This window comes from Salvia hispanica, chromosome 1 (genome assembly GCF_023119035.1).
Source record: "Salvia hispanica cultivar TCC Black 2014 chromosome 1, UniMelb_Shisp_WGS_1.0, whole genome shotgun sequence".
NCBI lineage: Eukaryota > Viridiplantae > Streptophyta > Magnoliopsida > Lamiales > Lamiaceae > Salvia > Salvia hispanica.
Window position 1 is genome coordinate 20,060,841 of NC_062965.1, and position 66,362 is coordinate 20,127,202.

Consider the following 66,362-nt stretch of genomic DNA (forward strand, 5'->3'; position numbering starts at 1 on the left):
ATCATCGAGCGTATGGATCAAGGAATCAACATCATTCTGCAGACTCTGCAGATCGATGAAGATCGTCTCTGGAAGACTTTCAAAATTCGAAAGAATCTGTTGAGTGAGAAGAGATTCCAATGAGTCCTCAAATCTCCAAAATGCCTCCTTGATTCTTCCATCCAAAGCGTTCGCCTTCTTCCTGCTCTTGCTCGGGCTCGTCTTGTCCAATCTTTGCAGAACTTCTTCCCAAGGCTTCAACTCCTTGTGCACGACATCGATGGTCTTTTTAGAGCCACCAACAAGGCTGAAACGAGGACAGCGGGTAATGTTTTCAAGTGTGTTCCTAAGAGAATTCACAGCACCATAAGCTGTCATTTCTCTGATATCAAACTTGGATCAAAGCAGTGATATGAGAAGAATGGAGAAAGTGGAATAGGAGATTACAATTCTGCCTAATTATTCCGGATTTGAAGGCTTTTTACTTGTCTTTACCAATCTTATTCTAGTACTAAAATGTATGAGTGGAAAGACCTCTGTAAAGTTTCCTCCAATGAATTCAATTCAGTGCTCAATTTCTTAAGTTTCAATACTTAAATACTGGTGACAGCCCAATAACACAACATTGATCATTCATTAATTGAAAATCCAACCAAAATACCAAGAAATCATGAAAAAGCTATTGAATTCATTGAGCACATTACTTTATAGCAGCTGATTCAGAGCTGCAAATCAAAAGTGGACTACATCACTTCTAAATAATCACCTATCAACTACTAAGAATCCTATCTTCAACATTAGCGTCGATTTTTCACAAAAAAAAAAAAAAAAGAATTACTCCTAAAAGATTACTGTCTCACCTTTCTAGCTTCAATAATAACAATTCTTAAATTCTGAACAGTTGAGCACTTGAGCTCGTATGCCTCGTGCAATTTGATTGATCGGTTGAGGTACGCTGCCTAGGGTGACCCACGCGTCGCACTCATGTACGCTCTGGATTTCTGCATCTTGATATATTTGCATATCAAGAGTCGTCTTCCCAAGGAAATCATTTATTTAAATGCTCAAGTAATGTTTGCAATCAAATATTCAATCCACAGAAAATCGTCAAATGAATCCAATATAAGTTGCAGTTCTTAAATTTAGGTGACAATGCAACACTGATACTTCATTTTATTGGAAATCAAACCAAATTACCAAGAAATCAACACAGAAGTTCTTGAATTCTTTGAGAAAATTCATACTTCATTTTGATTTGCATGTGTAGCACTTTGTAGCAGCAGATTCAAAGCCTCAAAGACCTCTCCTGCAAATCAAAAGTGGATTAATTACATCATCTTTTAGCTAGACTGATACTACAAAAAAAAAAAAGGCCAAATGAACTCACATGCTCGCCTCTGCTTCGTCATGATTATACGAATATTCGTCATCATTCTCTTCCTCATTCTCCTCATCTCTATGATAGGACCCTGACATGCACGGCAAGCATCCCACCCAATCTGGCAGCCTTGCAGCCCAAGCTCGAGCACGAGCCCAATAGTCCAGCCTAATCAACCGAGAGGGACGCTGATGAAGAAGTGAAGAACCCGCGACCCAAAAGAAACGCTATTAGTCTCACAAGATACAAAGACATTAGTTCTAGATAGACATAATCTTTGCATTTATCTTTATTTTGCTTTCCTTAATTTCAAACTCATTTACATATGGTTAGGTTAGATTTGTTAAATCAACCCAAGTCGTAAAGTCGAATCAAGCAGGGTCGGGATTCTATAAATATGATGATCGCTATACAAAGCTACTACTCTCACATATAAAATACTAGTACCTTCATTATCTTCTCTTTGATTGGCAATTTCTTCATATCCTCATCCTCATTCTCTTCCTCATTAACATTGAGTCTGCGGCGTCTAATATGAAAGAGCCTGCTTGAAAAATGAACAATTCTTAAATTCACGTTGCAACCCAATAATACAATTGACTGGTGACTCACCTTTCTCTATGCGTCATATGATCGACTCCACGCCTGAAAATTGATACATAAATATTCAGAAGTAATAGAAACATAAAACACTTAATTTGAGTTAGAGTCTGGACATGATTTGATTTGCAGAAGGAGGACTAACCTTTCAAATATGATAGTTGTTGGTTTCTCATAAAAAGAAGAAGATGCAGTAACATGAAGCAAATCACCATAATAATCTGGTTGTAATTGGCTGACCGAAGCCAAAGCTAAAGGATTACAGTCCTCTAATTCAATCACCATGGTTGTTGAAGTTCTGTGTGTCCCATGAGTCAGAGAAGCTGGCTTGCCGATCTCTTTTAGTTTGTAGCAATGTTTCATGCTTAGGTATGCAAGCTTAGCAAAGCTTCCATATCCTGGTTTCCATTGCACCAAATCACTTTCTTCAATTAGTAGAAACCGAAGACTGTCAAAACTTTCACTTTTGGATACCCAATGTGAACCTTGAAAGGCATAGGATCGCAGTTTGAGGGCTTGAAGGGATCGCAAAGAGCCAATGACATCCATGTATTCCCAGGGAAAACCCATGCCACTCAAATATAACTTTTTCAAATTACGTGGCAACTTCAATGACCCTGGAGCCACCGGGAAAACATGACCATGCTTAACCACAGGGTTTCTGATACTGAACTTAAGTGTCTGCAAGCTTTCAACTTTTGAAATGTAAACAAAACATCTCAAAATGTCGTTACGTTCATCATAAGGAGTCAACTCAATTTGTATTCCTAATTTCTTTAAGTTAGGAATTGTAATGGAGAGTCTCGGGATAGTACAAATGCTAGCATTCACACCTACAATTGTCGTGAGCTTTTCCAAAGGAGCCACATTAGATGGAGCGGCAAGGCTCTTTCCCAATATTTCAATATGCTCCAACTCTTTCATGTCCCATATTTGTATTGGTACATATGATGGAGCTCCACGACGTGTAATCCTCATATGTGGATGAATAATCAAAACTCGAAGGTTGAACAGTTTAGATATGGTTGTTGGGAGCTCTCCGTTGCATCTTAGAGCAAGGTACTTTAGCTGGAATAATGACAAAATTTCTAGTGGAAAAGAATAGAAACGATGTGTAAGAGCATCTATTTCCCTTAGCAACGTGAAACCGACATCTATAGGGATTGGATATTGGTGGTAAGGACCATAGAAAAGAAGAGAACGTGTAGAGGATGCACAGTTCTCTCTCACAGAGTGGCAAAACTCTTCAATGCCAAATAAAATGCTATTTTCAAGACACAAGCCGCGCTGACCTTTTAGACCCTCTTCTTCGGCATCAATCAACTTATTCAAGACATGATAAAACTTATTCTTACTAGCTTCTACTCTACACACGTGTTTCCACGAAGAATGCAGCCGACAAGTTTTATACTTGCGATAAAATGACTCAGAGGAAGTTTTATCCACGCTCCTGAACTTGTGTAATAAAAGACTATAGTGGAGAGCTAGATCTGTCAAACATGTCCAATCACACCACAACCCCTTTGCAGTCAACATATTGATGACCTTGGAAGGGGGGGTGTCATAATCTTGAGGGAAAACACCCATAAACAGAAAAGGCATTTTAAGACATTGAGGTAAGTACTCATAGCTTGGGAAAAGTACCTTTGATATATGATTATATGCATCCGTGAAGACTGAATTTCTCTTTTCTGCTACATCCTTCCAGTAGGTTGGGTCTCTGTTTTGCTCGGATTTTGACAGGATATCAGCAACAGTAAGTATCAAGAGAGGGAGACCTTCACAAAGCTTGGCAATTTTGGTGGCAGCTTTGTGAAGTTGAGGAGGGCAGCTCTCATCACCAAACACCTTCTCACATAGTAGCTCCATACTTTCTTCGTCCTTCAAAAACCGCACCCCGTAAAAACATCCATCATACACATAAGCATTTATCAATTTTCGATGTCGAGTTGTAACCAAGACATGAATATATCGATGATACATGTATGGTATGAAATCTTCAAAGAAATCCAATAACTTTGCCTCCCAGACATCGTCAAACACAACGAGGCAATTCTTGCCATCCAATTTTTCTTTCAAGCACTCGCCTATTTCTTCATCGCCTTCATGAGTGAGAGTAACTCCACAGAGTTGAGCAAGAATGCCTCGTGAAATTTGAGTGAAGGGTTGAGGTACTCTGCCTACGGTGACCCACGCGCGACACTCATATTTCCTTTGGATCTCGGGATCTTGATAGATTTGCATAGCAAGAGTGGTCTTCCCAACGCCTGCCGTTCCATAAAGTACGTGCACATCCCTACAGTTGCTTTGATTGAATCCCATAACAAGTGTTTTGAATTGTTGGATTTGATCTGATAATCCAATCATCTTAGAGTTGGTTCCATGGAAACCAATGAATGAGGAAATAGGTTTGTCTTCAACCATATTCTTTACCTCATAAATGTAGCTCTCCTTCATATGATTGAGCATAGAGATCAAGGATTGAGCATCATGTAGCAGACTCTGCAGATCAATGGAGACAATCTCTGGAAGAGTTTCAGATTGTGAAGGAACCTGTTGAGTGAGAAGGGATTCCAATGAGTCTTCAAATCTCCAAATTGCATCTCTGATTCTTCCATCCAAAGCGTTCACCTTCTTCCTGCTCCTGCTTGGACTTGTGTAGTCCAAACTCTCCAGAATTTTTTGCCAAGGCTTCAACTTCTTCTCCACAAAATTTATTACTTGATGAGAGCGACCAACAAGGCTAAAACGAGAACAACGGATGATACTGTTGATTGTATTCCTGAGAGAATAGACTGCACCATAAGCTGTCATTTCTCTGATCTGGAAGATGGCGGTGGCCCGGCGGAGTGGTAAGGTTGAAGTTTGAATTCAAATATTATACTTCCTCCCTCCACGAAAAATATGACACAGTGTGAATGACACGAGTTTTAATGTGGAATTGATAAAGTAAGAGAGAAGTAGTGGAATGTGATATCCATATTGTTAATAAAAGAGAGAAAAAAAAAGTAGGAGAGAAGGAAAAAAAGTGAGAGAGAAGCGGTATTAATGAAAAATGAGGTCCATATTATTAGAAAGAGAAAAGGAAAAAGATAAGAGAAAAGTTAATTAGAAATTTTTTCTCTTTTAGACGTGCTCAAGTTTTGTGGAAAAAAAAAATTAACAAATGTGCTTTATTTTTTTTTGGACAAAAGAGAGTATTTGATATAATAAATTGGAATGTGATGTTATCTACGTAATTTACTCTATAATTGCCAGTCCATTTTGCCCGACCAAAAATAGTCGTCTCTGTCATATTATGGGCCTTTATTGCACCCAATTTCAAGTTTCGATAATAATAAATAAATTAAATACTCTCCCCACCAGCCAAAAAATAAGCCTTGTAATTCACAAACGTAATATATTAATATACTTTTGTATTATAACCTCTGTCTCCTAAATTTTAACACGGTTTGACCTGGCACGAGTTTTAAGAAATATAATAGAAAGTGTGTTGAAAAAGTTGGTGGGATATGGGTCCTACTTTTAAAGTACTCCCTCCGTCCCAAGGAAGATGACCTCTTTCTTGGGCGGCACGGGATTTTATGCAAATTGATTTTGTGTGTTGAGAGGAGAGAGTAAAGTAAGAGAGAGGGAATAAAGTAGAGATAAATGTGTTTCCATTATAAGTAATGGGTCATCTTAGTTGGGACAAACTAAAAAAGAAAGTGGGTCATCTTCAATGGGACGGAGAGAGTAGTAGTTTTATAATAAAATGTGAGTAGGAATGAGTTGGTGGAATATGGAGACCACTACCAAAAATGGTAAAAAGTGAAGTGTGTTAAACTTTCAAGGACGGACCGAAATGATAAATTGTGTCAAAATTTGGGGGACGGAGGTAGTATATCCCATCGGTCCCATTTGTCCACATTTCCTTTTAATTTGTCTCATTCAAGATGTCAACTTTCTATATTTGGAATTAAATCTCCATCTCATCTTTCCTTATTAAAATATTCAATTATTTTTTTCACTTTACTTTGTCACAAACAACTATTCCACCTAAATCTCTATACAACTTAAAAGTACGATCATTTTAAGTGAAACAGAATGAGTATATTTTAATATTTTTTCTTTTAATCTGTTCAATAATACTTATCTCAATTATTTTTTATCCATCTAACTTAGAGCATCCATAATAGTATAATATTGTAGTAGATAAAATATTTAGGCAAAAAATAGTGGACGCGCTCTCGGGCAAATAAGGAGGGATCAGCTAGCCGATTTTATTTTTATTTATTTTTTTATTTTTTCTATGATTTCCATTTTATTTTATTTTGTCTTAGTTCATTTCATTGTTGTTATTTTTTACATTTTTTTCTCAAATTCATTAAAATGGCTAGGCTTTGGCTAGACTTTTGGCTAAGTTATGTTTAATTCATGATAATGTTGCCGGGGGAGATTTGGTTATTGGATGCTCTTGTAATCCTTACAAGAATCAAACATTAGTTACTACACTTAAATTCAGTTGACGAACCAAAACACCAAAGTGATGAGTCATTTATTATTGGAATTCAGAGTAACGTAACTTGAGTTAGTTTAAATATTTGGTTATTAGTTCTTTTTTCACTTTGATATTGGGCCTTAAAGCCCAGTAAAGTGGGTTGAATATATGGGATTTTCCCACAAGAAGTGAAAGGTCCAATTGTTAATGGGTTACGTTTATTATTAATAGCGTGCATTAGTTTTCTGAACTTTTCTGAACTAGTGGGTGTGGGTCCAATTTTTCTGAACTTTTGCTAATAAAAAATTCTGACTTTTCTAAATATTGTTATTCAAATTTGTGAATTTTTGGGATCTCCCTCTCTTTCTAAGAAATCCGTCCTCAAAATTTATTCGAAAAGGTACGGAAATTGTTGTCGCATCTTCGGTGTAACTAATACCATGAAATTACTGGCTTTGAGTTAATTAAAATATTTAGTTGCCTTCTCAATTAAAAAGTAAATACCTTTAACAAATACTTAATGAGTAATTTTAAGCCCATTAAAGTGGGTTGACTATATTGGCTTTCATATACAAATTGAAAAGATGATCATCATACAAAGCTACAACTCATCATTCACATATATAATACCTTCATTATCGACCTCTCCATAGTTTGACATATTTGTCAAAATCAACACCTTCAAGCTCATCATCAATGCCACTATAGCTAGGAATATGAAAAAGGACCATTGTACATGTAGTGAGGGGTGTCCATGGAAATATTTAAACTATGAGGGACTACATATGCAATATTAGAAAAGCATAATAAATTGGAGAATAAATTGGTTGTAACGTTCATAGCTAACGTTTTGTAACTGATTGGAGCTAACGGTTTAGCTCAAGTAGATGATACAAAATAAGAGAGTGAGGAGCTCACTTTGCAGAGAGATCATCTGGAAGAGTTTTCTTCGTGAGTTCAGAGAGATTAGAGAAGCCAAGTGTGTGGTGTTCTTTTGTGATACTCTCTGTATAATTCAATAGTGTATCTCCTACATACTATCTTGGAATAAAATCATTCAAGCCGTTTATGCCCGTGGATGTAGACATTTACGTCGAACCACGTAATTCTTTGTGTGTTGTTCTTCGTTTCACTTTCAATTCTTTACAATTGGCGCCGTCTGTGGGAACGAAGATTGTTGATGGCGATGGCACGGTTTGAAGCTGAGAAATTCACCGGAAAAAATGATTTTGGGTTATGGCGCTTGAAGATGAAAGCGCTCCTCATTCAGCATGGATTGGCTGATGCCCTGACACCGGATAAAGATGGAGTCGAAGAACCCTCGGCTAAGCAGGTTGAGATCGCGGAAAAGGGGCACAGCGCGATTATTCTGAGTCTTGACGACAAGGTGTTGCGCGAGGTCTCGAAAGAGACGACGGCAGCTGGGATCTGGAATAAATTGGAAGAGCTCTACATGGTGAAATCTTTAGCCAATCGCCTGTACTTGAAACAGAGGCTGTACGCGTTTAGGTTCAGCGAGGATCGATCGATTGGAGAGCAATTGGATCAGTTTAACAAGTATGTTGACGATTTGGAAAACATCGACGTGGAGCTCGATGATGAGGACAAAGCGATTATCCTACTCGCCGCTTTGCCAAGATCTTTTGAGCAATTGAAGGACGCTGTGTTGTATGGCAGAGAGAAGAGCATCACCTTCGAGGAGGTGCAATCAGCGCTCAAAACCAAAGAATTCCAGAAATCAAATGGTGGCCAAGAAGTTGCAACGGAAGTTTTGAACGTCAAGAAGTCCAAGCAACCGAGTACGAAGGGGAAGAATGTATTTCCCAAGCCTCAACCTCATAAAGGGAAGGAGAAATTCGAGGGTAAAGAGACCCGATCCTGCCACTATTGCAAGAAACCCGGACATATTAAGAAAAATTGTTTTGCTTGGAAAAGAAAACAGAAGGAGGAGGGTATGAATCAAGGGACATCTGATGTGATCCAAGAGGCTGATCCAGCAGAGATATTGAACGTTGGTGAGAGAGATATAGAAGAAGAGTGGATCCTTGATTCAGGGTGTAGCTTCCACATCAGCTCTCATAAGGAATGGTTCGAACAACTAGAGCCTGCTCCTAGGAGACTGCATGGCATAGGAGACTGGGACATATTGGTCAGAAGGGTTTGCGGCAGCTCCTAGGAAAGGGATTGATCCGAAGTACAGGTGATGCAAAAGAGATCAAGAAATGTGAAGAGTGCATTATGGGGAAGGGAAAGAAACTTCCGTTCCCTAAGGGCAAGCACACCTCCACCGCAGTCTTGGACTATGCCCATAGCGATTTGTGGGGTCCTTGTAATCCGGCCACTACCAGCGGAGGAAGATATTTCATGACAATAATCGATGATTATTCCAAGAAACTTTGGGTGAAAATTCTCAAGGAAAAGTCAGAGGCCTTTAGTTTCTTTAAGGAGTGGCAGCTGCAGGTAGAGAGGGAGAAGGGAGTCAGCCTGAAGTGCTTAAGAACTGACAACGGATTGGAGTTTCTATCAGCAGAATTTGAAGGATTTTGCAAGATGAAATGAATAAAGAGACACAAGACTGCTCCTAGAAACCCCCAACAAAATGGAGTGGCGGAAAGAATGAATAGGTCCATTCTTGAAAGAGTCAAGTGCATGCTGCTGTCTTCTGGAATGCCAAAGTGTTTTTGGGGAGAAGCTGTTCTTACTGCATCAAAATTGATAAATAAATCACCATCCTCAGATGTTAAACAGGGCAAGCTGGATAGTAGGGCCATAAAATGTGTCTTACTTGGGTATCAGGACGGAGTGAAGGGATTCAGACTTTGGTGTCGTACAGCTGAAGGTCAGAAATTGATCATTAGCAGGGATGTGTATTTTGATGAGACACAAATGCCTTTTCTCATCAAGGAGAAGGATGGTACAAGATTTGAGGTGGAGCCTCATGTTGAGCAGAATGACTCAAGTATCAGAACTCAAAGTGATGAAGAAGAGGTTGATGGGAGAGAAGAGAGAGTCACTGAAATTCCAAGTCAGGAAGCACAACAGCATGATGATCAGAATATGCCAACTTTGGATAAACCTAGAAGAGAGAGGAGACTTCCAAAGAAATTTAGTGATTATGAGATGGTATTCTATGCTCTATGTGTAGCTGAAAACATAGAGTATTACGAGCCTAGCAGCTACCAAGAAGCCATGAGATCAAAGGAATGGAAGCAATGGCTGACAGCAATGGAGGATGAAATTGTTTCCTTGCTTAAAAATGGAACTTGGATCTTGGTGGATGCATCTGCATATCAGAAAGCTATAGGGTGCAAGTGGATATTCAAGAAAAAGATAGAAATGACTCAAGCAAACATAATCAGATTCAAAGCTAGGTTGGTGGCTAAGGGCTATAATCAGAAGGAGGGGATTGATTTTAATGAGGTATTCTCACCCGTAGTTAAGCATAGCTCCATACGAATTTTGTTGGCTGTTGTTGTTCACAGAGGATGGGAATTACACCAAATGGATGTGAAGACAACGTTTTTGCATGGAGAACTTGAAGAAACAATAGTGATGGTTCAACCTGAAGGCTTTGAAGTGAAGGGGTCAGAGGATAAAGTTTGTCTACTTAAAAGAAGTATCTACGGCCTGAAACAAAGTAGTCGGCAATGGTATAGAAAATTTGATACTCACATGTCAGATATTGGGTTCAAAAAATCTGCATATGATGGATGTGTGTACATCAAATATGCATTGCATACTTGGTTCTATACGTAGATGACATGCTTGTAGCAGCTGAGAACTTGAAGGAAATTCAGAATGTGAAAGAGCAGTTAAAGAAGGAATTTGAGATGAAGGACTTGGGTGAAGCAAAGAGAATTCTTGGCATGGATATTCAGAGAGATAGAGCTAAAGGATCGTTGTGGCTGAATCAATCTGAGTATATTAGCAAAGTCATAGCCAAGTTCAAAATGCAAGATTCCAGAGATGTCTCTACTCCTCTAGCACAACATTTCAAGCTGTCGCTGGACCAGGCTCCAAAGACCGAAGAAGAAAGAGATCAAATGTCAAAGATACTATATGCCAACATAGTTGGAAGTATTATGTACAGCATGATTTGTACACGGCCTGATTTAGCACACGCGATAAGTGTTGCTAGTAGATACATGCAGGATCATGGGAAGGAGCATTGGTCTGCACTGAAGTGGATCTTGAGATACATGAAGGGCTCCAGAAATGTTGGATTACTGTATAAGCAGAAGATGGAAAGGGGGAATGAGGTATTAGTAGGGTATTGTGATTTAGACTTCGCCTCTAATATGGATAATAGAAAATCTCAGACTGGGTATATCTTCAACTTGTATGGGACAACAGTGAGCTGGAAATCTACCCTTCAATCCATGGTAGCACTAAGTACTACAGAAGCCGAGTACATTGTCTTGACTGAGGCAGTAAAGGAAGGAATATGGCTGAAAGGAATGCTGTAAGACTTTGGAGTTGTGCAGGAAGCTGTCATTATCTTTTGTGACAATAATAGTGCCATTTGCTTGGCGAAGCACCAAGTCTTTCACGAGAGAAGTAAATATATTGACGTGAGACTTCATTTTATAAGAGATGAAGTTGAGAAAGGAGACATCAAGATCACTAAAGTAAAGACAGAGGAGAATGCTGCAGATTCTCTTACCAAAGCCTTACCAGTTTCAAAATTCAAGCATTGCTTGAAACTGGTGGGTGTGACTGACGAGTAAGGAGGAGGTGTTATGGCATGAAGGCTTGAGTTTTTCCATGTCCAAGGTGGAGATTGTAGTGAGGGGTGTCCATGGAAATATTTAAACTATGAGGGACTACATATGCAATATTGGAAAAGCATAATAAATTGGAGAATAAATTGGTTGTAACGTTCATAGCTAACGTTTTGTAACTGATTTGGAGCTAACGGTTTAGCTCAAGTAGATGATACAAAAGAAGAGAGTGAGGAGCTCACTTTGCAGAGAGATCATCTGGAAGAGTTTTCTTCGTGAGTTCAGAGAGATTAGAGAAGCCAAGTGTGTGGTGTTCTTTTGTGATACTCTCTGTATAATTCAATAGTGTATCTCCTACATACTATCTTGGAATAAAATCATTCAAGCCGTTTATGCCTGTGGATGTAGACATTTACGTCGAACCACGTAATTCTTTGTGTGTTGTTCTTCGTTTCACTTTCAATTCTTTACAGTACAATGTTAAAACAATGTAATGAAATTATTTTGTGATATCAAAACAAAGTGAAATTATGCATAGCACAAAATAGATTGATGTCTCACCTTTCCTCGATTAACCTTTCGAATTTGATAGTTGTTAGTTTCTCGTAAAAAGAAGAAGAGGCATTAACACGAAGCGTAACGTTAGCATCTAGTTGTAACTGGGTGGCACAAGTCAAAGCTAAAGGATTGCAGTCCTCCAATTCAATCTCTATGATATTTTCACTCTCTTCCAGGTATTGTTTCTGAGGCATGCAGATCTCTTCTAGTTTGTAGCAATGTTTCATGCTTAGGTATGTAAGCTGAGAGAAGCTTACATATCCGGGTTTCCATTGCACCAAATCACTTTCTTCAATTAGAAGAAACTTAAGACTCCCAAAACTTCCTTCTTGTGTTTCCCAATGTGACCCTTGAAAGGAGTAGGGTCGCAGTTTCAGGGCTTCAAGACATGGCAAAGATCCAACGACATCCATGTATTCCCACGGAAACCCCATGCCACTCAAATGTAACTTTTTCAAATTATGTGATCACAGGATTTGTGATACTGACTTTGAAAGTCTCCAAACTTCCAAGTGTTGAAATGCAACTAAAGCAACTCAGAAAGGCATCCTAATTTCTTTATGTTAGGAATTTTGGTGGAGAGTTCTAATACAGTACAAATGCTAGCATTCACACCTACAAGTACTGAGAGCTTTTTCAGAGAAGCAACATGAGATGGAGCTACAAGGCTCTTTCCTAATATCTCAATATGCTCCAACTCTTGCATATCCCATATTTCTATTGGTACATATGATGAAGCTCTACGTCGTCTAATTTTCATATGTGGATGGATAATCAAGCTTCGAAGGTTGAAGAGTTTGGATATGGTTGCAGGGAGTTAGAGCCAGGCACTTTAGTTGGACTAGTGACAAAATTTCCATTGGGAAAGTATAGAAATGTTGTCTAAGAGCGTCTATTTCCCTTAGCAACTTGAAACCGACATCTATTGGGATTGGGTATCGGTGGTAAGGACCATAGAAAAGGAGAGAGCGTGCAAAGGATGCACAGTTCAATCTCACTAAATCGTGAAACTCTTTGATACCAAATAAAATGGGATACCTTTTAGAACTTCTTCTTCTTCAGCATCAATTAACTTGTTTAAGACATGATAAAACTTGTTCTTACTAGCTTCTCCTCTGCACATGTGTCGCCACGAAGAGTGCAAATGCTAGAATTCATACCTAGAAGTGTTGTGAGCTGTTCTGAAAAAGCAACATGTGATGGAGCTACAAGGCTCTTTCCCAAGATCTCAATATGCTCTAAGTCTTGCATATCCCAAATTTGTATTGGTACATATGATGGAGCTCTACAATGTCTAATATTCAGATGTGGATGAATAATCAAGGTTCGAAGGTTGAAAAGTTTGGATATAGTTGCAGGGAGTTCTCCGTTACAAGTTAGAGCAAGGTACTTTAGCTAGACTAGAGAAAGAATTTCTACTGGGAAGGTATAGAAACGTTGTGTAAGAGCATCTATTTCTCTTAGCAACCTGAAACCAACATCTATAGGGATTGGATATTGGTGGTAAGGACCATAGAAAAGAAGAGAACGTGCATAGGATGCACAGTTGAATCTCACTGAGTTGTGAAACTCTTTGATGCCAAATAACATGTTATTTTCGAGACACATGCCACGCTGACCATTTAGACATGCATCTTCGGCATCAATTAGCTTGTTTAAAACATGATAAAACTTGTGCTTACTAGCTTCTCTTCTACACACGTGCCGCCACGAAGAATGAAGCCAGCAAGTTATTATCTGTATTTTTATCCAGTCTTCAAGGTACGCAAAACAAGACTATAATCATAAACTAGTACTGTCAAACATTCAAAGCATTCCAACCCCTGAGCAATTAGCATAGTGGTGATTTTGGAATAAGGGGTGTGATAATCTTGAGGGAAAACTCCCATGAACAGAAAAGGCATTTTAAGACGTTGAGGTAAGTATTCGTAGCTTGGGTAAAGTACCTCTGATATTTGATTATATGCATCCGTGGAGACTGAATTTCTCTTTTCTGCCACTTCTTTCCAGAAGACCGGGTCTCTATTGTGCTCGGATTTGGATAGGATGTCAGCAATAGCGAGTATCAATAGAGGGAGACCTTCACAGAGCTTGGCAATTTTGGTGGCAGCTTTGTGAAGTTGAGGAGGACAAATCTCATTTCCAAACACCTTCTCACATAGTAGATCCATGCTTTCTTCTTCGTTCAAAAACCGCACCTCATATCAAGAACATGCAATCCCAAAACAATTTGACACCCATATTCGATGTCGACCAATGAGCAGGACACGACAACTTCCTGATTTGGTGAATGGTAAACACTTTCCCGGTATATGGCTGCCCCATACATCATCAAACACAATGAGGCAATTCTTCCCTTCCGGTATTGTTCTCAAACAGTGATCTCCAAACAGTTGAGCTCGTATGCCTCGTGCAATTTCATCGGTCGATTGAGGTACTCTGCCTATGGTGACCCACGCGCGATACTCAAATTTGCTCTGGATTTCTGCATCTTGATATATTTGCATAGCGAGAGTCGTCTTCCCAAGGCCTGCCATTCCATAAAGAATGTGCGCATAAGTTTGGTTTAAGATGTCTCTCATAAGATCGGTTTTGAGCTGTTGGAATTGATCTGATAATCCAATCATCTTCGAGTTGGCTCCATGAAAACCAATGAATGAGGAAATAGGCTCGTCTCGAGGCATATGCTTGCTTCATAAATGTACTCCATCTTCATATCCTTGAGCGTCCGGATCAAGGAATTTACATCATTCTCCAGACACAGATCGATGAAGACTAAAGGTGGAAGAGTTTCAAATTGTAAAGGAATGTGTTGAATGAGAAGGGATTCCAATGAGTCTTCAAATCTCCAAACTGCCTCTTTGATTCTTGCATGCATCCACAGCATTCACCTTCTTCCTGCTCCTGCTTCGACTTGTCCCGTCAAATACTTCAAATATATCGAGAGCATACACTCCTGTTGATTTGTTGAGAGCGGCCAACAAGCAGAACAATGGAGAACATTGTAAATTGTAATCCTAAGAGAAAGCGCAGCACCAGAAGCCGTCATTTTTCTGATATCTCAGATATGTATGATCAAAGCATGCAGTGAATATTCACTAACTAATTTCCTGCTTTTTTGGTGTCTTTTCTTTTATCACTTTTAGAATATTATTATTCTAACACTAATGATAATATAAAATATGGACTAGTATAAATCTTTATTAATTTTGCTTTTGTCGGTTAATGAATAAAGAGATTTCAGTCTGTGACAATATTCGAAGCCATGATTAGTATTGGGCCTAAGGTTTCATTAAGAATACCTCTTTCTCTGTGTCATGTACACGTTTTATTGGTTTATTATGCACGGAATATTTATGTATGCATAATGCATTGCTCACATTCATATTTCCAATTATTGTAGGAGTACTAATTGATTGTCACCTAAATGCAACATACTCTTAGACTCTTAGTTAGTAGTAGTAGTAGTAGAATTCTACTTGGATCCATTAGGCCCATCTAAGGCCCCCAATTACAGACATCATCCAACAAACAATATTGAGGCAATTCTTTCCATCCAATCTTTCTTTCATGTTGTTAATCTTCGATCTCCTTGAGTAATTCCACACAGAGCAAATTGTAGATCTGTAATCATCTTCAATTTGGATCAAAGTTGGTTGCAACTCTAGAGGTTGTGTGATCAAAGCAGTGATATGAGAAGAATGGAGAAAGTGGAATGTGTGATTATAATTCTACCTATATTTGAATCCTTTTTACTTGTCTTTACCACTACTAAGATCTTATTCTAATACTAATGTTACTTACTAAAATGTGTGAGTGGAAACACCTTTGTAAAGATTCTCTGCTAATAATCTAACCTGAAATTCATTCAATACTCAATTACAATACTTACATACAGGTGACAACCCAATAACACAACACTGATGATTCATTTATTCGAAATCCAACCAAAATACCAATTTATCATGAAGAAGCTATTGAATTCGTTGAGCACATTCTTACATATGTATTACTAGCAGCAGATTCAAAGCCTCAAAGAGCTCCACTAAGAATCATATCTTTAACATTAGTATCAATTTTTCACTAAAAATAAAAGATGTTCACTACAAAGCTACTACTCTTCGATGCTTCTCATCGTTCACATAAAAAATAAAAGATGTCCTTCAGTCACTAACTAAAGGTGTAATATTTTCAGTAAACTAAAGCAATAACAGTTTTGATTCCATGTAACTAACTAAACTTATAACATGCAACAAAATCCAAAATAAGTCACAATGCATAAATATTGAAGAACAACCTAATAATACAACCATTGATTTTGAGCATGCCAGATAGAAAACATGGCGTCTCACCTATCCAGCTCCAGCTACATGCTCACCTCCACGCCTGAAAATCGATACATAAATAATTGGAATACCGTAACAACCTAAAACACTTAATTTGACATTTTATAACATCAAAATATATATGAAGACTAAGACGTATGAGTTGACTTGCAGTTGAAGGACTAACCTTTCTAATATAAAAGTCGTTGGTTTCTCGTAAAAAGAAGAAGAGGCAATAACACAAAGCGTGACACCTACACTTGGTTGTAATTGTGTGGCACAAATCAAAGCTAAAGGATTGCAATCCTCTAATTCAATCTCAATGGGGCAAAAACATGGCAACCGAGACAAATAAGCAGGCTCGGGGATCTCTTCAAGTTTGTAGCAATGTTTCATGCTTAGGTATTTAAGCTGAGGGAAGCTGTTGTTCCCGAGTTTCCATCGCACCAAATCACTTTCTTCAATTAGAAGAAACTGAAGGTGCGAAAAAATATCATTTTCCGTTTTCCAATGTGAACCCTGAATGGCGTAGGATCGTAGTTTGAGGGCTTCAAGATATGGCAAAGAGCCTATGACATCCATATATTCCCAGGGAAAACCCGTGCCACTCAAATGTAACTTTTTCAAATTACGTGGCAACTTCAATGAATGAGGAGTCACCGGGTAAACATGACCATGCTTGACCACAGGATTTGTGATACTCAATTTGAGTGTCTCCAAACTTTTAAATGTTGAAATGCAACCAAAGCAACTCAAAAGGTCGTTATGGTCATCATAAGGCGTCAACTCAATTTGTATTCCTAATTTCTTGATATTAGGAATTCTTCTAGAGAGTTCTGAAACAATACAAATGCTAGCATTAACACCTACTAGTGTTTTCAGCTTTTCCAAAGAAACAACATGAGATGGAGCTGCAAGGCTCTTTCCTAATATCTCAATATGCTCCAACTCTTTCATGTCCCATATTTGTGATGGTACATATGATGGAGCTCCACAGCGTCTAATGTGTATATGTGGATGGATAATCAAGACTCGAAGCTTGAAAAGTTTGGATATAGTGGGAGGGAGTTCTCCATTGCAAGTTAGAGCAAGGTACCTCAGTTGGACTAATGATAAAACTTCTATTGGGAAAGTATAGAAACGTTGTGTAAGAGCATCTATTTCCCTTAGCAACATGAAACCAACATCTGTAGGGATTGGATATTGGTGGTAAGGACCATAGAAAAGGAGAGAACGTGCAGAGGATGCACAGTTCAATCTCACTAAGTTGCAAAACTCCTTGATGCCAAATAACATGTTATTTTCGAGACACAAGCAGCGCTGACCTTTTATAGTTTCTAGTTCAGCATCAATCAACTTATTTAAGACATGATAAAACTTGTTCTTACTAGCTTCTTCTCTACACACATGCCGCCACGAAGAATGAAGCCAACAAGTTTTATACTCTGCAAGAGAAAGCTCATGCGCAGTTTTATTCACGCTCTTGAAGTTGCGTAAAACAAGACTATAGTTGATTGCTAGCTCTCTCAAACATTTTCGATCACACCATAACCCCTTGGTGGTGAGCATAATCATGATCTTGGAAGGAGGGGTGTGATAATCTTGAGGGAAAACTCCCATAAACAGAAAAGGCATTTTAAGACGTTGAGGTAAGTAGTCGTAGCTTGGGAAAAGTACCTTTGATATTTGATTATATGCATCCGTGAACACTGAATTTCTCCTTTCTGCTACATCGTTCCAGTAGGTTGGGTCTCTGTTATGCTCGGATTTCGATATGATGCCAGCAACAGCGAGTATCAAGAGAGGGAGGCCTTCACAAAGCCTGGCAATCTTGGTGGCAGCTTTGTGAAGCTGAGGTGGGCAACTCTCATCACCAAACACCTTCTCACATAGTAGCTCCATACTTTCTTCGTCCTTCAAAAACCGCACCCCGTAAAAACAATCACGACTCACATGAGCTTCCATCCATTTTCGATGTCGACTAGTAAGCAAGACATTAATACACACATTTTTGCTGTATGGTAAGGAACCTTCCAAGGTATCCCATACATCTTCCTCCCAGACATCATCCAACACAACAAGACAATTCGTCCCATTCAATCTTTCTTCCAAGCAGTGATCACTAATTTCTTCATCTCCTTGTGTAATTCCAAGCAGTTGAGCTAGAGTGCCTCGTAAAATTTGACATGTTGGTTGAGGTACTCTGCCAACGGTGACCCATGCCCGACACTCAAATTTGCTCTGTATTTCTTGATCTTCATAAATTCGCGTAGCAAGAGTGGTTTTCCCAACGCCTGCCATTCCATAAAGTCCAAACACGCGACTCCAACGGGGAGATACTAGGAACCGAATAAGATCAGTTTTGAGTAGTTGGAACTGATCAGATAATCCAATCATCTTAGAGTTGGTTCCATGAAAGCGAATTGATGAGGAAATAGGTCCGTCTTCAGCCATATTCTCTATTTCGTATCTGTAGTCCTTATCCATATAGATAAGAGTATGAATCAAGGAACGAGCATCATTTTTCAGACTCTGCAGATCAATGGAGACAATCTCTGGAATACTTTCAAACTGTGAAGGAATCTGTTGAGTTACAAGTGATTCTAACGAGTCTTCAAATTTCCATATTGCCTCTTTTACTCTTCCATCAAAAGCGTTCACCTTCTTCCTGCTCCTGCTTGGGCTCGTCGTGTCCAATCTTTCCAGAATTTTTGGCAATGGCTCCAACTCCTTGTACACGAGTTCTAAGATTCGTTGAGAGCGACCAACAAGACTGCAACGAGAACAACCGCGAATATTGTTAATTGTATTCGCAAGAGAAAACACAGCACCATAAGCAGTCATTCTTCTGATCTGAGAGTTTCAATGGAGAGGTTGAGATGTGTTTGATCATAGCAGTGATGTGTGAATAATGCATAAAACAGAATATGTACCTAATTTCTGGACTAAAGGCTTTATCACTTTTAAAATATTATCCTAGCACTAAAGCTGTATTATTAATATAAAGTGTATACATCTTTGTGAATCATCTTTTGTAATGTTTCCTCCAATGAATTCAATGCACATTCTACTCACTTATCATCAAACACTTTTTTTTCTCTGCTAATAATCTAACCTCGTATTCATTTCAATGCTCAATTTCTTATGTTACAATACTTAAATGCAGGTGACAACCCAATAACACAACACTGATGATTTATTTATTTGAAATCTAACCAAAATACCAAGAAATCATGAAGAAGCTATTGAATACATTGAGCACATTCATACACATGTATTACTTTGTAGCAGCAGATTCAAAGCCTAAAAGAGCTCTCCTGCAAATCAAAAGTGGACTAAATCACTTCTAAATATTCACCTTCTACTACTAAGAATCATATCTTTAGCATTAGTGTCAATTTTTCACTAAAAAATAAAATTTGTTCACTACAAAGCTACTACTCTTAGATGCTTCTCATCATTCACATACATAATGCCTCATCTAACTGTTCCTCTCCTTAATTTCCAATCTCTTCATCGTAATCCTCCTCCTCTGCATCTGATGACGTAATCTTCTTCCTCTGTATCCTCATCACCAGATGTATATTCACCATCATAGTACAAAGCTACGACTCTTTTACAAAGCGTGACTTCTTTCTCTCTGCACACTAATATCAGCCCTGAACTCACATGCTCCTTAACAATCCAATAATACAACACTGGTGATTCATTTTTGGAAATCAAACCAAAATATCAAGAAATCACTGCAGAAGTTCTTGAATTTATTCAGAAAAACCATACATTGATTTAAATGTATATCAATTTGTAGCCTGCATATTCAAAGCCTCAAAAATCACTCCTGCAAATCAAAAGTGGATTACATCACTTTCAACTAACAAAAATCATATCTTTTGCTTGATTAATGCTTCAGAAAATACCATGAATTCCAAAAGAAACAAACAGCAAACCACATGGCCCTTATAATAATCGTCAACGCGATCATGATCACACGTATAATCTCCATCAACGTCCTCGCCTATATCCTCAACATTAGTGCCAATTTAGCAGTAAAATATTGAAAGATGATATTATACAAAGCTACTAATTGGCCTTCATCATTCACATATATAATATACCTTCATCATAGTCATGTTCCATATCCTCATGATCGTGCGTGTATCCTCATCCTCATCCTCATCCTCGACTATTCCTCAACATTAGTTTCAATTTTAATTTCAGTAAGAATTTAAAAGATGATCATTGTACAAAGCTACTAATGCTCCACTACATTTACATGAATAATACCTTCAAAATCATCCTCTTCTTCTGTATCCTCATCATCAGTGTTGGCTCTGCAGTAATGAATTTGAAACAAGAGAAAGCTTTCGTTAGCAAAGTGATTCACGTAACATCAGTTATGTGAATCAGATAAACGATTCAAAACAATTGTGTACAGTGTATGTAATTTAATTTCTTTGTAATATCAAAACATAAAGCCAATATCATGGATTATGCAAAATGTGGTGTCTCACCTTTCCTGCCTGAATACCTTGCCATCTCCACTCCTGAAAATTGATACATAAATATTCAGAAGTTATAGCAATCTAATATAACATCAAAATTTGAACTAAGTTAGAATTTGAAAACTCATAGTTATCTTCAAACATACTAAGACTAACACATATGATCATTTGATTTGCAGTTGGAGGACTAACCTTTCCGATTTCCTGATTGTTGGTTTCTCGGGAAAAGAAGAAGATTCAATAACGCGAACGCTATTATTTGAACTTGGTTGTAATTGGCTGGCAAAAGTAAAAGCTGAAGGATTGCAGTCCACCAATTCAATCTCTATAGTATCACATCCATTCAAGTACATCGAAGCAGGTTGGTGGATCTCTTTCAATTTGTAGCAATATTTCATGCTTAGGTATGTAAGCTCGCGGAAGCTTCCATATCTTGGTTTCCATTGCACCAAATCACTTTCTTCAATTAGAAGAAACTTAAGGCTTACGAAACTATCTCTTCGTGCTTTCCACAGTGAGCCCCGAAAGGCATAGGATCGCAGTTTGAGGGCATCAAGAAATTGCAAAGAGCCAATTACAGCCATGTATTCCCAAGGAAAACCCATGCCACTCAAATGTAACTTACATAAGTATTGTGGAAACTTCAATGGCCGAGGAGTCACCGGGAAAGCATGACCATACTTGAGCACAGGATTTGTGATACTGACTTTGAATGTCAACAAAGTTTCAAGTCTTGAAATGCAATGAAAGCAACTCAGAAGGTCGTTATGGTCATCATAAGGCGTTAGCTCAATCTGTATTCCTAATTTCTTTATCTTAGGAATTCTTCTCGAGAGTTCTAAGACTGTACAAATGCTAGCATTCACACCTACAAGTGTTTTGAGATTTTCCAAAGAAGCAACATGAGATGGAGATACAAGGCTCTTTCCCAATATCTCAATATGCTCTAACGCACGCATGTCCCAAATTTGTATTGGTACATACGATGGAGCTCCACGACGTCTAATACTCATATGTGGATGAATGATCAAAACTTCAAGGTTGAAAAGTTTGGATATGGTTGCTGGGAGTTCTCCGTTACAAGTTAGAGCAAGGTACTTTAGCTGGACTAGTGTCAGAATTTCTGTCGGAAAAGTATAAAACCGTTGTGTAAGGGCATCTATTTCCCTTAGTAGTCTGAAACCGACATCTATAGGGATTGGATAGCGATGATAAGGACCATAGAAAAGGAGAAAACGTGTATAGAATGCACAATTGAATCTCACTGAGTTGCGAAACTCTTTGATGCCAAATAACATGTTGTTTTCGAGACACAAGCCACGCTGACCTTTTAGAACTTCTCCCAAGGCATCATTCAATTTATTCAAGACATAATAAAACTTGTTCTTACTAGCTTCTCCTCTACACACGTGCTGCCATGCAGAATGAAGCCGACAAGTTTTGTACTCGTAAATCAAGTCTTGACGACTGTAATTTTTATGCACGCTCCTCAAGGTGCGTAAGACAAGACTGTATTTAAAAGCTAGGTGTCTCAAACATTTGAAATAACACAACAATCCCTCAACACCGAGTTGAGCAATGATCTTGTCATAGGGAGTGTCATAATCTCGTGGGAAAACTCCCATAAACAAAAAAAGGCATTTTAAGACGCTGAGGTAAGTAGTCGTAACTTGGGAAAAGTACCTTTGATATTTCATTATATGCATCTGTGAAGACTGAATTTCTCCTTTCTGCTACTTCATTCCAGTAGACTGGGTCTCTGCTATGCTCGGATTTCGATAGGATGTGAGCAACAGTGAGTATCAAGAGAGGGAGGCCTTCACAAAGCTTGGCAATTTTGAGGGCAAGTTTGAGAAGTTGAGGAGGGCAATCTCATCACCGAACACCTTCTCACATAGTAGTTCCATACTTTCTTCTTCATTTAAAAACCGCACCTCATACACTTTATTACTCATATAGCAAGAAAATTGTCGCATCCATTTATAATGTCGACCGGTATGCAAGACATGAATATATCCATTCTTGATGTTTGGTAAAGAACCAGCCAAGGAATCATATACTTGTTTCTCCCAGACATCATCCAACACAACGAGGCATTTCTTGCCATACAATCTTTTTGTCAAGCAGTGATCACTTATTTCATCCTCTCCTTGTTTGATTCCACAGAGTTGAGCAAGAATGCCTCGTAGAATTTGACTGATCGGTTGAGGTACTCTGCCTACGGTAACCCACGCCCGACACTCAAATCTGTCCTGAATTTCTTCATCTTGGTAAATTTGCATAGCAAGAGTCGTCTTCCCAACTCCTGCCGTTCCATAAAGAGCGTACCCGTGCTTTCGGCCCTTGTAAAACCGGTCTATTTGCATAAGATCGGTTTTGAGCAGTTGGAATTGGTCTGATAATCCAATCATCTTCGAGTTGGTTCCATGGAAACCAATGAATGAGGAAATAGGTTCGCCTCGAGGCATATTCTCTACTTCATAAATGTACTCCTTCTTCATATCATTGAGCTTCTGGATCAACAAATTCGCATCATTTTCCAGACTCTGCAGATCAATGGAGAGACTCTCTGGAAGAGTTTCGAGTTGAGAAGGAATGTGGTGAGTGAGAAGAGATTCCAAAGAGTCTTCAAATTTCCAAAGTGCCTCTTTGATGTTTCCATCTAAAGCATTCACCTTCTTCCTGCTCCTGCTTGGACTTGTCTTGTCCAATCTTTCAAGAATTCCTTTCAATGGCCGCATCTCAACGTACACAACTTTTTATGATTTTTTTAGAGCGACCAACAAGGCTAAACCGACGACAATGGAGAATATTATGAAGTGTGTTCCTAAGAGAATTCACTGCACCAAAAGCCGTCATTTCTCTTATTCCAAATTGAATTTGAGAAGAATGCAGAAAATTTAAAATGTTCTAGTAGGAGTTGGTATTAATTATTCATTCAATTTGGCTAGCCAAATAAAATTGTGCCATCAGTATTGCACGTTAAATATTTTATTATAGAGTGAATTACATATTTAGGACCTATACTTATCACGACGCACATTTGCGGTCCCTATACTTGCAAAATATCATTTGCGGTTCCTATACTTGTATTTATGCACGTTTTAAGGTTCTTTTCTTTTTTTTTGACATTTTTAGGACTAAAATACCCCCAAATAAATGAAGGATAAATTTATATACTATTTTCTCTCCTTTTTCTTTCTTCTTCATTTTTTCTCTTTCTTCTTTCTGTAAATGACTTGTATAATTAAAAGAAAATTTGAGATGAGACATATTTGAAGAAGGAAATTAGACAAATCAAAAGTTCAGCTAAGAAATTTATTTTACATTATTTTGTTAGAATTGCGAAGAGAAATTTTTGATGTGAGAAAAGGAAATAAGATTAACAAATCCATAATTTTAGTTCTAATTTTATTATAGATAAAGAAAAAAGAAAGAAGGAGGATGAAAGAGAGAAAATAGTGTACAAATTTTTTCTTTGGGGGTATTTTCGTCCAAAAAAATATCAAAAAGCGAAAAGAGCCTTAAAACGTGCATAAGTACAAGTATAAGGACCGCAAATGATATTTTGCAAGTATAGAGACGGCAAACGTTCGTTGTGATAAGTATAGGTGCTAAATATGTAATTCACTCTTTATTATAATTGGTCAGTCCAATAATTGGCCACCCAAAAAAAAAAGTCGTCTCATCTCATTAATTGTAGGAGTACTACCTAATTTCCGGATTTAATAGTAACAAATTCAAATCAACGATTGATAAGATATACATCATTCGTCCGATCCATTCCCGTTATCCAAATTAAATTAGTTTTGGGCCTTAGATTTACTCTAAACCCCTTATTCAAACCCTGAATTGTGAACCAAACGTGACTTGAATTAGCCCAATAAATTTGACATTCATCATGGACTATAAGTCTATAAGGTCTCGTTTGGTAAGGCCGACTGGCATTGGGTTAGTAATTTGGTCTATCCAAAAGGGCTAACAAAAAATGTCAGGCCAGATAATAATATACTACTCCCTCCGTCCCCTATTAGGAGTCACTCTTTGATCGGGCACGGCAGCACGGATTTTAAGAAATGTAAAGAAAAGTTGGTTAAAAAAGTTAGTGGAATGTGGGACCCACTTTTTTATATTGGTTTTATAATAAAATGTGAGTGAATTGAGTTAGTGGAATGTGGGACCTACTTACTATTTATGGTAAAAATAAAGTGTGACTCTTAATTGGGGACGGACCAAAAATGGAAAAATGTAACTCTTAATGGGGGACGGAGGGAGTACTATTAATTTATTATGGACAAATTAAATGGACTGGGCCTAAAATTCTTATTAATAATTGTTTTGAATTCCAGCCTATTTTTTTTAAACCGTTTGATTATGATGATACACCATGAAAAATCATAATGTATAATAGTTACGACTAACTTTACATATATTGCATATTTGTATGTACACGCAAACATTGTATGTCATGGTGTTTGTTGTTTCATTCTATGAGGGTTTTATGTAGCCAGTAGTGTATGTTTATAATTATATGAACAAGTTGTTATATGTTAGAGTGTGTAAAATGTAAGTACATGATTAGTGAATAATGGAGGAGTAGTAATTTATTTACTTGGGCACGTGATCTGCACGTCCGGTGTAAAGTGAACATGTGAGGGTCACGTGATTGATTGGCTAAGGGTGGTGTAACCAAAAATTGCTAGAATAATATTGAGAGGGAGAAAATAGACTATGAGATGACAAGAGATTTCAAGATTAACAGTTGTGATTGAGATTCTTTTATGTTATGAGACACACACCTTCCCCTCATGCACGTTGCAGCCATCATTTCATGCTCGCACGAGCTGCCAGCTCTTTATATTGTGATTGTGTGTGTATGTGTGTGTGTGTGAGAGAGAGAGAGTGTGTGTGTTGGGGTCGAACATAATTGAATGTTTTTAGTTACTCCTTTGTGATTATAGTTAGAGTAAATTGAATACTTGGATTAGAGTGTGAATGTCTTTTATGTAGTCTATAAGCCTATAACCATCTCATTCTCCATGAATTTGCTTCGAAATCTACCTAGTTATTCATGCATATACATATAATAATATCCTTTTAATTTGAATATGAGGTTCACATTATCGCTCAAAAGGGTTATTGCTATAGAGATTACTGTCTCATGGTCACACATGACACATGGAGTAATATTTTTCGGATAGAGAATGGAAGAACATGAGAGGGGGATGAAGGAACACTCTGGATGACTCATAGAGAAAACTCGGAGAAAGAGAGAAAAATCTAAATGAATATGTATTGCAATGCAGCCAATCGGCTATAAGGGGTTCCTCCGGGTCGGGAGACCGGGTTTGGAGGGTGGGTCATCCCCAATGGAGCAGCTGGGCAGGATTGGGGCTATTGGGCTTTCATATTTGGGCCAGCATTAAAGTAATGGGCCCACTAGTTCTCGCATTGAATATATAATTGTGGACACTCCTATATTATTGAATTAAAGGTTAATATGATCTTATAGTTTGCAAGAAGTTGAGTTGTTTAATATTACTATCAAAATTCTTTCTCTCATCGTTTCATTTTAATTAGTCAATCTTACTTTGGACATCTTATTTCTGGCATACGACTCCCTATATCTCATGTCACTCGTATTTTTCTGTTTCAGCTCTTCCCAAACTACTTATATTATTCTATTTTAAATAAGAATTAAGGTATTTAATTATTATATTAGAATTAATTAAATATTCTCTTTTTAAATGATTTCTTATTACACTTAAAATATCAATTTAATTATATAATAAATCAATTCCAAATTTAGGACTTAAATCGAAAAGTGCGAGCATCATAGGACAGAGAGAGTACTATTTAAAATGAAAATCATACCGTAGGAGTTGCTTTATCTCTATTCATTAATTTATTAATTAATTATATGTTTCTTAGCATTATTGTTAGGTAGGACTATATAGGCTATTAAAATGGGACGGAGGGATAAATATTTATACCCTCGTCTAAAAAAATTATAAGTTGCTTAACTTTTTCTCTATTAAAAGGGGATAAGATCTCTACAATTTAATTCCTTTATAACGACATATTCCAGCCCAAAATAGTTATTGTTTGTCTCTTTTTAGTACTCCGTTTATAGCTTGTCCAGTTATCAAACTGTCATACAATAGTATACTAGTATTACTTTTGATAATCAAATCCTTTATTCTATTAATTAATTAGAGAGCTGCTACTTAATAACTTAGTACTATAATTTAAATATTAAACTCAAACGGCCGGGGGAGTATATTTGATTATATTTTTAAATATATCTTTTTATTAAAGGCTGGTTAGGTTTGTCCAGCTGCATGTTTAAATAATAAGATGGCTGGTCTTAAATAAATTTGATTAATCATAAAATAAGCAATAACTTATATAATTAGATAATGTATAATTATTAGTAAAACAACGATGCTTAAGTAATTCACACAAAAAACAGCTGCAGTTCTAATCACACTTTTGTCCTTTTCATTTTCAATCACCATAATCAAGCTAGTAATATTAATCATATTTCATTTTGCTGACTTTATTCAAAAAGAGTCTTAATGAATCCCCTCTTTTTCTTCACGATGATAGAAATATTCTTCTTTTTCTACTGGATCTAATCTATAAACACCACGGACTTACAATAGTCAATAAATTAAAAATTATAGTCATTTTTTAGATGGCCAGGTAAGAATTAATCATATACTTTTGAACTTTGATACTAACATGACCATATCTATAAATTTTATGGATACTTACATGACCAATTGACCATATCTACAAATTTTATTCCGTTATTAAATCTTGACTTTATTCACTATTTTGGTACAGAATATTGTGTTAATAATCGAAAATGTCAAATACAAACGTCGTCATTTGAACTGAACACCTGCAGATATGTTACTACTAGACTACTATGTACATAAAAATATCGCGCTTAATTTAGATTTGTATCTTTAATCAGTCTAATCCATCCTTGAAAAGATTATACCCTTATATTGTAAGGATTTTTATGATCTCAAGTCTCATTGCAACCTCTATAGTACAATTAATTCAATTTTCAAATTTTGACGTATTTTAATATTTCGATATAGAATATCACGTTAGCAATCGGAAATTTGTAGTACATGTCAAATACAAATGCATGCCCGTCCTTTGAACTAATCCAACTCTTATATTCGGTTATTAACACGATTACTCTATACATAATCAAAATGAATATGGTCTATTTTTGACAAAATTATACCCTCAGACGAGAACGATTACGATCTCAAATCTCATTTCAATCACTATAATCACAAATATTAAGCACGTGAAATGACGAGTATACCCTCCCCACTTTGCCAACTAAGAGCATGAGGATTTCCAGCTAGCAACACCATTATCCCTCTGCATGTCTAATTCCTGCACTGATTTTTCTCTCATTTATTTTTTCTTTTTTTTCGAATATATAATATCATAATTATATTTTTTTATGTGTTTATTTCTTTTGAACCTCAGTCAACGGTCAAACAGAATTGTTGTAATTTCCAAAAAAGCCCTCAGCTGGCATACAGCTGGCCACGTTACATTTTCGAGGAGACAAAGCATGGAGCATATTGTTCTGTGCTACCCCTCATCATTCTCACGTGCCCATTTCCATAAAACATATACTCCTACTATCATTTTAATAATAATAACACTAGTAATTTTTAATTAAATAAATTTTTTTTTACAGAAGATTGGTTTTCATTAGCTTAAGACCGTGCTATTGTTCTGTTTAACACATTCTATAATTTTGGATTAGTGAATAAATGTAATCATTTCTTAATTGAAAATTATTGATTGAAGGGCCATTTTGAAAGGTTTGGCCCATTTTGATTATGATTATATTAGTTCATGGGCTGCCCTACTTGTTTCGGGCCATAGCCCAACATTATCACGTCCGTATCCCCTTAATTAAACATTAATAAAATAAATCAAAACATAATTTTAAATATATTTCTCATTGCCTAAAATTAATTCATTTCGCAATATATTATTACCCTTAACACATTAGCATATTTACCTTTTGTTATATACACTCGTAACACTACCATTTTCTTTACTCATAATATATTTATTAAAACTAATTCAAGATTAATTTTTTTCTCGACTCACGATATATTCAATCAATTTTATTAACACTTGTATCACAATTTTTAGCTTATCTTTGGGACGTAATTAAAGATAATAATTTTTAAAAATAAGGTACAAAAAGTGGGCAAAATTAGTCAAAGTGAATTGGGTTACACGTGGAGCAATAATAGTAGACAACGGAAACGTACCTCACAGCCAATAGGAGACAGCTGCCGTACCATGAGACGACATCGTATCGTACACAAACACCACAACGTGAACGCCTTACAAATCCCCATTCCTTCATAGATTCTCCACCGGCATCAATTTCATTAATTCTAATTATAAATTCTCAAACTTTTAAATATTCTTTCTACTATTTCCTAATGTATTTTCCACATTTTTTATTTCCGAATGTGTCATATATTGACTCGCAGTCCCTATATAGAAGGTAAAATTTAAAAGATCTGTTTATATAAGTGTAATGCAATGTCATAAGCCGTCGAATGTTCGAATCACTACCAATAGCGGAGAATCATTTTCTTTTACTTATGCTTTTCACTTCTTATTGTGCAATGAATATTGGATTTAATTTGAATTTCTTGTATTGACTATAAAGATTTTGATTTCATCTCCATTAATACTCAAGGACTCAAGATAATACCGTGATGGGATTAGAGGATTAGAAGGAATCCATGTAATATTTGACCAATTTTTTTTCATATGTAGTTTTTGAATAATCATGCTGAGTTGTTATTCAATAGTATTGTTGGATTCCTAGTCAATTAGTCAAGGTACAAAAATGAATAATACTTCGTATATATGAATAGTAATATTATTAAAGATAAGATAATTAAGCCATATGAAAATAAGAGTGCATTGCACACACGATGTTGCATACTTGCATATGAGTGTGCTCCCCTCGTTCAACTACTTACACAAAATAAACAATCAAATAAATCAACATTAATTTTTGGATAGACTGATGAAATAAAATAAAATACTCTACCTTACAATCTACACAAATAGATAATATAATGTTGAAGGCATAAATTTATTAAGTCTAAATAACTTAGGCATGTTCGTTTTCATAGGCTCCTATATATAGAAAAAAGGGTTATTCAACTTAACCCTAATTGGACTTAATTAGGGTCTAACTCTAAGACTAGGCCCGGTGTAGTCTTACTTTATTTCTCATTCCAATATAGTTTATTTAATTATTGAGAGTGTATATGATCTTGTACCAACATATTACATAGGTAATTAGTTAGTAAACGAATCCAACGGAGTAAAGATGCTAGTCAAATCTATGACAAACGAATTTAACATGTCTATGAATACGGAGTACTAACGAAATGACACCGTCCTATTAGACACTCCGTGTCCATTCTTATCAACATAAAAAATAAACTAGTGATTACATTATTAGTGTCATCAACCAAAAAATGCATTTGTCAAATACTCTATATTCGTTTTGCGTAAAGCTTTCTCGAGATAAAATTAAAAGATCAATTACTAAAATAACGGTAGTATTCCGTAAATCGCAATCACAAAATATAATCTTTTAATGCATGAGAAAGAGAGGGAGCGAGCCCACACAATTAATTAGCAGTTGCGTACAATGTTAGGTTTAAGGTTCCCGATTTCCAACAAACGAATCTCATATCCGATAAATAAAGACACTAGTCAGACAAACGCAAACACCAACCCGCCATACGCTCTGAATTCTCCACAAAGCTTCATCAAGATAATTTATAGTAGTACTACTATAAAATATAATTACTAAAATCACCATAATTAATTAGTAATATCACAAATACAAAATCAATATTTTCAATATTGTTAATCCATGAGAGAGAAAGAGCATTCAAGTGTTCATGTTGGCCTCAACCCAATATCCATCTGTCTGCCCCTCTGTCACTCCCCTTTATTATATTCTCATGTATCCCTTCATCCCTCTCCACATTACTTATATTACTTACATTCCTCCTTCCTCACCACCTCTCCTCCTCCTCCGCCGCAGCAGCACCAATTCAATCCTCCACCAATGACAATCATGACCGCCGCCGCTCCTCACTCCTCCGCCGACACCTCCCTCACCAAAGTCTTCGTCGGCGGCCTCGCCTGGGAAACCCCCAAGGAAGCCATGAAAGACCACTTCGAGAAGTACGGCGACATCCTCGAAGCCGTCATCATCTCCGACAAGCTCACCGGCCGATCCAAGGGCTACGGCTTCGTGAGCGATTCATCAATTTCAATTTCCACCGATCGCCTCCAATTCCGATCGGAATCGCAATTTTCTGATTTCATCTAATTAATTTCCCCTAATTTCTAGGTCACGTTCAAGGACGCCGATTCCGCGAAGAAAGCGTGCGAGGACGCCACTCCGATCATCAACGGCCGCCGCGCCAACTGCAACCTCGCCGTCCTCGGCGCGCGCCGCCCTCGCTCCTCCTCCACCGCCGTCGCCGCCGCCGCCAATCCGCCTCCTCAGCAAGGTAACTTAACTCTTTCCTCTTTTAATTTCAATTTTTTACGTCGATTCCGAATTTTATTGATTTCAATTTTGATTTTGTGAATTTCGATTTGTTATTAGGTGTGAATGTTGGACCGAGAGCTGCAGCATCGACTCCGCCGCCGCCACCTCCGCCGCCGCAGAATCATGTGCAGTGGTATTATCCGGCGGCGACTCCGGCCGCGGCGGCGCCTTTCCACCACCACAATAACCACCACCACCATCAAGCTGTTCCTATCTATGGATACTCACCAACCTACATTGCACCAGCTGACATGAACTATAATCATGTACGTATTTTTTTTATTAATAAATAAATAATTTTGAATATTTAAATATTATTTTTGCTATTTATAATCATATGTTTAGATCGAGTCGTTAAAATTTCAGTTGCATAGTGCTTTTTGATTTAATATTTAATATTATTCTCAAATTTTTGTGATTAGGTAAAGTAAATCTCGGATTTGATTTGAGAAATATATTAACTTGATTTTGATTTTATTGTTTTTATTAGGAAATAGTAGTAATAATAATAAGATCTCTGGCATATATACTCAATAAGTTGACAGGCTTTTGCATTGTATTTTTACAGTAATAATAGTAAGCATGGGCTTTTGTAGTTACCTTTTTTAATTAAAAATGTAGATCTACTCTTAAAATAGAAAATTTTGTGAAAATATTTGTATATTTATTTTGATCAATTATCATGTTTAATGTGCGTATATATCTCTGTTATAACTTATAAGCAATCGATAATTACTTAAATTACGTATTTGGGAAGCACTAAAATCATAATGATTGGTTATATTTACATTATCATTAATATCTTTATACTAAAAATACATTTATTATTGAAAAAATACTATTGTAATGAACCATTTATTTTTTATTTTTTTTTTTAATCATTTTTATGATTTGAAAAAATATTTTGTTTATATTTTAATTCAGCAGAAGGTGGGATTTACTGGTGGGTCCTACATGAATGGGCATTTCGGTCAAGTATACCCAGGGCAGGCTATGGTGGGTGCAGGTGCACTGATGCCGATGTACCCTTACTACCATTTCCACCAATCACAGACAATGGGCCTCCCTACCCATTTATACTGTCCAACTGCAGCAGGCCCAATTCCAACTGTCCCAGCTCTCATTTCTAAGCCCACTCCTCCTAATGCAGGTATATATTTCTGCATTTTGGCCCATTTTAATTATTACTCTTAATTATATTTACAAAAAAAAAAGTTATGTTCTTTACTAATTTTATTTATTACTATATAGCTAATTTTATCCTAACAGCATGCTTGTTAACTTTATATAGATAGTTAATAAAATAAAGAAGGAATCAGATCAGAGGAAAGAATCTTTGAATCACATGTTTCAAAGTGTGACCATGTGAGATAACTTATGGAATCATTAGATGAAATAGTAATTTATGTGCAACTTTTGTTTGAATATTGCTGATTTACAATTTGTGATTATATTATTGCTTTTGGATTATACAGTTGTGAAATGATATTATATGTCACAGTTTGCCTGGCTGTGGAATAAATAGGTGCAACAATTGGCCAAAAAATCTGAAGAAGTGGCAGATAGAGATGAAGAAAAATAAATGACAAAATATGGGAGAGTGTTGGCTGCTCAGAACAAAATTTATTATATCATCTGCAGTGGCTCAGCTTTTTTCCAATTTTATTTTTATTTTTATTTTTATTTTTTGTTTTGTAATTTTAGGAATCTAATTCATTCATTATTGTTACTATTCTTATTATTACTATTATCTGTTTTTCTAACCTGCATGATGCAATCTCAACTAGAGAAAAACAATGCAACCTCTGTGAACATGCAATGATTCTTCCCATTTTTAGAGATGAATGTTCACATCTATTAATTGAGCTTAAACATGCTTAATTTATATTTTGGGGGCTGATTAAAGGGATTGATTCATAAAGATGTCTACTTCTTCTATGAGATGTTATTTGAATCCATATTGTTAAGAAATTAAGCACAAATACAAAAAGCAAGAAAAACACAATAGCGAGAATCGGTTACACAATCACTCTCTACGAGATGAAGTCTAAGGAGATCAGAAAGCTAGGATCTCTCTCATAGAGAATCTCTTATGAATATATTGTGAATTCATCAGTTATAATGAAACTATCACTACAAAAATCTCGCGATTTACCAGTGGATATTGCTGCTACTAAACATAGTTTTATTTGAGTACTACAACAATTCCTCCCAACATTAAATTCAGACTCCATGAATCAATAATGTAATATTTTCATACATGCAATATTTATGTTGATAGGTCATACAATGATATAAGATTTCATATGATAGTGTGAGGTCTCATCGTGATAGTGAAGTATGAAATAATGACAAATCAAATAAAAAGGATAAAAACAACACATAACTTTACCGTAATATTTCCATCATTTATTATGTCTACACTAAAAGAGTGAAGAAATTTCAACAGTTCCAATCACAATCTATAGAAGGTTTCAACTTAAAATAATTCATATTTCATGATATGCTTTACTTGTTTTTGGAAGAGGGAGATGTGCAAAAATCTAAGCCCTTTATATACAAATGTATGATATACAAATTATTGTTTTAATTCAAATTCATATGTATTATCAGTCACGAGTCTCTTAAATCAACAAATAACGCCACATCACATTAGTAATGAAAAGGAAATATGAAATGAAAAGGGATACATGCAACAGAAATAAAAATAAATAAATGCGATATAATAATGTTTTATTAACATGATTACGCACCACATGATCATGTGAGTCCTAGTCATGATGACAATAACTGAAATTTTATGTCATAAAACTGAATTTTATGTCATAAAAAATCACATGAATTAGTAATGATTAATTGGCAACAAATTCACAAGGATCATTCATTAAACCTTGTACTAAATCACGACGTTGTTGGTACTTTTATATCATTAAAGATCTCTCAATATCACATTAATTAATAAAATAAGTACATAATTAAATAATGAAACCAACTCACTAGTGGTACAACTAAGACGTGAACAGCATGACCTAATCAACACGTTACAAATACACACACATAGAGATGCCCAAGGTTTTCGGTTCCGGCGGTTAATCGCGGAACCGTAACCGCCGGTTCCGGTTCCGAACCGTGACTTTTTTCTTGAACCGGAACCGCCATATTTTGAACCGTGGGCCGGTTCCGGTTTCAAATTTTACGAACCGAAACCGTGCCGGAACCGTGGGTTCCGGACGGTTCCAAACCGGAACCGTGAAAAATCGTCGAAAAACCGTGAAACCGAGCCGGAATCGTGAAAAACCGCCAGAAATCGGCGATTCGGAACCGTGAAAAACCGTTAAAAACCGCCGGAAAACCGGCGGTTCCAAACTGGAACCGGAACCGGAACTGGAACCGTGAAATAGCCTCACGGTTCGGTTCCGGTTCCACATTTCCCGAAACCGGAACCGCCGGTTCATAAACCGTGGACATGTCTACACACACACACACACATAATTAATAATTTCCTCTATTTTAAAAGGAAATAAACATAAAGAAGTAGCGGGCCAATCAAGGAATTTACTGGCCCAATTAGCATAACTTAGATTGAGTCCAAGACCAATGAAAAATTCTCCCTCCGTCCACCAAAAAAGCAGACATAATTACATATGATACGAGTTTAAATGTGAAATTAATAAAATAAGAGAGATGAAGAAGTAAAAGATAAATAGTGTCAGTGAATCGTAGGATCCACATTATTAATACTAGTATTTAAATATTTAAAACTTTTCATATTTAAAAAGTAGTCTAACTTTGGTAAACGTCCCAAAATGGTAAGCATCGTCTACTTTTTGTGGACAGAAAGGAGTAAAAAAGTATTGATCCAAAACTCTCAAACCTTCATTTTATTTTTTTAGTTCAAGAAATGTAACTTGACATTTGATTAGTAATATATTGATGCATAAGGGGAAAAAATTTAGGGATATGGACAAACATTAGAATTGAAATTAGTAAAAGTAATTTAGGTTGATTTTTATATGAAGTCACAAACAATAAAATGAAAATTGTGAATATAGTCATGCTTAGTGAAAAATAGTACTCCCTCCGTCCCACAAAAGATGTCACACTTGTGGGATGACACGAGATTTTAGGAGGTTTTGTTTTGTGTGTTAAATGGAGAGAGAAAATATAATTTTTATATTCACGTGAGAGAGAACTTTTTCCAAAAAGAGAAATGTGATATCTTTTGTGGGACAAATTAAAAAGGAAAGCGTGACATCTTTTGTGGGATGGAGGGAGTAATGAGATAAGTGAAAATTGTTGTTTGTTTACAAATAACGAAAATTTAGTCCACTCTTATTGATTGTGTTTCACTTATTTAAACATAAAATCGAATAGGAAGTTTTGGGCTTTTTAAAAATACAATACGTTATAAAGCTCGTGAGGAAATTTTGGGCTTTTTAAATATAGGAAGTTTTGGGCTTTTTAAAAATCGAATAGGAAGTTTTGGGCCCAACAATGAACAACATCTAATTTCTGCAATTTAGAAATTTTGAAGAGAGAGTGAGAAGAAGAAGAAGAGCGTGAAAGCAGAAATGAGTCCGCCAATGGAAGCCGCGAATACAGCTGCAAAAGCTGCTTACAGAAGCCTTCTCAGAGCGGTGAGGAAACACGTCGGCGAAGAAGGCCACAAATCTCATTTCACGGATTTCATCAAACACGAATTCCGAAAAAATGCCAGCTCCCAAAATCCCCAAAATTTGAAGCTCGCGCAGGATTACACCATATATCTCAACAGCGTCCACCATCAGAAGGTGATTTTCCTTTTCCTGTTGCTCCGTTATTGATACTGTGATCGTGAATTTCAATTTGAGCAATTTCTTATTCTGTTTGAACTGTAAATGTTTGTACGGAAAAGTGCAATTGATTGATGTGAGGAGTGATTGCTTGAATTAGACTTTCGTAATGATAGTTGTTCTTGATGGGGATTAGAGCAATTCTGTGATTTGCAGATTAGGTATTCGGAGAAATAATTAGTCTATTGGGGTATAATCTAATCAAATCGAGCTTAAAATTGAAAATTTTCGAGTTTGATTTCATTATTATCGTGTGGAGCTCGAGCTTAATTTATTGAAAATATTGATGATTTACCCCAAATTTGAAGCTATGGTTTTCTAAATTAATACGTTATTCGCGATCTCTTTCGAAAATCTAATATATTTGCTGAAGTCTATGACTTTCTTTTAGTAGATTTTACGAGTTAGCTCATGAGTCACGAGCCTGTAATTATCTTCTGTTCATGAGCTAATGAGCCGAATATTGGCAAACTCGAGCATGATTTAGTTATTTGTTAACGAGATTGAACAACTGTTTTGAAGCATGGAGCTTCGAATAAGTCTATGTCTTATTTTGGCGCGATTCTTTCGAGTATTAGTGCAGAAAATCGAAACTTCATGGGGCTTTTATGGTTGGCTCGACTTTGGGTTAACTTTCTCGAGTGTTAGCTGATTGGAGTTGGATTTGTTATCTGCCATTGTGTCTTTGTTTGAAAAGTTCATGTAGACGGTACATTTTGTCATTTCTTTCCAACGTGCAAGAGTGTATAAGGAGCGAGTATTGTAGGAAATGGTTTTAATCCTTTTGGTTCCGTTTTGTTTTATTAGCATTGATAGATTCGGTTTGGCTTTACCTTGAATAGTGAATACTGCTCAAGATGATTGAGCAACGTAGATATTCTTCTTATGGTTGTATTTTGGAGAAGTGCAACTTGTTCTAATATTTGGAACTCTTCATCGTACAGGAATTGCTCTTCTCGTACAATATCGCAGTGGATAGATCTGCTGAGATGAAAAAAGTACTGGGAAAATCTGCTTCAAGTGTAGGTCTTCAGCTGCCCGAAGTTTATCAGGCTTGATAGACGGTAAGTATGCTTCTCTCCATCGCAATCTCAACTCTAAGGCAGTGTTCAAGTTTAAAGATGTCACAATAGTCTCAATATTCCAAATTGTTTGAATAATCACCCTTCACAATCCCTGTTGAATATAGCTGCAGAGATTGAAATTTTAGCTTTCTGAGCTGTAGGGAACCTATTAGCCTTATTCGTGACAGTGTTTAGTTACTTCTTGTCTACACACAAATCTGGCTGTACGAGCATTTTACGCGTTTTTTATCAATCTTTGAGATGTGTAAATTCACAGTTTTGAACAATCTTTGCTTCATTCAAACTAATCATTCGAATTCGTTTTTGAGCAGTTGAACCGGTGAGCAAGGAAACCCCGTTGAGGGGCGAATCTGTCAGCCGTTATTGAGACCAACGAGTCGGTTGGAAAGTGGTTCGTGGAACCTATGTTTGATCTCTCGAGACATTGTGAACTATTTAAACCTCCTTTAGAAATAAAGAATTTTTTTTTATTGAGTGTTTTACAAATTCGAAAGAGGGAAAGAGATACAGAGATCAACTAACAACATAAAAGTGCAATCTTCAAATTACAAATTATGATCTCTCCGAGCAGAAATCGGTCGTTTTGATTGAAGAAAAAGGCTACTCATCAAACACGAACACTGCATTATTCTTCTTTACAAAATCATGCGTTGTATGATCAACCACCTGCACATCAACAAACCACACACTTTTATTCTCCAAATCAATCAAGAATATGCATTAATCCTAACCAAGAACAAGGCAAGCAACACACATACAACAACAAACTCCAGCTCAGTTGTTAAAATGCTTTCCCTCACAAACAAGAGTTTAGGTGCTCACATTGGTGTTGCTAAGCTCCAAGTTATAGAAGTCCATCGTCTTCTCAAGAAACAACGGCCCGGCATGCCAAGTGCCCCGGTCGAGCTTCAAGAACTTGGGACCCGAGACCTTGAAGACGCGTACGCCATCAACGGCCGGAGGGACGTACGAGTGCCCGCATTGTGATTTCACCGCATTCTCGGCTCCGGTTTCGCCTTGATCGACAAGGGACGGCCTCGCGACTCCGAGGTACCAGATGTGGCCCCCAATGGAGCCGAGGCACTGGGTGACGCTCGCGTGGTGAGTGATCGTCGAGAACCTTAGAGGCCTGTCCTCTAGATGCATGATGTAGAACCTGATCAAGAAGAATTGAATTAGCCCTTTGCTTGTGGATGATGGAGGACAAGGAACAAGTTATGAGAAGAAGAGTAGATTTGTCAACAGTTTTTATATAGCCCATCCGTCCACGACCAATAATCTCGTTTTTCCATTTTAATCCGTGCGCGAAATCAATCACCTTCCACCCTTTATAAGTTTGGCACACTACACTACTCCAATACATGTATGACACTTCAACTAGCAATGCTCTAACCATTTTTCTCTATCTTTTCTGCTTCAACTAACAATAAATTAACCAATTTTACATATATAATATATTATCACTAATAAATTGCTCCTAAGTTGAAATGCAATCTTAATTCCCTTCTACCACATATTCACTCAAATTGAGTAGATAATGTCCCCCAAAATTCAAGGTATGTAAACACATTTTCATTTACAACATGATTTCCATTCCTTGCCATCAAATTAAAGCATCAAACACTTCTGCAGCCAATTGAATATCACAAATCCCTAAAATTCCAATCAAATTCAATCAGAGAGAGAGATAGACCTAGGGATGCCACGGGACAGGTCGAGCTGCGCATCGAGGGGGCCGAACTCATCGCCGTCCGGCGACGCCTCGATCACCTGACCGAATTCGCTGAAACTCTCCGGCGTTGCTTCAATTGGTTGCAGCCTAATCGCCGCCGGAGAAGAAGAAGTCGCCGCCATCTGCCGACTGTATTCAAGGGGATAAGATCGGCGGCGGGAAGGGGAAATTGGTGGTGGGATGAAGGCGGATTTGGGCGGAGGGAGGGAGAGTTGTGGAAATGCCACCAAATTCATACGGCACTCTTCTACCTTTGCCACTACATTTTCCTTTTCTTTTATTTATTTTTTATTTATGTGTATTCATGAATAAAAACACTTTTTAATCCCAGAAAAATACACATCACACAAAGGAATTTTTATTTAAGTTGGATACGGTATTTTTTTTTAATTGAAAAAAGACTCTATTTTATCAACAAGTGAAAAGATCTCATCTGAATTATCTCTTGCATGTAGTATTAGTTTTAAATTAAATATCAGTGGATTGAGCTAGTGGAATACAAAATCTCTTTACCATTTATAGTAATTATGAAATGAGACTCTTATTTGCGAACGAAGGAAATAAGTATAAAAATTAAAAGGCGTGAAAAATAGAACTATAGTCTTGCAATCAAATTCATTTTCAGCCTAGCATGGATTGATTTATTTTGGGCCAACAAAGTCATAGTCCAACCCATCCAAATATAGGCCCAAATTTGACAAATAATCAATTTGTAATTGTATAGCAGCCCTAGAAAAAACAAAAAGAATTCATATATAATTAAAATTTAAATACGTACAAAAGTTGTTGAAAATACATGACTCATATGTTTATTTGTCTCAGCATCAAAACCAAAAACTTTTATGTTTTACTTTTAGAAAAATTAAATGTAAATTAGAGGTTCATTTAGCAATCAAGTTTTCTTGCAAAAATGCTGTTATTGTTGACACATGAATCTTATACATGAATACAGGCTACAACGATATATATGAGATTAACATGCTCTCAAACTAATTCATGCAAATTGTTCAATGAACCTTCAATACATAATATTTTCAAGAAAATGAACTAAGTATTTTGACTTTCCCCAAACTTTCATCTTGATCCAAAGGAAAAATATTGCCCATGTTCATAGTATATATCCAATTATCCATCTCCAAGTGTACGTGTGTGTTGTCAATTATCCATGTTGTTCGGGTAGTATTTTAATATTATTAATAGTATAGAATATTTTATGATACACATGAATAGTTTGAAAGACATTTTCGATGATTTTTCCTTTTAAAAATTTGATCTAATTTACAACAAGGGTGAAAGCATTAGAATTTAATTTGGAAACCATCATTCATTTTTCTATTTCCAACAACCAACCCATGCAAAAACTCGTGGAATTAATTAACAAGCTAATTTGTATTTTAGATAATTTATATTCAAATAGATAGTATTATATTTATTACATTAACTATTAACTAAACCACAATAGACTAATTTTAGTGTGAAACAAAATAAAGTCCTATAGATCTATTCATTGTAGAGATTTTATGGTCACCTATCAATTCAAATGGATTATTTGGGCATTAATATGCAGTAAGATTATTTCTCTAAGTAAACGATCGAATAATCTAAATGTGAAACAAATAGGGATGTCAATCGGGCCAGCCCACCGGGTTTCGGGCCAACCCTATTCGGGTTACGGGTCAATCGGGTGCGGGCTAACCGGGCTGTGATTTTTTCGGGTTATAAAAGTTCAACCCTAACCCTAAAAGCTCGGGTTTCGGGCTAGCCCAGCGGGCTAATCGGGTTGCTACCGATAAAATTAACATGTGTTCAATCCAATAAATAATGGTGAAAATTAGTTATATTTATAAAATGTAAAATATTTAATTATGATAAATTTGAGATATATGCTTAAACTCAAACATAAACATGATCAAACACAAATATTTGAGATTTATGCAAAATAAAACAAAAACATCAAGAAATTTTAAAGCATGTTTTAGAAATTTAAATATATTTTTTAGTGAATTTGAAGTTTCTAATTTATATATCTATTATTATGTTAATAAAAATTTAATATATAATTTATATATTTAATATATAAAATTGAAAGTTATTTTTTTAGTAATCTATATTATAAAATAACCAATGGAGTGTCGAATTAGAGTCAAATAAATAGAAGGATAGAAATTTTATCGGGTTTTCGGGCCAGCCCATCGGGTTTTCGGGTCTGGCCCTAACGGGTTGCGGGTTAATCGGGTGCGGGCTAATCGGGCTGTAATTTTATCGGGCTAGAATTTTTCAGCCCTAACCCTGTTAATTTGGCGGGCTATTCGGGCCGGCCCACGGGCTGCGGGCTACATTGACATCCCTAGAAACAAATAAAAGTCTACATATAATCCTTTATATGGTTGAATTAATGAGCTAGTTGTCGATCTAACTTATTAGGCATGACGAACTTAAGCATATTTTTCTCTCGACAGATAGAAATATAATAATTTGAGGTGGTCACTTTCATATTGATTAGTTAAACCTTTTGTTTTATGCTAATTAATAGGAGTATATAATTTGGCCATGCCAATTCATTCATAAAATAAAATGTCACATATGAATTGAATTGTCGTTTTCACTTGGATAGTAAATGATGAAACCATGTTTCTCACATTTGGCACTATTTCGTTGAATAAGCCGCTCAAAACTTAAAGAAACGTTTAATTTGTTTCATAGGAAACTAGCCATCAATCAAATCAATTACTCATTTCGTCCATAAAAAATAATTTCATTTATGAACGACACAAGTTTTAATGAAAAATTGGTAAAGTAAGAGGGTAGAAGAGAAAAGTAGAAAAAGTTTGAGAAATAAATTTTCCATTTTAAAAAATGAGACTGCTCATTTATTTTTTATGAATATCCCAAAATGACAAAATGAGACTAATTTTATGGAAGAATGAAGTAATATTATTTCTAATTAGATAGTTGTAAAATATCATTTTTTTGTGATGAAATAATATATATACTAGTTTCGTTGCATTTATATATGTAGGTCGCTTCATACTTTTACAAGGATTTAGAAAAATTATAGAGAAAAAAATTATAATGATTTTTTCAATATATATCTATAATTATTTTTAAAGTAAATTAAACTAATAGAATTGTAATATATGTAAAAGTAGTAAATTAATTATAAAATATTATTTTTTTCAATAACAAGCCTATAATATGGGATATAGAAAACAAGATCTAAAATAAATATATGCAAGAATGATATTATTTCATCTTGAATTCTGAGTTAATTAAGCAGCGTTTATTTTGTACTTCCTTCGTCTACAACAAATTTTGCACATTCCAAGTGATACAAATTTTAACTAGATGGTTGGAGATGGTATGATTTTCACTATAAATGAAAAAATACTCCCTCCATCCCATAATAGATGATATACTTAGGAAATTGCACGGAAATTTAGGAGATTGTTTTGTGTGTTAGGTGAAGAGAAAAAATATTATATTTATATTAATGTGAGAGAGAATTTTTTCTAAAAATGAAAATATGACATCTTTTATAGAACAATCTAAAAAAGGAAATGTGACATCTATTGTGGGACGGATGAAGATTACTAACGATGAAATATACTTCAACAACTTGCGTCCCTATTAACAAATACTGGATGTCGACTCTTATGTCACAAAACTATCAAAATCGAGCCATTGTTTTTTCTCACATCAAGGTCTTGAACGAAGAAAATGTGGAACTTCAATTTACCAAAGTCTATAAGAGTTTGCATTATTAAAAGAATAAAATTGATAAAAAATACTCCCTTGTCCCGAAAAGATTGTATCACTTTAGTAAGACAGAGGTTTTAAGAAATGTAATGAAAAGTGAATTGAAAAAGTTAGTGGAACGTGTGTCCTTTTATATGTTAGTTTTATAATAAAATGAGAGTAGGAATAAGTTAGTGGAATATGATAAAAAATGATAAAAAAATGAAATGGGACAAATTTTATGGGACTGATGGAATGATAAAATGAGAGAATTTTTGTGAGTTTATAAATGTTAAAGTTATACGATAATGCCTGGATGATACCATTAATAAGTATAGGAAAACCATAAAATTGTACTCCATCATACTGTGCATAATAACATGTTCAAAATTACATGCAATCATAATAATGTTTTCAAAATTACTTGCAAATTCTAATATTTTCAGTCAACAAGTATTACTAGTATTTGGATGCTTATGATAATTTTCACGCATAAAGCAAACTTACAGTCCATGGCTTTTGAAACAATAACACATATAGCTTTGACCAGCTGTTTCAATCAAATTATAAAAATTAATATTTCTTTTATTTCAAATTCTTGTTGGGGAGGGGGGACTAGCGTATCAAATTTATACATACCATGCATTTCTGATTGTGAAATATCCATCTAATTGAAAACATGGAATAATAGGATTCTTGAAGATAAGGACAATATAATAATCAAAGTTAGTTGTAGTAGGAAAATATATAAATAATTTAGCTGTGCATTGACATTAGCTTACCCCTAGTTAACATCTAGATTTAACATATACTTCCTTCGCCCGCTAATAGGAGTCCCATTTTTCTATTTTAATCTTTCCGGAAATAGGAGTCCCGGTTCACTTTTACTATAAATGGTAATAGGATCTCACCTTCCACTAACTCATTCCACTCACATTTAATTTAAAACTAATATATACAAGTAGGACCCCTATTCCACCACCTTTTTTCCACCCACTTTTCTTAACATTTTTTAAAACCTGTGCCGCCAAGAAATGAGACTCCTAATGGCTGACGGAGGGAGTATACTGATTTGCTAAAAATTTGATAAGCATCATGGTTTAATTTCCCTATAATATACTCCCTCCGTCCCCCATGATTTGTCACCATTTGACCCGGCACGGGTTTTAAGAAATGTAATAGAAAGTGAGTTGAAAAAGTTAGTGGCATGTGAGTCCTACTTTTATATATTAGTTTTATAATAAAATGTGAGTGAGAATGAGTTAGTGGAATATGAGATCCACTATCAAAAATGGTAAAAGTGAACGGTGACAAATTTTTAGGGACGGACAGAAATGGAAATAAGTGACAAATTTTCATGGACGGAGGGAGTATATAACTAGTACAAACTCATTCCACGAAGTTTAAGGAAAGTTGGAAGGTATATATAATTTTTGTCCAACCCCAATTGGTTTGAGGCCTTTTGGGAGTGACCCAAAATCAAATTCCGAAACCCAAAGCGGACAATATCAAACTACTATGCAATCAACAATTCGAACAAGAGGTATTAGAGCCAGGTCGAGTGGGGCCCAAGATGACTCAAGTTCGAGTTGGACTCGTAATGTCTCGATGTTATGACTGCGCCATCCGTGTGGGCTTCACCCAAAGCGGACATGTGATGATTGTATGAGAGTGATCCAAAAATAAATCCGTGTGGGTTTCATTCAAAGCGGACAATATCAAACTACTGTTGCAGTCGACAATCCGAACAATAACCACACAAAATAGAAAATTAAATTTAGCATACATAATAATATAGTACAAATATCACATCATTCCTTTATAATTATGACATCTATGAAATAAGGTTGAGTTTTTCTTCGTAGCTACATGCCCATATAGATAAAGGAAAGTAGAAACCTCTCAATCTCTCATACACACACACATATAATACTCTATATATAACTCTTGCTCTATACTCGACATTCTCATATACTACTACTCATAACAAATCCATAGCCAACCCCCTCCGATGCATCGCCCCAACACCGTCTCCGCCACCACGGCGATCCTCACACCGTGCGCGGTTTGCAAGACCCTCAGGCGCCGCTGCGCCGACAAATGCGTGTTGGCGCCCTACTTCCCTCCCAATGAGCCTCACAAATTTGCCATTGCTCACCGGATTTTCGGAGCTAGCAATATTATTAAACTTCTTCAGGTAATTCATTTATTAATAAAGAGTGAAAATTTTGTAAGCGAACTTTGTTGGTAAGACTCTTCTCCCCTCTATTTAATAGGTCGGGAGTTTGACTGATCAATTAACTCGATAAATAACGATTTATTTTGATAGTTTGGAGCTATATAATCACATGAGCTAACTAAATGTTATGCAGTTTATTTTCATATGTTGATGTTCCTATCTATTTCAACTAATAATTATATACTAACATGCATACACGATAATATGTGTGTGTGTGTGTGAATATTAATTTGATTAAATCTCATGATACTTAGAAATATTTATTTCATGAAGAAATAAGAGATAATCCCAGTTGCATGACTAAATAAATTTTCTTAAACAATATCTGTATACTTCATAATACTATATGTGTAGTATGGTATATATCACCAAATTAATTCAAGATTTTGTCATGGTCAATGGAGTTGGCACCCAATTATAAAACGACACATAATTTCTGTAAATTCTTACCATCAAATAGTACAACATGCATGAACCCAAAATTCAACTCTGATTTCATATAAAAGACAAAAAAATTTATTTACTAAATATTTCGAAAAAATTAGGTACGACGACAAGACACGCACATATTTGTATATGAGTATTATAATGTCATGCAAAATCTTGATTTGAAAATGCTTTGATCAAATCGTGATAAACACTTAATATTTAAATTTATTCTAATTAAAATTAACATATTTTGTTAAAAAATATTTTTGTTAAATTAGGAAATTCCAGAAGATCAAAGAGGAGATGCTGTGACCAGTATGGTCTATGAAGCCAAGGCTAGGTTAAGGGACCCAATCTATGGGTGCGTCGGCACAATTTGCCATCTCCAGAAGCAGCTCGACGAGCTTCGGGTCGAGCTAGCTCAAGCACAAGCTGAAGTACTGAACATGCAATGCCAAAATGCAAATTTGGTGGATCAATTTTGCCAAAACATGAAAAATAAAGAAGTTCATGAGAATTCATCACCCCTTGATGATGAAATGCAATACCATGGGAATCCTACATTTTTCTTTGATGAAGGAATGATGGGGAATTCACCCCTTTGGACATGATGGATATAGGAGAGAGTTCATATATATTGAAAAGAAGTGTAGTAATTACTAAAAAATAACCTCAAATGATTAGTTTGAGTATTATTATAATTAGTTGTTTATTTTCCCTTTTTATAATTGGTTAACTAGATTTACTACTGTCGTTAATTTTTCCTATAAAATAATTTGAACAATAAATTTTATAGTTTGGGATGTAACAATTGAGTGTACGTATTAACTAGTATGGTTAATTTTTTCTATAAAATAACTCAAGACAATATATTTCTTAATTAGTTTAAGATCTAGTAACTACATAACTGGATTTACTAGTATCTTTCATTTTTCCAATAAAATAATTCAGACAATACATTTCTTAGCTCTGGATGTAGCAAGCGCAACACTGAATTTACTAGTATCATTAATTTTTCCTGTAGAATCAGACATTAAAATTTTAGTTCGAGATGTAGCAACTGCAAGACTAGATTTACTATATTGCTAATATTTTTCTATAAATTAATCGGATAATAAATTTCTTAGTTCCGAATGTTACTACTGCATGCAAGACTATCGAACTTACTAGTACTGTTAATATTTCCTATAAAATAATTGGAACGATAAAATTATTTGTTGAGGATGTTGCAACTGCAAGACTCTATTTACTAGTATCATTAATTTGTTCTATAAAATAATTCATACAATACATATCTTTGTTCGGGAAGTAACATTGCAAAATTGAATTTACCAGTATAATTAAATTTTCATTCAGACAATAAATTTCTTTTTTCAATTGTAACAAAAAAAGGCGATTCCGTTGTCTTGGCGGCTTCCACACTCCGACCCGACATCATATGAGATGATTAAATCAGGATACGCTGTAGTCCGTTAAGGTGGAGGCCTTAACCCACCGACCGCCAGAAGCAAGACCTGATTTACTAGCATAGTTAGTTTTTCCTCTAAAATAATGTGGACAATAAAATAACTTTAGATTTCTCGATGTAGCATCAAGAGTGTGTGGGGCCGACTTGAACTAGGAGAAATACTCCACAACCTATTTTTAAAGGAAAAAGAGGGCATATATCATATCATTAAATTCAAAATATTAGTCATATGATATGATTGAAAATATATTTAAGAAAATTGTTGTGTGGGGTTGCCTAATTCTATCATTTCAAGAATCTTTTTGCTCTTATTATTTCCTCGTCAAATTTGGATCGCCTTGACATTAACCTTTGTTTTATGAAGTGATGTTTATCATGTGTTTGAAGTTGAAATCCCAATTCGTTAGTTATCTATGATTTGATGTTTGGAATAAATAATTTAGTTTAAAATTTACCCTGGACAAATCAATTATCGTTTAAGAATTAAATCTTGATTAAACTTTTAACTCAACTATAACCCGTGTTAGATGAACCATTGAACTAATGACAAAATAAATACTCCCTCAGTCCCACAAAGATTATCTCACTTTAACCAGGTATGATTTTAAGAAATATAATGAAAAGTGAGTTGAAAATGTTAGTGATAGTTTTATAATTAAATGTGAATATGAATAAGTGGAATATGAGGTCCACTATAAAAAAAAAAAGGTAAAAAGTGAAATGAGATAAATTTTATGGTACGGACAGCAATGAAAAAATGGAGCAATCTTTATGGAACGGGGAGAGAGTAATTATCATTTGATTCATATCTAGTTTTAATCATCAACCAAATCTCAAAAACATATAAAGAATATGTGTAGAGAAGGGCGTTTATTTAGCCCATGGCCTTTCTCATGAGCTCGTAGCCGGCGAAGTTGATGGCCCCGAGCGGAGCCACCCAGAAGAAGCGCGGAACGGCCCCTCGGAACAACCCAAGGGGGCCTTCATTGCGCAAAATGGAGAGCGCGACAACAGAGATCGTCGTCAGCTCTCCTTGGAGGGCTGTCATCATCCTCGTCTTGATCACGTCGAACGGAGTTGTCATGACGGCAGTTAGTCCGCCTGATACGGCTCCGACCACGACGGTCTCCCAAGGCCCCAGCTCCCGTCCCAGAAGCTTCTGGACCGCCTGAAATGGAGCACGGGCGTAAGTGAACAAAGCCGAACATAACTCGGCTCGTTTGGACAAGCTCGAGCTTGGCTCGTTTGATAATAGACCGAAAACGTTTTTCCCGAGTCGTGATGCGAAAAGGCAGGAAAGAAATCGAATTTGAAAATAAAAACTCTACCTTCTTGGATTCGGCATAAAGGCCGGATCCAGCAACGTAGAATGGTAGCTCTCGACAGAGAGTCATGCCAGTGCCGCGAAAAAAGCCGCCTAGACCGTCCTGCTGCCAGGTTCCGACCAAAGCTTCCCCGACATGGTTGAACTGGCCCGCCTGTAACCTTGGCTTCAGCACCTCACATGGGATTCGCATCGTTGTTCCCAGAAAAGTCCCCAAGAACGACCCCGCAGATTCCACCTAAACGCCACGTTCAACATTAAGCAGACGAGGTTCTCTGTTAAAGAGTCAATCAAGGGTAATATCGACCGAAGAAGATTCTCACCTGCAATTCTGGAAGTGAAGGAGCTACGTTTATCAAGGCGATCTTGGTCACTTCGCAGATTCCAGTTCGCAAGCCATGACTGCGTAGCTGATTAAATTTAGCATCCGGAAATAGAAAGAAATCGCGTAAAAACTAATGGAGAAAAACTAGCTCGAGATTATACCTCAAAAATTGGCCTACGATAGCTGGGATGGATCCCAAGTATAATCCGCGGAGTCCAAGCTGAGGGAGCTTCGACATAATCTCTATGAAGGATAGTGCAGACGAAGCTTGAACTTGCGTCTGTTCAAACCAGTCGGAACCAAGAATTCAGACAACGTGTATTGAGCTAACAACACTCTACACAAATGAAGGTTTTTAAGGGGAAAAGATGGTGTACCGTGTCAATGATAATAGTATGCATATACGTATATATAGGCAAGAACAGGCGATACCTTAACCATGTCGATGGGATGCATTAAAAGCGTAGAGAATGAGCATGAAATCCCTCCAGCCAATGCTGTTTTGATAACACTATCCCTTTGTATTTCAGCTCGAGGGGGATCAGAAGCATCAGCTCTTGTGGAGCTGTTTCCTCTGTAGATAATCGTAAAGCGTATTTAAGTCGTAAGCCATAGCGAAAATGAATTTAACCAAGAACGCAAAATTATCATCACTACCGTGGCGTGGATTTCCTGGAAGGTGGTTCGAAGGGAGCAACATTACGAAGCTTCGAAAGTGTGCGTAGGATTTAGATTCTTCGTAGCTTGCATTCAGATAATGCATCATGGCCGTAGCATTATCTTCAGTAGCTAAAAGTCCTGCATTCTTCAGCGACGCCAAAATCTCATCTTTCTGGGGCATCCCGAGCTTGCTCAAGCGTAGGCTTGTGTATGCTCGAAGAGAAGTAGTTTCTTTCTGTTCCATCACAGATAAGAATTCGTTCCATCCAAAAGATTTTGAGAACAGACGGCTCCTAGTACGCTTCATGAACTCCTCTGCGTATCTCCTAGGCAGGTTTCTGTTTGCCATAGTGATTTCGAGATAATCCAAGGTAACTTTCCCATCGCCATCTCTGTCCAGCTCGTGGAATAACCGTTTTCCTGTGGAAAGAAAGTTCCGGGATTATGAGCTGTTGCTGTTGCAAGATTGTATAAAACATATCATTGGTAATCACTTGTTTCTGCTAAGCTAACGAATCAAATGTAAAATATCACTTTATAGCGGAAAGTATGCGCGTTTATTTACAAACGTTCCATGCTTTCGATAACAAGACCTTAGTATCTAATAAGTTTAACTTCGTTTCCAAATCTAGGAGTGGTCCACTTTTCCGGTACCAAAAGGTCGCATTAGATTTTGAAAACGAAGTCAACTCATAAGGTATTTATCCTTCGTAATCAAAATCTTGGAACATTCCTCAATGAAACGCATCAGAAAGTAACGTTTAGCGAAAGCTCAAACACAACTAATGAGAAACAGGGCTCCTCCAATCCAAACTGTCTAAAGTAAAGCTCATCCTCAAGAAGTTCTTGCATTTTGTATCACGACATTCTGCAGCTCGACAGCTCTATTTCTATTAACTAACATCACGCGACACTATAATGTAAGTTCATTAACAAGCCAAGCAAAAGAGACGTTGAATCAAAACATCAATATCCACATCAAGCAGAAAAGTAATTTCAATCAAGCAAAAGATGAGATTGAAACATGCCTTCAGCTTCAGTGTATCTGAAGAAATGCTGCACCGAGAGAAGCTCTTTCTCGTCTGAATGATCTTCCTTCGAAAATCCCCCTATTGGAGGTGAATGCTCAACCAATTCTTTCAATGTCACAAATTTGAAACAATGAGCTCTCAACAACTCATTCTTATCAACGTTGTCACTACTTGTACTACCACTACATTCCTCTCCTCTCACTCGAGAAAACCTCAAATTCGCAAAAAATCCACCCCCGCCTGCTCGTCTACCCTCTGAAACCTTCAACTCATCCTTGCACTTGTGATCTTGAGCAAACACATGGAATTTTGGGAAATGGCTCAACTGACAACTCAAGAACCTCATCAAATGCTCAAAAGGGAAATCTTTACCTTGTTCGACATTCGATTTCTTAGGCTTAATTTCACCAAACACCATCCCTCCCACTTCCACTCTCTCACTAGAATCACCAATAAAAGAGCTATCTTTACCATCAGCTAAATTCAAATTCAAATTCAAATCAACCCCTTTCCTGTCATCAAAATTGCTACCCACATTCTTCAAAAAGCATTGATCAAAATTCATGGCTAAGTTCTGAAAAGGGACTGCAATGGATCACTCTCTGCCACCATCATGACTCAAAATCAAAGCTCAAATTCCACATAAAACTCAGCAGCTACAAATGCAAAATTAACACTTTCTTTACCTCAAATCAAGCAACCATCAACATCTCAAGCCAAAGGGGGCTGAAGCAGCTTTGAGAGAAATCTGAGATGTAGTCAACGATTTACAGTGGCACTAGGTGTAGTGTGTGAGATTGGGTGCTAGAATCAAATGAGCGCACATGGATAATCATTTTTATTAGATAAAATGAAAGAATCAAATGAGTGCACATGCTGCGATTGGCCAGGTTCTTGAGATTCTACATTTCGAATCAAGTGTTTCGGCATCATTGTTGAGTTATTTATGAATATGAATCAAATGTTAATATGTCGTTCCCAATAATGTTTTGTTTTGATACCCACATAAAATATGGAAACAACAATTGGATTAATAGAATAAAAATTCCTACTAATTAAAATTTTAAAATACTTTACCAAAAAAAATAAAAAAATTAAATAGTCCTACTTATTATAAGCTCAAATTTGATTTCTAAATAAATAATTGTAGAACCACATAAAAATAATTTATAGTGGGAAGTGAAATTGAAATGTAATTAGTTAAGAGTGAAGCTACTTTTAGGGGATAGTTGCATATAGATAGGAAATATAGTTTGGACTTTGGATCGATAATCCCGTTACAAATCCAAAATTTCAACGATTTAAGTATGCGATTTATTATTTGAGTATTTGCAAGCGATTTAGTATTTGAGTATTTGCAAATAATAGTATCATCATTCAGATTAATCAAGGATGGGATCATGCTTTTCCTCCCAAAGTCAGCCCATTAATAAACCCATCATTGTTAAGCAGGTTATAAGACGTCAAAATCTATATTACATTATTGTATTGTATTGTATATTTACTAATGAATTGCAACATTGCAGAGCTTCGATCGGCGGACAGAGTCGAGCTTCTGTGCGGCGCATTGCGGCCTTGGCGCCGTGCCTTATGGTAATAAGGTTTTCCAAAATAATGACGGCGATGCCACCGACCACAACACCGATTTTGATTGCTACTGTAGTGCAACTACTACGGCAATCACCCTGCTTAAACAGGTACACTACACCCTTGTTCATGACTCATCAATTACATATTATGTCTTGCCTTCGGTTGAGATTATTTTGCAAGTATTCTATAGGGTGAAGATCTTACAATTGCACAAATTGCGGAATCGGGAGCTGTACTAGCCACGAGAGACAATAATAATGCATTAATTCCCGTGCGCCTGACTCTCAATCGCAGACGTAGTCGTAGATTATCTGAGCCCGAGCCACGCAATCGCAATGATGATCAATACATCGTATCCATGCCTTTTATCACCCGGAGACGCATCACGGATCGAGACGAGTTTGTAGTCTTAGCATCAGGCGGGGTAACTAACTAAGTAACATCTCTACCTATTATCCCTTTAATTGTCTACTACTTCATTTTATTTAGGAATAAATCTTAGGTTTTGGACGTGCTCTCGAAAGAGGATGTGGTAACTATCGTGGCCAATTGCCCTAGACGCTCGGATGCAGCTCAAGCATTAGTGAATGCAACAATTAGAGCATGGATCTATAAGTATTCAACTTCAGAGGTTGATGATTGTGCAGTGGCATGTCTCTTTCTCAACCCAACCACCGATTCAATTCAAGCTTCCTCATAATTGTTGCTGTTTTTACCAATATTTTTATTATCTTCGAACATTATGATTTCTAAAAATCACAACTTATTTAGAGTTATGGTTTTGTTTTCGACCATTAGAAGTTCTTGAAATAACAACTTATTTGGAGTAATGTTTTATTCAGCAATTTTTATTTTATTTTTTTTCCCTTTTGTCTATATAATACAACATCGATTCAGATGGGAAATTAATTAAAGTAATTAAAACCTGACCCCTTGAAAATGTGAGAAAGATTACTGTTATTCATTTTAGGATTAATATATCGTTCGATAGAGTAAATTCGTCCTTAATATATTTTGGGGGAGTAGTGTCGATCACTTTTTCATGTAAAGCCCAAACATTTACAACAAGGAAGTCACAATTTAGATGAGAGTTATGTTATTCATGATCTCACCAGTTTTTTTTATCATCATTTATTTCAAAAATTATATACTTAGAGATTTCAAAGGTTATATGGAGTACTTGAGTTTTTAAATTACACGGTAATGTCAATAAATACGTTAAAAAAATCAAAATCAGTAGCAATTGATGCCATGTGGCGCAATCGGATTGGCCTTTGTCGTTCAGTATGGACCTAGCGGCGATCCCCATTGGTGGCCCATACACATCTCCTTGCCATTCCTTTTGCCATGCCACAGGCATTAGATTGTTCCCGCTTATTTTTACATTATTTCAACTATTTTCAGCTTTAGCTAAAGATCAAGAGATGCTAAACTTTCGACATAGACATCAAGATATGAAATCACCACCAACTTCATCCAAGAATCACTCACCCCATAAACCTTCAACACCCACACATCCATATTAATCTTAGGGTAGTCACACATCACACAAAGGCTCCTCCCAATCACCCCTAGAGATGGGACGAACCGGCCATCTAAGTAGCTTTGTTCACTCACAACTCCACGAGTTACGTTTCCCAGGTCAAAAGACACAATCTCCCACTTACAAACTTCCTCCCCTAATGAAGGCTCCCACTCAGAGGCAGACCCATGTTGGGGCATGGGGTCCCTTGGAAACCCACCCATTTTTGATATTACTATGTATATATTATTCAAACAACGTTTAGCAAGTACTGCTGCAACGCAGTTGGCCTAGTAGCTGCACTATTAACCTTGACATTGCAACGTTATATTAATTCATTGAGTGAACTACAAAAATAGTCCCTGGACTATGCGTTTATCTCGCCAATGAACCCTGGACTTTAAAAATATCCCCAGACAACCCTGGACTAAGCGTTTATCTCGAAAATGGTCCTTTTTCACTGTTTCGTGACGAAAATACCCTTTTAGGGGGTTTTGGAGGGTTTGGAAAATTTGGTCTTTTTACATTTTAAATATGATATTATTTCAGTTATGTACTAAATCTGATATTATTTCAAAATTATCATTCTTCTTCCCTTTTGTCATCCTTCACTTTGTTTCTTTATTTCAATATTAGATTTAATTTTATAAAATTAAATTTTAAATTTTGATTTTTAAATAACAATAATTTTTTTAATTATTAAAAAATATTATGAAGTTGACTAAATCGTGTTATATGATCTATTTATAATTAAAATTATTAAATATTGATTAAATCTAAGGTGTAGTCGTACCTTATTGATTAAATATTAGACACTATGAAATAATGATTAAAACTATTCATTTATTATTTAATAGCCCGATAATACCCTAAAGATAACCGTTATCTTTAGGGTTAGGGTTTTTAAAGTAAGATTGAACCACTTGCCAAAAGAAGGATAGATTGCATAATTGGTGAAAGTGAAACTTTCATTAGTTTAGACCTTAGAGATTTGTACTAATATTTTAGACTTTTAGTTGAAGTAATTTAGTAATTAGACTTTTGAAGAAATTGAATTATTTTTGGTTTTATATTAAAGCTTTGAATGGTGATTTGATTTTAGACATGTCTAATGTTTCTATCATAGTATTTACTTATTTGAAATTTAAATTTGTATTATATTTCATACGTAGTCATTAAAAAGATGAGAAATGTGCATAGTTAATTGTTTAGGAATTACAAAAATGTACATTAAATTATTATATTAGATGACTTGCATTGATGATAATCGAAAACTAGAAGCTTAATACCATTGAATAAGCATAGTACACAACTCAAATTATGCCTGCGGGTATGGGTACTCGTAACTGCAGGGTTCGGGATACCCGATGCGGGTACGGGTCGGGGTTGGGTAGTACTATAATATTGGACATATTGGGTTCGGGTACCCGCAAAATCGGACACCCCTAACACATCAATCACTCTCCAAGAATCACCCCTCAAACTATAGATCTTCACCACACTCTCATACCTCCCACCATTGCAAAATCCAGACAAGAATCCACAACCTTATAATCATCCTTAGCTTCAACATATCCAAATCCATACTTAATACTGAACAAGCCCCTCTTCAAATTTATTGCTAGTTACTTGGCGTTACTAAGTATGGATCTTGTACCGAAAGTACCTCCATAATTTATTTTTTTTTTTGTGACGTTACTTGTTCTAATTTATTGCTAGTAATTTTTGCTTTGATTTCTTTTTTTCTTCTTGTTATTCAGGCTTATCTTTTTTATCATAGTATTTACTTATTTGAAATTTAAATTTGTATTATATTTCATACGTAGTCATTAAAAAGATGAGAAATGTGCATAGTTAATTGTTTAGGAATTACAAAAATGTACATTAAATTATTATATTAGATGACTTGCATTGATGATAATCGAAAACTAGAAGCTTAATACCATTGAATAAGCATAGTACACAACTCAAATTATGCCTGCGGGTATGGGTACTCGTAACTGCAGGGTTCGGGATACCCGATGCGGGTACGGGTCGGGGTTGGGTAGTACTATAATATTGGACATATTGGGTTCGGGTACCCGCAAAATCGGACACCCCTAACACATCAATCACTCTCCAAGAATCACCCCTCAAACTATAGATCTTCACCACACTCTCATACCTCCCACCATTGCAAAATCCAGACAAGAATCCACAACCTTATAATCATCCTTAGCTTCAACATATCCAAATCCATACTTAATACTGAACAAGCCCCTCTTCAAATTTATTGCTAGTTACTTGGCGTTACTAAGTATGGATCTTGTACCGAAAGTACCTCCATAATTTATTTTTTTTTTTGTGACGTTACTTGTTCTAATTTATTGCTAGTAATTTTTGCTTTGATTTCTTTTTTTCTTCTTGTTATTCAGGCTTATCTTTTTTTTGTTGCGACTTTGTTTGACTCATTATTTGATGGTTTGAACACTTACTTTCATGACAAAAAAATAGTACTAGTATATCTTAATAAAACTTGTGCAGCCAACTTGAGGGTACACAATATTGGTCCCTTCTGGGACATCCCGAAGCATACTGCTTTCAGGCCCATCCGTTTTCATTCAACCTAACCAAAATGAATTCATAATTTTAATTGAGAACCATCAATTTTTTTATTAGGAATAAATTTATTTTAGTTTGATGATGCATATTACATTCAAATCTACACAATTTTTTTGCTACGTAGAATTTTTTTTTTAATTCCATTAATCACACATTTTCCTTGAGTCCTTTTATAGAAAAACATCAATTCTTATCTCACATAATTGAGTAATATTATTACATTTAATATCTGAAAGTTAGAGTAAAAGGTATCTACAATTTTAATTTGGACATTAAACTCAAACTTGTGATAGTGAGAGTCTTGTTAAGATTGCCATTGTTAAACAAACAAATTTTCAACAAAATTTATTTAAGATTTGTGAGGCTCCGTTGCACGTATGCACGAACCGAATGTAATGAAAAGACAACAGAAAATTAATTTTGGGGGAGGGATTCCATGTGAAGAAATGCTTGCCGTTGGCGGCGATGCAGACGAGCCCATTGCAGCTGCCGACGACGCCGACGGAATTGCCGGGATTCTTCATCCGAGCCGGCGATGAGGGAATGGAGGGAGCAGTGCTTCAGGGTGTAGAACGGGAGGAGCACGGTGGCGATCGCTCTCCGGCGGGTAAAGATCGAATCTTTGGATGAGATCAGGAGGTGGGCGTCGATGAAGTGGCGGCGCCATGATTGGGAGACGGAGAGGAAGCGGAGGAGGGAGTTGACGGGGAGGCGGGAGAGGATTTCGGCGATGATTTCTTCGGGGAAATTGGAGGTTTCGCGGCGGATTTTGGTGGGTCTGGATTGGATTTGATCGGCGGTGATGATTGGGGATTTGGATTTGGTTTCTTCTTCCATTGTTTGTGGAGTTGACTGGTTGGCTGATCGGAGCTGAATGTGATGAGGATTTTTGGTGTTTCGAGGTGTAATGGGATTGGTTGAGTCTGAAAATATTTGACTTGTTTTTTTTTTTTGGAAAGTGACATTGAGATGGGATTTGAAATGAAAAGGATAATGCTAGTTTATTCCAACCCAACCCAACCCAACCACAAGGATTTAGATTTAGATGGGATTGGTTGAGTCTGAAGCAGACATGGTTGTTTTTCTGGGAGACTTCAACTATTGGCTGGATGGCATATCATACTACAAAGCTAGACAGAATTGTTTTTAGTTGTTTCTCTGCCCTCGTGTTTTTGGTGTAAATTTATTCTTAAAAATCCAATTTGAGACTTGATTGGCTCATCTTTTATACTAATACACACTCAGATATTCTGACAATTATCAGTTTTGTTGTTTTTTCTCACTATTTAATTTAGGAATTTCAAGATGTATTTTTTACCATCGTTTTTTACTTGTGTTTTTGTAATCTCTCCATACGATAATTGAGTTGATCACAGGCTTCAGTTTGACGCCGGTTAAATTATGATATTATCAATATTAACTTAACAAAAAGGCTACTTGAATTCAACAACTAACGATATTTTTTATTGTAACAAAGTAAACCTAAAGATACAGCAGCGAATAAAGGCTCAATACACATTCTTTGCACTTCCATAACAAGTGGATTGTGTTTAAGGGATGCACATGAGAGTTTTCATTTTACATAAGGCTGCTGCTAGCTCCTAAACGATGATCCAATTCCCCGTACATGTTGCCAGATGCTGCCGCCAGCTTCTTTGGTGCTCTTGCTGCCACTGGTGCTAGCTCCATCAGCAGTGGGGAGGAAGCGGCTAGCTCCATAGGTCCTTACTGCAACTCTCGGACACTCTGGAGAGACGCGGTTGCTGTTAATCTTATGATGATCCAGAAAAAGAACTACGACACTAATGTCATCATAAAATGATAAACTCGATCCAGCTTCTAGTTTTTCTAGCTTTCGGTATGTCAGCCCCTGATCTAATGCTACCTTCTTCAATGCATGTTTGATCAACACTCTGGCTATTCCCTGCAGGAAACAAAGAAAACTACATTATTAACCAAGCTAAAGAACAGGTATACAGGGCAATAGGAAACTTACTTTCTGTGACGAATTATAGACGATTTCCACAACTCTTTGCTCATCAACCAAATCCCAGAATCCATGAGAACCAAATATCACAAACTTATTGTCCGCATTAAGTACCTCTGCTTTAGTCCATGGTACATGCGATAAAATTGGGAAACGAATGTTGTCCTTGAACCTTAATGTATCCGACAACCCTGAGCAATTGTTGAATTCTTTCATTTTCAAAAAGGCTGCACCAATCGTTCTTGATGTCTGCAATTAACATTATATGAGCAGTCAATCTAGGTATTCAAATGCGAAGTACCTAAAAGTAAATGAAGTTCTCACCCGGATGTAAGCCTTTGCACGTAAATAGTCATCCGTATGGACATATTTTAACTGCCGAGTATTAAAGTCTTGGACCCCAGAATTCAGTTTCATGCTGTGGTTTATTGTTAAGGGGACAGCTTGAATACCCTTTCGCTCAAACGCTGCTTTGACCTGACTTTTTGTCCTAACCACTGTCCCCATAACTGCTCTAGAATCCCCAACATTCGCTATGTATATTTGACCTCCAGACACCATACCAACCACACAAGATGTCTCTTGTAATAGCATACCTGGTAAGTTTTCTCTAACCAATCCTAAATATTGGTTTTCCAGTTCAGCAATTGAATCAATGAGAACTTCAGTTGACATTCTCCCTTTGTTTATAATGTGTCCTGTATAACAATGAGAACATCAGCAAAGTAGTATTGAATTTCCTAAAACAAGAAACGTACCTTGAAGGATTCCGAAAAGTTTCTCTCTTGTAAAGATAGAAGCATCCGGACCAGCGTGCCCGTCATATACTTCTACAAATGTGCCAAATGGACCTTCTTCTTTCAAACCAATTGGACCCGATTCAATTTGGCTCTGATCCTCTACAATTGCATTACCTTTTACGGTTGCCATCGAAAAATTTCCATATTGATGCTGCCCGAGGTCAATATGTAAATATTCGTGATGGTCTGACGGTTTGAACCAGCTAAGTATCTTAATATTCATTTCCACTTATCTGAATGTTACAAATAGTGCTTTATCCACCCTTAGCCTACAACCATATCACAAAGTGCCATATCACAAAGTGCATAAACTCAGCAATCTACATTCCATCCAAAGAAAAAACATAATATAATCGAGTTTCCTCCAAAAACCTCACAATCCAAAAAATAAACAGAACAAGAACCAGTTAGATCAATAGTTACACAGAAAAATTCAGCTACTCCAGCTGATTAAGTAATGCACTGCTCTACCTAATCCCTAATCCCACAATCACAGTTAATTAAGTAATGCACTATCCCCAATCCCACAATCACATCATAAAATACAGGAAATCACCAATATGTAGTCCTCCCAAAAAAAATCACAATCCCAAAAAGAAAAAAGAATAAGAAACAGTAAGATCAATAATGATACAAAAAAAAAAAAAAATCAGCAGTGCATTATCCTCCTAATCCCACAACCAAACGCACAAAATGCAAAAACTCACCAAGAAAAACACGATCCAATTGAATTTCCACCCAAAACCATCACAATCCAAAAGAAAACTCGATCTAAACTCTAAACAAAAAAACAGCAACTCCAGCTCATTAAGTATTTCTACATTCACAACCAAGTCACAATGCAGAAAGTCAGCATTCTACAATCCATCCAACGAAAAAACATAATATAATCGAGCTTCCTCCAAAATCCATCACAATCCAAAAAATAAACAGAACAAGAACCAGTTATATCAATAGTTACACATAAAAATTTCAGCTACTCCAGCTGATTAAGTAATGAACTGCTCTGCCTAATCCCTAACCCCACAATCACAGTTAATTAAGCAGCACTATCCCCAATCCCACAATCACAACATAAAATACAGGAAATCACCAATATGTAGTCCATCCAAGAAAAGTAACATAATCCCTAAAAAACACAGAATAAGAAACAGGAAGATCAATCATGATACAAAAAAAAATCAGCAGTGCATTATCCTCCTATTCCTACAACCAAACGCACAGAATGCAAAAAATCACCAAGAAAAACTTGATCTAATTGATTTTCCACCCAAAACCATCATAATCCAAAAGAAAACTCGATCTAAACTCTAAACAAGAATCTGTTGCTTCAATTAAACAATATAAATTCCAAGAACTAGTTATATCAATAGTTACATAGAAAATTTCAGCTACTCCAGCTGATTAAGTAATGAACTGCTCTCCCTAATCCCTAACCCCACAATCACAGTTAATTAAGTAGCACTATCCCCAATCCCACAATCACATCATAAAATACAGGAAATCACCAATATGTAGTCCTCCCAAAAAAAATCACAATCCCTAAAAAAAACAGAATAAGAAACAGTAAGATCAATAATGATACAAAAAAAATAAAAAATCAGCAGTGCATTATCCTCCTAACCCCACAACCAAACGCACAAAATGCAAAAACTCACCAAGAAAAACACGATCCAATTGAATTTCCACCCAAAACCATCACAATCCAAAAGAAAACTCGATCTAAACTCTAAACAAAAATCAGTTGCTTCAATTAATCAATATAAATCGCAATGCATTTAGCCCAAGGATGAGAATCACATTTTATCCACGGAATTAGGGTAGATTAAAATCTAAAAACGCAGAAATGCACCTGGAATCAGAGGTTTTCACGAATTCCCAAGATTTTCCCCTTCAGTAAAGAAATGGAAAGAGAATCCGCCTCCTTCCTACTTCTTGTCTGCTATAATCTCATGCGGGAAAGGGATTAATCAAGAGAGGGAGTGTTAGCGAGAGAGGAATGCGGAGATTTGGCAGCGGTTTGCATAATCTGAAATTTCTTTTCCCACCAGAAAGCCGTTAAATTCACCCGCTAAAAAAAAGAATTGAGTAATCGTATTTTGTGTTTTAAATTTGATCAACAAAAATGATTAAATTTGTTTTGTGTCTCTAATTATGAGCACTCTCTTCTAATAAATATCTTTAAAATTGGTAATATATGAAAAAGTGAATTAATCTTGTTTGATTTGTCTAATTATGAACACTTTCTTGTAAATTAATTCGCTTTTTTGTGTTAATGAATTTAATTTAATTATTTGCAAAAACAAATAGTACTACTACTAATTAATTTAAAATGAACGAATTCCATAACAGGAATCAATTAACATTTATTTGCATGAAAATTCGATGGTCGGATTATTTTTGTTTGAATATTAATGAAAAACTAGTTTTAGCCCACGCGCTATGCGCGACCCAAAATATTTTTGTTTTATTAATTAGACATTGTGAATAAGTAACATAAAATAAAAAATAACATCATTACATAAGATTAAAAAATAAAATATAATACATTACAATCACAATATGGATTAACGATATAAAATTAAATAAGTTTAAATTAAATCAACATGAAATATTTATTAATTACAACACTTATATAGGTCTTTACAACAAAGAAAATTACCATCCTTAATACTACATACTTTAATATTAAATTACTAATAATATTCAATTGGTATAATTATTTAATATACCACTACAAAATATAATTAAGACAATAATATCGCCATAAAAAGATAAATAATGAATAACAAAACAAACAAAAAACACAAACCACATCTATCACGACTCTTCTTCAGCCTTATTTTTCTCCTTAATCTCTAAATTGATGATTTATGCGTATGTGCAAATGCAAATGTGATATTTATGATTTTTGTCTTCTTTGCTTCCTTTAGCCATTTCGTTGTTAGGTGTTTTTCTTTGCATGAAAATTATGGAAGTGACGAAGTTGGCGACGAATGTGTAAAGCTGTAGCTTCAAAATATTATAGATAGTCAACAACTTATGTGATTTCTTTATTTGTAAAAAACAAAATACTGTAGCCTAGACGAAAAAATTAAAAAAAATTAACATGAAGAAAATACTTAGATATGAAATAATATCACTAAAATAGAATGATCTTCAAAAAGGATTTAAAAGTGCTCTTTGCCTTTTACCATCTTTTGCACAACTCTCTCTATACTATCTCCGACTCACGTCTTTTGTTCTTCGTCTTTCACTCTCTCATATGACACCTGCTCCGCCTCATTTACGGTTTCCACAATGATAGAACATGTATATATAGACAAAGATCACCAACAATTTCTAAAACCTTTCAAATGCAACTATACATCACAAAAAATGAAAGAACATTTATCTACCTAATAAATAGTAATTAAAACATATATTACTTTATGATATAAATAAAAAGCATTAGAAATCATGTATAATCATATTCAATTCATAATCTTAATTGATTATTATTAGCTAAACCCTAAACCCTAGTATCAACCCGGTGTGTTGCACGACTCATTAATTTTTCTTTATATTAACTTTGTATTTTGTGATAAGTATTATGATACGAAATATAAAATCATAAATATATATAACTTGGGAGTATGAATAAAGTGTGATATTAAAACTTTTAATTAAATTTATTTATTTGAAAGTTGAGGTGTGCAAACATATTTTAGTTAGGTATGGAAATTTAGAAAACATGTTATAGGTTACATATATTTACTTAATGCAAAGAGAAAAGAGAAAAGAGAAAAATCCAATTAGAAAAATTTACACAAATTTCTAGAAATTCTCTATCCTTGTTTCTCCCTCGTGCCAATTTTAACCATTTACACCATTTACATCCTTGTTTCTTGAAGATTTCTTGCTAGTAGTTCCCGCTATCAGCTCGCTGTCAACGTCAATATCTTCCATTTCAGCCTCACTCACTCTTTATTGTAGTCACAACACCCCATGTCCTTCGTCTTTCACGGGTCTTTTAATGACTCAGAAGTATTGTTAGGATGTAGATCATCGAGAAAGGTAAATCCCAAAATTTCATTTTTTGCTGATAAGATCACATATTAGGAACATAATAATTGCACAAAAATAGTGCTTAAAATAGATAAATAATCACAATTTTTTTATAGAAAAAATTCAGTGATGCAACATGTATAGAGAATGCGACGAGGAAAGGAATTATAAGCTAGAAATGATACTATACCTTTGGATACATGAAATTTTGCCAAATTTTGGGGAAGTTGATTACTGTGGAAGGAAGTATAATGTACGATGTGTGAATATTTGGAATTGTGAGATAATATAGGGCATATATATAGAGGTTTTTCTTAATAGTATTCATATTGAAATTTATTATGTGTAACTCACATTTGATTGGTGGCAGTTTCATTTTTTAATTACTGTAACCGAAAATTTATCTTTAGTGTAATTCACATTAATTGAAATTATGACCGTAGTAGCAGAATATCAACTGTGATTAAATTACGTAATCCAATGTATTCAACATGTCCAATGTGTTGTTGTATAGTGTAAAAATGATAAATTTGAATAGAAGAATAAACAGCTCAATTAATTATTTCATAATTATAAAGAATATTGTATTACGAATGAAATGAATTAAAAGCAATTAATGGAAATAATCATTATAACTGCTAGTACATTAAAGTATTTTCACAGCTAAATTTATTTAATCAAAATTTACTTTTGCAGTTTTTATTTATTGCATTTACATCCCTTGCACAAAATAGTTATTCAAAACCTCCTAAAACTCACCTTTTATATATGTATAGATGAGAAAGACCACAGTACTTAATTACAGTATACTATTAAATCGTTATGAAAAAAAAACAGAAATTAACAATAAATTGAATTCTCTAATAAAAAAGCTCAGCTTCACTCTCTGAAATCTCGTTACAGAATCCCCAAATTCTCCGGCGAAATCCCTACATCTTTGCCATGGATGAACTAAATTCGCTCTCTCTCTCTCTCACTCACACACGTAAAAATATAACTTAATCATATTTTATGTTTTAAATTTAAACATAAAAAATGAATTATTGTTTGCCTAATTAATTATAAACACTTTCTAATAATTTACTCCCTCCGTGAAATATTGTCCAGTTTTTTTTTCCATTATTATTGAATGGACCTCACTTTCCACTAACCCATTAAACTCATATTCTATCATAAAACTAATATATAAATGTTGGACCATTATTCCACTAATTTTTTCTACTCACTTTTCTTTATATTTCTTAATACACGGAGGGAGTAATTTGCATTTCGCTCAAAAACACTCAATTTTATGAAATATGGAAATATTAATTACTCCTCCGTCATCGAATAGGAGTCCCGGTTCACTGTTTCTATAAATGGTAATAGGATTCTACATTCCACTCACATTTCATTTAAAAATAATATATACAAGTAGAGCTCATATTCCACTAACTTTTTTCTACTCGCTTTAATTAACATTTTTTAAGACTCATGCCCTTTAGGAATGTGACTCCCAATGGCGGACGGATACGGTCTGTCTTATTTGATCAACCCATTAGAAAATCACATTAACTAAATTGTACTATAAGCTAACCAGTGGTGGATTATAATTTAATATTCATGACCAAATTTTAATGTAAAAATATTTATATAATTATATAAGTAAACTTATATACTCCTATATTCATCGCTTAGAGTAGTATTATAGAGCCACTAACTCTTTTGTACATAACTAGACACAAATATCCCACGCTGTCGAGTGTTTTAGTTTATAAGAACATTCACCAATGGATAGGCATTGTTACGGAACAACCTTTGGCGCACGACAACACCGACCCAGCTGACTCAAAGCAGGAGGGAGAGGCGCGAGAAGAAGTCTTCTATGACGTACGGTCGAGACTCGAGAGGCCACAGCCAACGCCCGTGATGTTGACCAGGAAATCCCGCCTGCTACTTAAGTTATTTACTAGTTTATTTCCTTTCAAATATTATTTATTTAATGAACGATTGAGTCGAGCATAATTATGGGTTCTTTTCCGGGTTTTCTTCGTAGGTTCTTTCCCGGATCGCATAAGAGAGTCAAACCCACCCTAGTTTGTACTCCCTCCGTCCCATAAAAGTTGAGTCGTATTCCTTTTTAGTCCGTCCCAACAAAGTTGAGTCATTTCCTTTTTTAACTAAAGACAAAACATCTAATCACTCTTATTTTATTCCATCATTTACTTTACTCTCTCTTATCTTTCCTACTTTTTTCATCTCTCCTATTTATTTAATATAAATTCTTAATCTCCGTGCCCAAAAGTTTTGTCTCAACTTTTATGGGACGGAGGGAGTAGTTAATATGGATAGACCTCGTATTTGCCTTTAATTATTTCTTTTTATCGTTGCAAACCCTAATCTTTGCTGATTGATAGTCGAGGCATACGCTTCCTCGCGACTAATTTCTTCTTCCATTCATCTTGATTAGGGGAAACCTTTATCAACTGGTGCTTATCATTGGAACACGATGGCATCGTCGCACCTTGTTGTTGGTCGCATGGAGTTGCTGGTCATTCTAACAACGGCACATTAATCGTTCCACGGTACAGAACCACCGCTGTTGTCGGACATGCAGAATCTCAATCCATCAGCAGTACCTATGGAACAACTGTTGGCTATGATGGCTTGTTTCGAGTCCAAGCTGAATGAGCACGATAGGAAAGCAGCTGCCTTGTTACTACCATTGGCGGACCTATATATATATATATATTCAGTTTAGTTATATGTAGATTTAAAAGCTTTAGTGGTTGAGACTTCGACCATCCTTACTCGAGACTTGGGTCTAATCCTATGAAGCCCGCATAGGTTTTCCCATTCACGCAGTTTCCAAATTACATAGTACATTTTTCAATAAAAAAATCAATAATTTTTTTTCTCCTAATAGGTAGTTGGGTACTACTATTATTCAAGATAAATCATTTCAAATAACAAGCTATTAATTTTAAATTACACATACTTTGCAATAAAAAAAATTCCCCTTATAATTATTGTATTTGTTACTATTATTCAAGATATTATTTTTTAAAAATTTAGCAAGCCATGACTACGTAGTTGAGTAAAATTTAGCATTCGGAAATTGAAAGAAATCGCTGGAGAAAAACTAGCTCGAGATCATACCTCAAAAATTGGCCTACTATAGCTGGGATGGATCCCAAGTATAATCCGCGGAATCCAAGCTGAGGGAGCTTCGACATGATCTCTATGAAGGATAGTGCAGAAGAAGCTTGAACTTGCGTCTGTTCAAACCGAACCAAGAATTCAGACAATCTCTAAAACGCAATGACAGGGTCTTGAGCTAAGAACAACACTCTACACAAATGAAGGTTTTAAGGGAAAAAATTAGTGTACTGTGTCGATGGTAATAGTATGAATATACGTATATATAGGCAAGAGCGGACGATACCTTAACCGTGTCGATGGGATGCATTAAAAGCGTAGAGAATGAACATGAAATCCCTCCAGCCAATGCTGTTTTGAAAACACTATCTCTTTGTATTTCAACTCGAGGGGGATCAGAAGCATCAGCTCTTGTGGAGCTGTTTCCTCTGTAGATAATCGTAAAGCATATTTTAGTCATAAGCCATAGCAAAATAAAAACCAGTCGAAAATGAATTTAACCAAGAACGCAAAATTATCATCACTACCGTGGCGTGGATTTCCTGGAAGGTGGTTCGAAGGGAGCAACATTACGAAGCTTCGAAAGTGTGCGTAGGATTTAGATTCTTCGTAGCTTGCAT

At 35.9% G+C, this 66,362-nt stretch overlaps 11 protein-coding genes across 16 annotated transcripts in view; 4 read left to right on the forward strand and 7 right to left on the reverse strand.

Annotated features, from left to right (window-relative positions):
* The window catches only part of LOC125218066 (putative disease resistance protein At1g59780), a 3,058-nt gene extending 2,690 nt beyond the window's left edge, over window positions 1-368 (reverse strand). The window contains exon 1 of the mRNA XM_048119666.1: window positions 1-368. This exon is cut by the window's left edge and continues 583 nt beyond it. Coding sequence (XP_047975623.1) covers window positions 1-357 — 357 coding nt within the window. The 5' untranslated portion in view covers window positions 358-368.
* A 455-nt stretch (window positions 369-823) lies between these two features.
* LOC125218049 (putative late blight resistance protein homolog R1C-3) lies at window positions 824-4,808 on the reverse strand. Of its 2 annotated transcripts, XM_048119657.1 has the most exons (6): window positions 2,103-4,808; window positions 1,970-2,002; window positions 1,805-1,901; window positions 1,367-1,545; window positions 1,224-1,285; window positions 824-1,014 (listed from the first exon to the last, which is right to left on the reverse strand). In XM_048119657.1, exons 1-5 carry the CDS (start codon window positions 4,769-4,771, stop codon window positions 1,273-1,275), a joined length of 2,991 nt encoding a protein of 996 aa, XP_047975614.1. In that variant the 5' UTR covers window positions 4,772-4,808; the 3' UTR covers window positions 824-1,014; window positions 1,224-1,272. The 2 variants fall into 2 exon arrangements, with proteins under 2 accessions (XP_047975614.1, XP_047975606.1); XM_048119649.1 differs by lacking the exon at window positions 824-1,014 and having other exon boundaries at window positions 1,037-1,285.
* Window positions 4,809-15,808: 11,000 nt separating this feature from the next.
* LOC125202665 (putative late blight resistance protein homolog R1A-10) lies at window positions 15,809-18,914 on the reverse strand. Its single transcript, XM_048101113.1, has 2 exons — window positions 16,229-18,914; window positions 15,809-16,102 (listed from the first exon to the last, which is right to left on the reverse strand). Exons 1-2 carry the CDS (start codon window positions 18,883-18,885, stop codon window positions 16,069-16,071), a joined length of 2,691 nt encoding a protein of 896 aa, XP_047957070.1. The 5' UTR covers window positions 18,886-18,914; the 3' UTR covers window positions 15,809-16,068.
* Window positions 18,915-30,641: 11,727 nt separating this feature from the next.
* LOC125216548 (probable RNA-binding protein ARP1) lies at window positions 30,642-33,036 on the forward strand. 4 transcript variants are annotated; one of them, XM_048118305.1, is made up of 5 exons: window positions 30,642-30,894; window positions 30,994-31,156; window positions 31,255-31,463; window positions 32,122-32,347; window positions 32,699-33,036. In XM_048118305.1, exons 1-5 carry the CDS (start codon window positions 30,706-30,708, stop codon window positions 32,716-32,718), a joined length of 807 nt encoding a protein of 268 aa, XP_047974262.1. In that variant the 5' UTR covers window positions 30,642-30,705; the 3' UTR covers window positions 32,719-33,036. The 4 variants fall into 4 exon arrangements, with proteins under 4 accessions (XP_047974262.1, XP_047974249.1, XP_047974270.1 ...); XM_048118292.1 differs by having other exon boundaries at window positions 32,723-33,036; XM_048118313.1 differs by having other exon boundaries at window positions 32,125-32,347.
* A 2,685-nt stretch (window positions 33,037-35,721) lies between these two features.
* Window positions 35,722-37,584, forward strand: LOC125193216. Its single transcript, XM_048091011.1, has 3 exons — window positions 35,722-35,987; window positions 36,974-37,093; window positions 37,426-37,584. Exons 1-2 carry the CDS (start codon window positions 35,769-35,771, stop codon window positions 37,085-37,087), a joined length of 333 nt encoding a protein of 110 aa, XP_047946968.1. The 5' UTR covers window positions 35,722-35,768; the 3' UTR covers window positions 37,088-37,093; window positions 37,426-37,584.
* LOC125193128 lies at window positions 37,560-39,117 on the reverse strand. Its single transcript, XM_048090903.1, has 3 exons — window positions 38,808-39,117; window positions 37,937-38,270; window positions 37,560-37,780 (listed from the first exon to the last, which is right to left on the reverse strand). The coding sequence occupies exons 1-3, from the start codon at window positions 39,080-39,082 to the stop codon at window positions 37,715-37,717; spliced, it is 675 nt and encodes a 224-aa protein (XP_047946860.1). The 5' UTR covers window positions 39,083-39,117; the 3' UTR covers window positions 37,560-37,714.
* A 5,475-nt stretch (window positions 39,118-44,592) lies between these two features.
* LOC125189420 (LOB domain-containing protein 1-like) lies at window positions 44,593-45,860 on the forward strand. The gene is made up of 2 exons (XM_048086704.1): window positions 44,593-44,778; window positions 45,528-45,860. The coding sequence occupies exons 1-2, from the start codon at window positions 44,593-44,595 to the stop codon at window positions 45,858-45,860; spliced, it is 519 nt and encodes a 172-aa protein (XP_047942661.1).
* A 1,592-nt stretch (window positions 45,861-47,452) lies between these two features.
* Window positions 47,453-50,940, reverse strand: LOC125201881 (calcium-binding mitochondrial carrier protein SCaMC-1-like). Its single transcript, XM_048100171.1, has 7 exons — window positions 50,055-50,940; window positions 49,021-49,446; window positions 48,799-48,938; window positions 48,528-48,646; window positions 48,365-48,443; window positions 48,046-48,279; window positions 47,453-47,885 (listed from the first exon to the last, which is right to left on the reverse strand). The coding sequence occupies exons 1-7, from the start codon at window positions 50,620-50,622 to the stop codon at window positions 47,592-47,594; spliced, it is 1,860 nt and encodes a 619-aa protein (XP_047956128.1). The 5' UTR covers window positions 50,623-50,940; the 3' UTR covers window positions 47,453-47,591.
* A 432-nt stretch (window positions 50,941-51,372) lies between these two features.
* On the forward strand, window positions 51,373-52,357 carry LOC125201879 (probable protein phosphatase 2C 18). Its single transcript, XM_048100168.1, has 4 exons — window positions 51,373-51,509; window positions 51,584-51,754; window positions 51,838-52,071; window positions 52,150-52,357. The coding sequence occupies exons 1-4, from the start codon at window positions 51,450-51,452 to the stop codon at window positions 52,345-52,347; spliced, it is 663 nt and encodes a 220-aa protein (XP_047956125.1). The 5' UTR covers window positions 51,373-51,449; the 3' UTR covers window positions 52,348-52,357.
* A 4,914-nt stretch (window positions 52,358-57,271) lies between these two features.
* Window positions 57,272-60,546, reverse strand: LOC125201878 (probable protein phosphatase 2C 46). Its single transcript, XM_048100167.1, has 5 exons — window positions 60,410-60,546; window positions 58,516-58,826; window positions 58,082-58,455; window positions 57,767-58,006; window positions 57,272-57,694 (listed from the first exon to the last, which is right to left on the reverse strand). Exons 2-5 carry the CDS (start codon window positions 58,778-58,780, stop codon window positions 57,365-57,367), a joined length of 1,209 nt encoding a protein of 402 aa, XP_047956124.1. The 5' UTR covers window positions 58,781-58,826; window positions 60,410-60,546; the 3' UTR covers window positions 57,272-57,364.
* A 4,308-nt stretch (window positions 60,547-64,854) lies between these two features.
* On the reverse strand, window positions 64,855-66,362 carry LOC125201880. Of its 2 annotated transcripts, XM_048100170.1 has the most exons (4): window positions 66,270-66,362; window positions 66,029-66,170; window positions 65,743-65,861; window positions 64,855-65,317 (listed from the first exon to the last, which is right to left on the reverse strand). In XM_048100170.1, the coding sequence occupies exons 2-4, from the start codon at window positions 66,050-66,052 to the stop codon at window positions 65,155-65,157; spliced, it is 306 nt and encodes a 101-aa protein (XP_047956127.1). In that variant the 5' UTR covers window positions 66,053-66,170; window positions 66,270-66,362; the 3' UTR covers window positions 64,855-65,154. The 2 variants fall into 2 exon arrangements, 1 of the variants encoding a protein (XP_047956127.1); XR_007172994.1 differs by lacking the exons at window positions 64,855-65,317; window positions 66,270-66,362 and having other exon boundaries at window positions 65,610-65,934; window positions 66,029-66,159.

Bases quoted from the DNA above. Each gene is read 5' to 3' on its own strand.
- LOC125218049 (XM_048119657.1), bottom strand. From the start codon at position 4,771: ATGACAGCTTATGGTGCAGTCTATTCTCTCAGGAATACAATCAACAGT. The intron at 2,003-2,102 runs GTTAGTCCTCCT...ATCAATTTTCAG, and splicing joins ACAACTATCATATTTGAAAG to GCGTGGAGTCGATCATATGA. The intron at 1,902-1,969 runs GTGAGTCACCAG...TTTTTCAAGCAG, and splicing joins CATATGACGCATAGAGAAAG to GCTCTTTCATATTAGACGCC.
- LOC125202665 (XM_048101113.1), bottom strand. From the start codon at position 18,885: ATGACTGCTTATGGTGCTGTGTTTTCTCTTGCGAATACAATTAACAAT. The intron at 16,103-16,228 runs GTTAGTCCTTCA...ATCGATTTTCAG, and splicing joins ACGACTTTTATATTAGAAAG to GCGTGGAGGTGAGCATGTAG.
- LOC125216548 (XM_048118292.1), top strand. From the start codon at position 30,706: ATGACAATCATGACCGCCGCCGCTCCTCACTCCTCCGCCGACACCTCC. The intron at 30,895-30,993 runs GTGAGCGATTCA...CCTAATTTCTAG, and splicing joins GATCCAAGGGCTACGGCTTC to GTCACGTTCAAGGACGCCGA. The intron at 31,157-31,254 runs GTAACTTAACTC...ATTTGTTATTAG, and splicing joins CAATCCGCCTCCTCAGCAAG to GTGTGAATGTTGGACCGAGA.
- LOC125193216 (XM_048091011.1), top strand. From the start codon at position 35,769: ATGAGTCCGCCAATGGAAGCCGCGAATACAGCTGCAAAAGCTGCTTAC. The intron at 35,988-36,973 runs GTGATTTTCCTT...TTCATCGTACAG, and splicing joins ACAGCGTCCACCATCAGAAG to GAATTGCTCTTCTCGTACAA.
- LOC125193128 (XM_048090903.1), bottom strand. From the start codon at position 39,082: ATGAATTTGGTGGCATTTCCACAACTCTCCCTCCCTCCGCCCAAATCC. The intron at 38,271-38,807 runs GTCTATCTCTCT...CTTCTTGATCAG, and splicing joins CTGTCCCGTGGCATCCCTAG to GTTCTACATCATGCATCTAG. The intron at 37,781-37,936 runs GTGAGCACCTAA...GTTGATGTGCAG, and splicing joins TGGAGCTTAGCAACACCAAT to GTGGTTGATCATACAACGCA.
- LOC125189420 (XM_048086704.1), top strand. From the start codon at position 44,593: ATGCATCGCCCCAACACCGTCTCCGCCACCACGGCGATCCTCACACCG. The intron at 44,779-45,527 runs GTAATTCATTTA...TTGTTAAATTAG, and splicing joins ATATTATTAAACTTCTTCAG to GAAATTCCAGAAGATCAAAG.
- LOC125201881 (XM_048100171.1), bottom strand. From the start codon at position 50,622: ATGAATTTTGATCAATGCTTTTTGAAGAATGTGGGTAGCAATTTTGAT. The intron at 48,647-48,798 runs GTATCGCCTGTT...TGGTTTGAACAG, and splicing joins ATCCCATCGACATGGTTAAG to ACGCAAGTTCAAGCTTCGTC. The intron at 48,280-48,364 runs GTGAGAATCTTC...CGTGGCGTTTAG, and splicing joins CTTCACTTCCAGAATTGCAG to GTGGAATCTGCGGGGTCGTT.
- LOC125201879 (XM_048100168.1), top strand. From the start codon at position 51,450: ATGGGATCATGCTTTTCCTCCCAAAGTCAGCCCATTAATAAACCCATC. The intron at 51,510-51,583 runs GTTATAAGACGT...GCAACATTGCAG, and splicing joins AACCCATCATTGTTAAGCAG to AGCTTCGATCGGCGGACAGA. The intron at 52,072-52,149 runs GTAACTAACTAA...AATAAATCTTAG, and splicing joins TAGTCTTAGCATCAGGCGGG to GTTTTGGACGTGCTCTCGAA.
- LOC125201878 (XM_048100167.1), bottom strand. From the start codon at position 58,780: ATGAATATTAAGATACTTAGCTGGTTCAAACCGTCAGACCATCACGAA. The intron at 58,456-58,515 runs GTACGTTTCTTG...ATTGTTATACAG, and splicing joins ACTTTTCGGAATCCTTCAAG to GACACATTATAAACAAAGGG. The intron at 57,695-57,766 runs GTAAGTTTCCTA...TGTTTCCTGCAG, and splicing joins TCTATAATTCGTCACAGAAA to GGAATAGCCAGAGTGTTGAT.
- LOC125201880 (XM_048100170.1), bottom strand. From the start codon at position 66,052: ATGCATCCCATCGACACGGTTAAG. The intron at 65,862-66,028 runs GTATCGTCCGCT...CGGTTTGAACAG, and splicing joins ATCCCATCGACACGGTTAAG to ACGCAAGTTCAAGCTTCTTC. The intron at 65,318-65,742 runs GTATGATCTCGA...ATATATATATAG, and splicing joins ATAGTAGGCCAATTTTTGAG to GTCCGCCAATGGTAGTAACA.